The following is a 71,444-nucleotide window of genomic DNA, read 5'->3' on the forward strand; positions in this document are numbered from 1 at the left end:
TAGCAATTTGCTTTTCATGAAACATACTTCATTCAGCAATAGATGGTCTTATAAAATTTTCTTTCAAAAATTTGGAAAGTTCCCAAAAGGCAAGAGTGTGTGTTAGATGTTGGTAGAGAAAAATGAATGATGAAATATAGTCTGAGGAGAAAATCCTCCTATGTTAAATAGAAAGGTAAAAAGACCCAGCAAGGATTTAAGGACAATATTTACACCTATTTGATATGATTCAAACCAAACTGCATTTATTTGATGAGAGTGACCATTGTGGGGAAAAACTTGTTCCAATTCTCTGCCTCGGGGAAAAAATTCTTCTATAAGCACAGGCTTCGTGCCATCCTAAAGGATTGGACTTCTCCTGGGCTGGCCTCAGAGCCACACCACTCCACATGCCAGATGTGCACATAGTCCAGTGCGCATATAGTTCAGTGTGCACATTGTCCAGATGTGCACACAGTCCAGTGTGTACATAGTCCAGATGTGCACGTAGCCTAGTATGCTCGTAGTCCAGCAAATAGTTCCACTTAAATGGAGGAGAGGACCCCTTGCTGAAGGACTATTGGCATTTGACAGTGGCTGGGAGGGGGAGAGTCTCCCCCTGGCATACTGACCACACTCTGGGGCAGTCACCAAACCTGAAAGTAATTGGCCAGTGCAACCTGGACTTCGTTCATTTAAAGGGAGGAAAGAAAAGAAGAGAGAAATGCGGGGGGGGGGGAGTTAAGTGGGTTGAGAGGTGGGGGTAATTCTGGGAGGATTGTGGGGAAGTGGTAAACATGTTCAAATACACTGTATGAAATTCTGAAAGAATTAATAAAAGTTATTTGGAAAAAAGAAAAGAAAAAGACTTTTTGCCAGTACATAAATGCTTCAGCTCCTTCTGTGAGGTTCAGGTAAAACCATTACAGTTACAGGTGCTCCTCTTTCCACACAGGTGGGCCATATGAGTTAGACACTCTGCGTTCTGTCTGACTTTTACTTTTGTGATAATTTTCATCACTAGCACTATCTGGGAGATTTGGTGAATTGTCTGAGGGATCGCGGGGTTGGCCTGGTGCTGTGTATTCTGATGCTAATTTCTGGCCCCCCAAGATCTGGTTGCCGCCCAGACAAGCACATTCTCACCACACCTGTCCTTGCTGTGTAAACCTTGCTCTACCTATCTAATGTTGATTGTTAATAAACAATGCTGAAGCTCAGGATTTGGCAGAAGAGAGAGAGAGAGAGAGAGAGGCAGAGTTTTAGATTTGCGGGCCTGGGGTCAGGGGACCACAAAGCAGAAAAGAGAGAGGAGACAGGGACTGGAGGAGGAAGAAATGAAGAGGAGGTCTCCGTGTGTTAGCATGGAGAGAAGCACATGGCCGGATAGGCGAGGTGGAGGAAAGCAGCCCAGGTGAAGAACACTAGCAAGTTTAGGGACTGTGGACAGGAAGAAGCCCAGATGGGAAGGATTAAAGAGATGGCCTGGGATGGGGGCTGGGAAGTGGTAAGGACAGTTTACAGGGTTGATATCTGCCCTGTCCCAGGTAAAATGAGGCCTATTCAAAAATACAACAGGTGTCTGTGTCTTTTGTTGATTATGATAGCAGGTTAGATAACACTGCCATAGTAATTATAGATATTTAATAATTAATGCTAATAGATATTTTTATATTTACTATCGCAGGGATCAGTGATGATTCAAACAGCTGAGACTGTCACTGTTGTGAGCGCCTCACTGTGTTGTCTGGAAGCACCTGGCTCACTGTCTTCTCTGACTCACTGGGTACACGGTCCTTGATCGGCAAATCTTTTGATGTCTCTGTCTCTTTTTGTCAAAGTCTTCTTAGTGACTTAGTTATCAAGGAGGCCCTATTTTTATTGTTATTTCTTGACAAGCTACTATCATGTGGTTGTGTTTTAAAATACTACTTCCAGGAGCTGGGGGAGATGGCTCAGCAGGCAAGAGCACTAGATGCCCTTCCAGGGGGCCCGGGCTCAGCTGCCAGCACACAGGTGATGCCTCACAACTCTCCGTAACTCCAGTTTCAGGAGACCTGAAGCCTTCTCTGGCCTCTACGAGCACCAGATATGCAAGTGGTACAAGGCACTCACATACATAAAAAGTAATAAAAATCTCAAAATATATTTTAAAACACCTCTACTGAATTAAACATCGTAGTATATTTTTCTACTTTGTCCGAAACTTATTCCACTTTGTGAGACCAGTGTAAGTATCCCATAATAAATAGTCAATTCCTTCTACTGGTCAATTTTTAAAATATTTATTTTTATTTTGTATGTATAAGTATTTTGTTTCCGTGTATGTCTGTGCACCACATGTGTTCAGCGCTGGTGGAGTCCTAAAGAGAGAATTATTTCCCCTAGTGCTGGAGTCACAGAAGGTCGGGAGCCGCCATGTGGGTGCTGCTAACTGCTGAGCTCTCCAGCCTCCGAATGCCACCCCTGTTCTTAAATCACTTCAAAGCATTTTCTTTCTACAGCTAGCAAATCCAACAAGCTAGTGTGTAATTGTGTGTGTTTTCCAGTGTTAAGATAGACCCACTTTAGAGGCTGTGTGTGAATCAGCAACCTTGCCATCAAAAAGACCCGAAAGCTTAGAGCCTTGAACGAGTATATAAGAAAGCAACTCCGTGTTGAAAACTTAGTTTTGTTTAAAAAAAAAAAATCTAAGAAATTTTCATTCTACAAATGACTAATCTTGGACATGTCCTTTGGAGGGTCGGTCTCCAAGGCAACTACAGAGCATGGTCTATTAGCTAGCTTCCTGTTAGTAAGGAGTTTTTGAGTGGCTGTCCCTTTTCCTCTCAATGGTTCCAGATTTGTGCCAACAAAGTAATGAAATAGGGATTTGTCTTTCACAAGTAAAGTACCATAGAAATTATCTCTAGGCTGACAGAGTAGTCCTGTGACATTTTGAGTTAAACATGGCAATAGAACCATTTGTTTCATTTTAAAAGGATTGTATTTACAGAGCTCTTTGCCAGGGCCACATAATCTGAAAGACAGAACACGTGACCCAGGGCTACGTTTATTATAAAGACTGCTGTGCCAAAGCTTCACTAGAAAAGCGCCAGGCAACAGGTTAAAATCATTTCTCCTCCTTGTTTTAAAAACAAGTGGCTCAGACCCACAAGGTGGAGTAGGACAAGGTTACAGTGTGCCAGAAGCAGGCGTTAATGAAATCGTGAGCTCCATGCAATGCCCTGGCTTTATTCACTCTCCCAGGCAGAGTGGTGGCTTTGAGTCAACGTTGTCAGTGGTGACTAAGCCTGACCCATTTAGAGATACTTATTTCATAATTCACCATCCGTGGGGCTTCGTGCTTCGAGAACAGTCGAGTGCTGCCAGGTCTTCTGCATTTACAGATAGATTGTGGGAGACATGATTTTTTTTTAAGTGGATAACCTTAATATTTGAGTAAAATTAAATGCCCCCTTTACTGATTTCCTTCAGGGAAAAGAGTTAACCTAAGAGATTATGAAGTGAAAGTTGTATGCTTTTTACAGGGGCAAAAAATACTTAGAAAATATGTACACAGAAATCTATTTCCTTGGAAATTTATTTAGAAAACAGATTACACATCCTTTTAAGTGAAAAAATTACTCAATGGAAAATAGATATTCAAAGAATAATTAATTAAAGGTTCAAATGGGGTAATATCAAAGGTTTATTAATTTTATTAATAATTAATTTTATTAATAATTAATTTTAAGTTAGCGTATAAAACAACATGCTTAATTATGACAGCATTGTTCGTGTGCATCATTGCACGTTGTTCATGCTTGCCCACTAGGAAGTGTTAGCGAACATTTTCCTTAATGTTTTATTAATTCTTTGAGAATTTCACATAGTGTGTTTTGATTACACTCTCCCTCCACTGCTCCTGCTGTCTCCTCTTACATCCACCCTCCCCTCCTGACCTCCAGTAATAACTCCGATGACACACAAGAGACAAAGAGACAGCATCTCTGCGACAGTTGATATATTAAGCTCCATACCACGCTACCCCAAGTGACAACCCTTTCATCAGAAAATGTCACTGGCATATTTCAAATGCGTTCTTCTTTTTGAAAAGACATGAACAACATCACTGTAGAGTTTGAAGTGATTGTCAAATCAAGTATGATTTAATCCAGGTATGAAAAACACTTATCTCTACTCAGAGAGAGGGTCCTGCCTTTGGCCTCAGTTCCCAGGTGTGACCTTCCAGCCTTTGGCTGGCCTGCCTGGTGAAGGGTCTTTATCAGAAGCTAGGCTTTGGTAGTGCAGAAGGAAGGAAGCAGCAGGAAGTTAGACCACTATTTTGAAGATGCTTAGCATTTTCACGTATATGACCCAGGACCTGTTGCGGCTTAGAGCATGTGAGTGCAATGCCTAAGTTCTTCTGTGTAGTAAATTTGTGGTACTGGGCTAGAAGCCCCGGAAAGAAAGTGACTGCCTGTCTGTGTGTATTGGATGACTTGCTGTCCTGTCTGTTTAGCCTGATATACAAAGTACCGTAAACTGGATAACTTATAAACAATGGACGTGTCTCACAATTTAGAAGCAGTGGAGTTCAACATTAAATCCTTTTGGGCCTGTTTCCTAAATCATCAATTCTAATGTCTATTTCTTCACCGGGTAGGAGAAGCTAGCATTGTTTACTCTTTTTTTTTTTTTTTTAATAAAGACATTAATGTCAATAATGAGAGCCCCGCCCTCAGTATCTAATTAACTCCTTAAAGCCCCACATCCAGTAGCACCAACAAATGAACTGGGGAGGAGGCTAAACATCCACTGCATAGCGCTCACTGTGTGCCAGCCAGTATCTAAGCCCTCGCTGTGAATAAATTGTCTTAACCAATCCAATAACGCTATGAAAATAATAAATTGTCATCTGAAGCAGTGGGCAGAGAGTGGCATGGCTTGTCTTTGGTGCAACAGGAAGTAGCAAAATCAGGATGTGAGCCTCAGTCGGCTCTGAGCTTCCTCACACTGTCTCTAGAACCCAGAGAGCAGAGGAAATAAGGGTGTTTCTGTATGTGTTACATAAAGGTAGATTATCCTATCTGAAAAGCCCTTATTACCAGTTAATACTTTTGAAGACATGTTCAGACTTTGACGGCCAGCTTGGCCCTGCTTTGTCCTTGTCCTATATTGTTGAGGTTGCTCGCCCCTTTCTCATTATTCTTTTTTCTTTCTTTCTTTCTGTCTGTCTTTTTCATTTTTTCCTTGCCTGAAGACTCTAACTGGCCTGGTTTTTAGGGTCCCTGTGCCTTAGCCTCCCTAAGAAGGGAATGTTACGTGTTTTCTGACAAAGTATCTTTACAGCTCTTTATTCCGAGTCTTTCCTCTTCTCCCTAACGTATTTTGTGTCCCTCCAGCCCACCCTATGGGTATCCCTTTCTTCTGTTTGCTCTTATCATCCATTAATCTTAGTGGGTTTTTCCCCCCCTTTTATACATGTTTTGCTGGAACCCCTGCTCACTGCTGCATAAGCTGGGAAACCCTGTCTGCACTCCGCCCCCCCCACCTCACCCCTGCCCCCAATCCCGCCTGCACTGAGAAAATGCTGAACAAGGGAATGGCGCCTAAAGCCCAGTTCCACATTTTGGGCAGCCGGTGCAGCCCACCTTTCTGATATGACCTGCCCAAGTGTCTGCCCAAGGGCTTAGCATGTCTTGATCCTGGAAACCTGACTGAGGGGATGAAGAAATAACAGGCTCGTGCAGAAAAGCTTGAGTCAGGTGGGCCACAGGCACTCTGACGGAGTGGCATCCACAGGCACCCACAACCTGGGCCCCAGGACAGGGTCGGGGCGCAAGGGGAAAAAAAAAAAAAAAAGCTTGTCTCAGAAGGAGGTCTCCGAGGGTAAGCCGTCCCAGACTGCAGTCTCAGGCTGCAGGCACTAGTTTTTGCACATACTGGTTAGTCGTTCACCAACACTCCTACTTGTCAAGTTTGCCCTGGAACAAAAAGAAGACTTTGCCATCCCTCTGAGCCTCACCCTAGGGGAAAGGCTTTGTCAATTCCCATGCGTCGGAGGCATCAGGTCCTTGATGTGGCTATACTCATGTCACCATGCATTCACCTAGGACTTGCTAATCTTCATTTCCAGGCTTCCTCAGCTCTGCATGGGGGTGAGTTGTGTGGCTGTTTATTACTCTGTTTTTCTCACCGCAAAGCTAATCCTGGACAGTGACGTGCTGTCTCAGTCCATTAGGTCAGCTACAACAAAACGTCATAAAGTGGGTAGGCTACTGTTAGTGTTTCTGTTCCTGCAGTGAAACACCCATGACCTAAACGCAAGCGGGGAGAAGAGGGTTTATTTTGGCTTACACTTCCGTCTTGCTGTTCATCATTAAAGGAAGTCAGGATAGAAACTCAAACAGGCCAAGAACCTGGAGGCAGGAGCTGATGCAGAGGCCATGGAGGGGTGCTGCTTACTGGTTTGCTCCTCATGGCTTGTTCAGTCTGTTTTCTTATGGAACCCAGGACCATGAGCCTAGGATTGGCACCACCCACAGTGGGCCAGGCCCTCCCGGGATGAATTGCTAAGAAAAGAGAACCTTACATAGATCTCATGCAAGCATTTTCTCAATTTGAGTTCCCTCCTTTCAGATAACTCTAGTTTGACATAAGACTCGACAGCATAGCTATAAACAATGGAAATTTATTTTCACCAGCAACAAAGTAGAGCCTGGTTCCCTAAACACCAGTCTAACAGAGAAAAAACAATATTTCAACCCTAAAACAACATAGTCCCTCCTAAACATTGCACCCAAAAGAACAAACTTTAATTAAATAATAATAATAATAATAATAATAATAATAATAATAATAATAATAATACAATTAAGCCAACCACCCAACTCCTGATATGCAAATCCCAGTGTAAAAACACAAGCAACAACAACAAAACCCAAGACATGTCTCCTCCAAAGTCTACCTCTTGTAATGTTCCTCAACAAGAGTGACCTGGATGAAATTCTAGACAAAGAATTCAAAACCAGGGTGATCAATCCATTCACAGAAATAAAAGAAGGCATAAACAGACTCCTGAATGAAATCCCAGAGCACACCAACAGCTGAATGAAATAAGGAATTCAATGTAGGAGATGAATGGAATTCAATAAGGACAGAAATACCCCGGGGGAAGCCAAACTGAAATGATGCTGGAAATGAAAATTCCAGTAAGTGAAATGAAAAGCCGGATGGAAAGCCTCACCTGTGAACAGATCACGAGGAGGACAAAACATCAGGGCTTGACGACAGGTAGACGACTTGGTGTAGTCACTCGAGGACAATAGAATTTTTTTTTTTTTTAAATGTGAGTATAAGATGCATGATCTTTGGGACATCATGAAAGATAATCTACACCTATGGGCACAGAATAAGGGGTGGCGTACAGCATTTCCTTGAAACTCAAACAGCCCCTCAGGGAGGAGCTTATGGAGTAAAGAGCAGGCACACACCAGGGAAACAGAGTCTGAGGGTTCTCTAGGTTCCTCTCTAGCCATGTAGACGCCGTCCACACGCCGTCCACAGTCCACAGCTGCTGGGAGCCAGACTCCAACCTGCCGACCCGAAGAGAAAAATCTCTTATCGGTGAACTACCTGACTGATGAGCAGAGGGGTTCAGGCTTGCAGCTTTCCAGTTTGTTGTCACCCATGTTTTTTTTTTCAGTGTTACTGCTGCTTTTGTGGGGAGCAGGGATTGCAAAGTTCTTGCTTTGGTCAGTGAGATGTGTAACCAGGCCTGAGCCATACATAGTGGGTCAGAGTGAGACTCCCAAGTTGGAAGCCTAGGAGGATTCCAGATAGATCCAAGCTGAAAGCCTTCCCTTGGGTTTAGGTGCTTGGGAGTGGCTTGCCGAATGTGCTGGAAGTGACTTTTGTGAAGAAGAGACTTTGGCAAAGCCGAATGATCTAGACTGGCATATGGATCTAGTTTATACGGTGACAAAGCAACCTAAAAGAGATCAAAAACGGACAAAAACGTAGGGGGAAAATGTCTGTCCAGGTCACCTGGAGGCAAATGTGGCAAGATCTGTGTCAACTGAGTTCCTGGGGGGAAAGAACTGACAGCTAGACGCTGCCGAATCCAATTTATAATATGAACTGCAAATTAATCTAAAATGTCAGAAAGCAGGTAGGAGAGGGCCATGATGGGGGAATTACAGAGGGGCCTAGGGAAGTCTGGGATAGGCACACGTCTACGGAATGGTCTGCCGTGATGGTCTCAAAGGCAACGCCATTTAGGGTATGTGCAATGTATGTTTGTCAGTTATACACAGCAATAAAGGTGGTCATTACAAAAAGAGAGGCATTGTATGTTGACGTAGAACTGTGTTCCAATGTAATAAGCAAAGGGGAAAGTTTCCAGAATCATGTGCATAGCTTGATCTCCTGTTTTGAAACAACTTTTAAAACAAACTTTAAGATCCTTAGGCCACTGTACATTGTTTTTGTACCAGCAGGCTGGCACAGGTGACCTTCTTCAGTCCTGGCCTTGCAGCTCAGGACCTGAGGGAGTAGCTGCATGCTGGTAGTGAGGTGTACTTCTCAAGTTAAAACTTTAAACGGGGAACTGTTAGTTTTGGGCGAGCGGTCAGTCATTTAACTGAATACTCACTAAGCATCCCACTTGCCGCCTAAGGAGCACTCTCACAGCAGCCCTGGGACCACCAAAGGACTTCTAGAGGCCAGGGAACTAGCATATGCGAGGTGAGCCTCAGGGCAACTAAGCGCCTGGGGGCGGGGCTAGGCTACCTAGGGTAAGAGCTTCCCGAGGTGGAGCTTCCATCAGCGGGCGGGGCATCCCCTCAAGGGGCGGGGCGTGGGTGGGAGTCAGGGTCTAGGGCTAGATGAGCTTTGAACGTAAACACAGCAGCTGGGGATGTGGCGGGGTTGACAGGGACCCCAGGGGTCTCTGTGAGCCGACACTTCCGAGGGGCGGAGCATTATTGAGGGGGCGGAGATCGGAGGGGCTGAACACTAGCAAACTGGCTGGGTCAGGCTTCCTGGAGGGGCGTGGCGTGGGCGGGGCCTGCGCGCCCATTCAGTCCCTCGTAGTCCGCGGCTTTTGGAGGCGCTGGAGCCCGCCCACCTGGAGATGGTTGCCGGAGTTCAAACCGGTGGAGTCTTTGCTTGACCTGAGGGCCTGCCTGGCCTCAGGCGTGTCTCCTGAGGTAACGTTTGTTGCGCAGCAGCAGGGAGTCGGCGGGGAGGGCGAGCGGGCCGAAGCACAGAGTCAAGCTCTCCGAGCTGCCAGGCTGTAGAAGGGAAGAGCAGAACCGAACCCCCTGGGAACCATGCCTGCCGAGCGGAGCCAAGCTGCCCCTGGGGCTGTTCAGCTTTCCGGCCGGTTGGCTTCTGGCTCTGTGGAGGGTCTTTTGCCTGGGATCCGGCTGTCCCAGCCCCCTTCCCTCCCTAGGTAGTTAGGATGTTAGATTAATTGGACTGCGCGGTTTTAGAGTGGTGCATTTGCACTGTCAGGGCTTGGCGTCGCCTCTTTCTAGCCCAGTCTGGAAGCAGAGGTTGCAGGGAGATGGGGCAGGCTGCTCCGTGCCCAACTCCCCTTAGAGATTCTAAGGAATGGTCCAGGTCAATTTCTGGACCTTTCCGGCACCCTCGCGTCTCAAAAAGTGTTTGCAATCCAAGTACATTTTGTAAAATTCACTCTTAACATGATGTACTTAAAAATGAATTCATCTATTCAAAAACTGAAGCTTCCTTCGTAAGTAAATATATCTTAATATCACAGAGAAGCATGAACTATGAGTGAAAGATTTATACGGCTTATAAACAAATACATATATTTATGAACTACTTTAAATTTTCGTGATATCTCTTTAAATATTAAGTAAAATGTGAATTTTCAGAGTCCTTTACTGCCGGATACGTAACCTTAGTGTAGCTTCCAGTGTAACTCCTGGCAAGTACTGCAGTATTCCCACAAGCTAGATTTTCATAAGTAGTTTTAGTACTAACAATTTACTAATAAAAATCACTTAATGTATATAATGATTCATAAATAAACTAAGCACAAAATTATTATATGCCCTAATGATGTTTTTGTGGTGTTTTTCCAAGATTGAAAGTGACGTCAGATGGATGTTGGTGAGTACCTCATGGCAGCAGATGCTGCGTTTCATAGGCTCAGTGTGAACTGTAACTTGGAAGCTGCTCTTAGGTAAGAAAGTCTTGACAACGAGGCAATCTGTTTTTTGTTTTTGTTTTTGTTTTTTAACATGACAAGAAATGATCAGTTTTTAAAAAGTGGCCTCATATATTTAAGGTAGAATTTTTATATAAAACATTTCCAAGAAAAAAAAAAAAGTAAATGGAAATGCATTATGACTAAGTGGTGTTGCATGTTCATAAACCATTGCTGTAACTCATATTATTTAACTAAATAGTGAACATATGATCAAAAAGTATATCTAAGTAATAAAAATCAGTATTTCTTACACTGTAAAATATACTGACACACACATAGCTATAATGGTGTGCTATATGAAGTTTATAATTGGGAAGGTAAATTTAATGCTCTATTTATATGAGATGAAAGAAAATTAGCATGTGTTTTTTACTGAATTATTGGTATCAATATAATGTTTTTAAAAAGAAGTTTATTCACTTGTATTGGTATTTTTCTGCACTTATGTCTGTGTACCATGTGTGTGCCTGGTGCATGTGTGGGTGCTGGGAATTGAACCTGGGTCCTCTGTAAGAGCAGCAAGTGCTCTTACTGAGCCATCTGTCCAGCTTTTAATAACATTAATTCTTTATGATGATTCAGTAAACTGGAGTTTAATGAGTTGAGTAAGTTGAGCAACTCTTGTGATGTGCAACCAAACCTGATGTGTAGCAAAATCTTTTTGTGTCAAAAACTGTGAAGCAATTATAGGAGACCTTGCATGTGATAAAGTCTTCATCTTTACTGCTTCTACTAGTGATGACATCTCTTAGTGGAAATTTTAAGTATTTTGTAGGCTACAAAATATAAGTTAAACAGTTATGGTCATATTGGTATGGATGTTTTTCTTATGCCTCTGAGTTTAGAATCCAGACTCTGATCCTTTACTAGACACACACACACATGCACACACATACATGCATGCACGCACACGCACATGCATGCACACTTTTTAAGGACACGATCAGTACAGAGTACATAGGCTGTGTTCTGAATTGTTGCCTTGTATTGCCTGACAGGCTCCAAGTTCCCCGTGTAACTGTTCAGCCAGGCAGAGGTGCGTAGAGTATTCCCCCTTCTCTGATGCTGGAGATACAAGTTGGCAAGGGTTTTGTTTTCCATTGCAGTGTCCAAGCCCTAACAATGACTCTTCATTTTTATTTTCAGTGATTTTATAGGTCAGTCCTGCTTCTGGGATCCAACTTTATGTTGTGGTTAAGAAATGTTTCACATCACTCAGACTGAGTCACAAGACAAGTGTACTTACATTGTAAATAAATATTTCAGTAGCTTTGAAGGTATGTTCAATTCTGACACTGGATTTGTATACACATGAAAAGAGGGTTAAATCATTAATCAGAGTTAAGTTTGGAACCATTTTATCATTGTTAAGCCTCTCAGATAATTGGATATTTAATATTTTGGATTCTTACATAAAACATACAGAGAAGATTACAGATAATTTGTTCTATATATTGACATGTCTGGGCTTCAGAGTGTTAGACTTTGTCATATCCTCAGTAGCTAATGCCTGGGGCATCTTGCCAAAGAGAATAATGCCTATTCTTGTGCTCTTTATAACTGGTTGCAGAGGGTCAGATATGTACTCATGCAAACTCTGTCCCCACTATGTCCACGTTTCCCAGAATTCTTATGTTCAAACTCCCACATAAAATTCATTGCAAATCATTTGGCTTTCTGTTAGAGTTGTGGTTTGACTTATGGAATGAAAATAATTCAGAAGAATACAACTTATTATTGCAACATTTCTTTAAAAAAAAAAAAGAAATGTTAATTTATTACATATACAGTGTTTTGCCTGCATTTTATACCTGCAGGCCAGAAGAGGGCACTAGATCTCATTATAAATGGTTATGAGCTACTGGGAATTGAACCTTTGGATGAGCCGTCTCTCCAGCCCCACAGCAATATTTCTCGAGTGTGTACTACACACACGTAAAGTGGCCCAGTCCTCAGAGCGACTTCATGAGTACTCAGATCCCTGCCTTATGGGTGAGAGGCCAGGGTTAGAGTCTCGTGGTCAGTATGTGGCACAGCTGAGACTTTCCCTGACTTTTAGTGCTTTTAGTTGAGTTGTTCTGTCTCCCAGATCTCGCAGGAGTGTAGCAGAACTTCAGTGTGGCATTTCCTTTGTAGGATACAGTAAGACACACAGCACTTGGCCATGAGGAAAACAGAAATTGGGGTATATGCTATTTTGGATGCTTCCTCACAAGAGGCCTCCCCAGGCACTTCTCCCATGTACAAATGCAGTTACATGCGACTCTCTCTTTTTCCTTCATGCAACGCGCTCAACCTCAGTCATATCATTTACCATTGCATTCAGCCATTGGCCATGGTGTTGAGCACAGGTTTGCACAGAGTAGCGCAGAGCAGCACATGTCAACGCGTGGAAATAGAAGATCCCTGTTAAGTTGTGTTAGTGGGATTATTTGCATCTTCTGATATTATCCTGTACAGTTAGACTACAAGTAGATGTGAAAGAGCTGGAAGGAAATAAGCGGCATTTTCTGGTACTTACAGAATGAAGAGGAATAATCTCTCTGCTGTGAATAAAGTGGTCCAGTCGTCACCAGTAGTGAAACAGCCCAAACGTGGCCTCTCCGCCTCTCTCAACCAGACTCACGCGCGCCCAGCCCTTCTAGACTGGGGCACTTTGCCTCACCATGTGATACTGCGAGTTTTTCAGTATCTTCCTCTGATAGATCGAGCCCGAGCATCCTCTGTGTGCAGGAGATGGAATGAAGTGTTTCACATTCCTGAACTTTGGAGAAAGTTTGAGTTTGAGCTGAACCAATCGGCCACTTCTTACTTTAAGTCCACGCATCCTGATCTTATTCAACAGATCATCAAAAAGCACGCCGCGCATCTGCAGTATGTCAGCTTTAAGGTACAGAGCAGCTTACGTTGAGATTCTCGTGTGTGTGTGTGTGTGTGTGTGTGTGTGTGTGTGTATGTGTGTGTGTGTGTGTGTCCTTGCTTTCAGGGACTTGGTAAACCTCCAGGGATTTTATCCCACATTATTTTCTGATTTTTCTCTAGTTTATTGTACGGACTGAAATAGAGAACCTGAGCTTACTTGAATGACATAAAATTCACTTTTCTCATTTGGCTCCTATTACCCAGGTAATTATAAAGAGCTGAAAGTATGAAGTGCTTCCAAGTTACTTTGTCATATCTCAGTTTCTCCCTTTGTGAGCTCAGACATTTTGTATAAGAATAATCATTTATCGATGAAAGGGATTAGCAAATCTTGGTTATTGAATTCCATTAAATAATTGCCTTCCGAGCAGGCCTGATAAAAATGCCTTCAGGAAATTCGGATTAAAATTGCCTTTCTTCCCAGGTCGATGGAAGCACTGAGTCAGCAGAAGCTGCCTGTGACATCCTCTCTCAGCTCGTCAACTGTTCTATCCAGACCTTGGGGTTGATTTCAACAGCCAAGCCAAGTTTCATGAATGTGCCAAAGGTAAGACTGCTGTGCTTCCTGGGAGATACGCTCAACTTCTTTTAAAATGATGTTTGCGTTCATGTGTGTGCAGGTGCGTGTACGTGTGCATGTATGCGACTGTCAGAGACCAACCTTGAGTGCCATCTGCAGAAACACCATCCACCCGCCTGGAGACTTGGCTGGAAGTTTACCGATCAGGCTAAACTGGCTAGCCCCAGGGGTCTGCCTGCCAGTTAAAACTTGGTGCAGGATAATCAGGGAGGAAAGATGGAGCTGCTGAGAGGTGCCCTGAACCATGTGTTGCAGAAGCCACCATTTTACTCAGGCCTCACCTATATGTCATCTGCACCTCAGAGACACCTCGGGCGGGCCACTCTGCCCCTGCTGGCTTAGTTTCTTGTCCTGTTGCTGTGAGGAAACAATCTGTCAAAAGCAATGTAAGGGAGAAAGCGCCTGCCCTGTCGTTCAAGGGTCCATCACGGCCAGGAGGTCAAGGCAGCGGGAGTTTGAGGCCGTTTCCAGGCAGCATGGAATGCTGACCGCATGCTGTGGTTGAGTTCCTATTCCTCAGGGACCGCAGGACCCCAGACAGGAAAGGCTGCCACCCACAGCCAGTGGCAAGTCTTCTCACCTCAGTTAACATAATCAGGATACTCAGGGATAGCAAGGTGACACAGTGGGTAAACGTGCTGGGTTTGGTCCACAGAACCCATAGGATGTCAGGAGAGAAACAACTCCTGTAATTTGCCCTTGAATTCCACATATGGGCAATAGCACACACACGTGAAGTTAATTCCCAGAGGCTCCCAGGTGGCTCTAGACTCTGTTGAGTTGACAGCCAGCACTAACCACCATTCCTGCAGTATCCTGTCTGCTTTACATCGCTTGCTAGTGCTCAACACCATCTTAACGATTTGTTGTCGTCTCCTCACTCTCAGACTGACTCTCTGAAGGATGAGAGTCTGGCTGTTTTTTTTTTTTTTTTTTTTTTTTCTTAATCATCATAAATCCAGGTTAACATGGTATGGGTTTTTAAGCAAGCACTTCAGTATAGTTGTTGCTAAAATCTACCTCATGGAACCTCCTATAGAAGTGGATCGGGATCACTGTTCCTTCACTCCTATAACTGGGTCATGGCTCCCTTAGGCAGGCTTTCTGCTGGCCTGCTATCTTTTTAAGAGATATGCTGAGAAAAAAATTGGGTCACTTGGGGATTTAGAATAATATAAGTAATCAGATGAAAACTTAATAGTGCTAACCAGTTACTCTTTGCTTATAAACCACGGGGTCAGGCTGGCCTGATGCTTCTTAGGGTCTGAAAACTGAGGCTAGCATCACCCATCAGCCTCCAGGGCCTGCGTCTGGGTTCACTGGTGCTGTTTCCCAGCAGATGCCAGGCAGTAGCTAGCCTGCTGTCTCATGGCTTCTAGACACCCTGAGAAGCTCTCTGAGAGCCATTTTTGTTTTTTTCTACTTATAAAACTAGTGGAAAAACTAGATAAAATTATGGTATTTTACTAAATATAAAGAGTATAGCAAATACGATTATAATGAAACATGCACTCTGCTGCTTCAGTGCCCTTCAAGACTAAAACAGCAGATTAAAGAGGAAAAATCAACTTAGAGTTCTTGAAAAAGGGATACAGTCCTATAGGAATTTAGTAGCACTCTAGCCCTCTAGTATGTGAAAAATGACTTTTAATTAGTGTGAATCAACACATTTACACATTTTTAACCAGTGTGGTTATCCTAATAGGGCCAGTAGAACCTTTAATACAACCAAGATTGATTTTTGTGGGGAAAAAAAAAGGGATTTTGCCCCGGATTTGGTTTCCACACTCTCTGACTTTGCAGAAACAGTGAATCTGAAAATGTGTGGAAATATACCTTTATTGACAGCAAATTATTAATAAGCTTTATTTTTTGGTTCTTCTAAACAAGTAACTACTTTTATTTACTTTGTTTAAATCTTCCAGGGAAAAAACCCATAAGATTATAACCCTTTATTCATTGTTTTAAAAAATATTTATTCACTACCATGAGCAGATCCTATCTTAGGCCTGGAAATATGGATGTGATGAAACAGGGGAAATGTGTTTCTCCTAGCCAGGAGTCAGAGAAACCCAGAGAATAACTATTCTAGGCTTTGAGAGCTTTGCAGTTCTGCCTCTCATGCTCAGCTCCATTGGTGCAGTGGGAGGGCCAACACAGACAATGCAAGAAGGAAGCACAGGGCTCTATGCCATGCAGATGCACAGACAATGCAAGAAGGAAGCACAGGGCTCTATGCCATGCAGACGCACAGACAATGCAAGAAGGAAGCACAGGGCTCCATGCCATGCAGACGCCCAGACAATGCAAAAGGAAAGCACACATCTCCATGCCATGCAGACTTCATCTGTGAGCACTAAAGTCTGTCCCCCTCCCCCATCCCCCTCCCCGTGCAGCCCCCCAGCCATGCAATATTATGCTTCAGATTATTTTCAACCCTTTCAAAATGAAAAAAAGTTACTCTTCACTCATGAAACAGAGAGAAACAGACTCTCCAATGAGCTTACCCAGTGGTCCATAATTAGTTAATCCCCATTCTAAAAATAATAATAAATTATATCCTTTTAATATTGGATATCAATTTTGAAAATAGCTAAGACATCCTTTACAAGGTATTTGGGGTATCTTCCTCTGCCATCACTCCATTTCCAGTTGTGCTATGAAACTTTTTGTTACAGGAATATGATATGTGCCTTAAGAAAGTCTGTACCATAAAAAACTAGTTTTTCCCCAGGGATTCAAAGTTGGTTTTACATATGCATATCATTCAATGTAATGCAAGACATAAATGGGTTTAGCAATGGAAGTCACATGATCATCTCCCTAGACACACATGAGGGAGTTCAATACCCCTCACAGACATCCCTCTAAAATTAGATAAGTATATCTACTTTAACTACTCTTATTCAATATGATGCAGGAACAATAAAATAAGAGAATAAATAAAAGGGATACAGACAGAAAAGGAGGAAGACAAAGCATTCATTCTTGCAGATATGACTTCACCAGAAAGCTCTTAAACTCCAGCAAAGTAACAAGTTATAGAATCACCAAAGAAGAGTTGTAGCCTTTCTATATACGAGTAATGAAACTGCTAAGAAAAAAGAAATCAAGAAAAAATTCCCACTTATAGTACCCCCAAAACCTAGAATTAAACTTAACCAGGAAGCAGGGCAGTGAAACACCTCTGCGGTGAAAACCTTAAGCCAGGGAAGAAAGGCACTGAGGAAGACACTAGAAGATGGAAAAACCGCACGGCAGAATCAGTACTGTAAAAATCAGCTACATGAGCCAAAGCGACTTAGAGATTCAATAACCTCCATCGAAACCGCGCTGGCAGTCTTCACAGAAGGAGAGGAAACAGACCCTCACCACCAAGGCAGTTATAATCAGAAAAGCTATATGCGAGAAGCAAACGCCAGTCTCAAGTTCTATTGCAGAGCGGGCGTCACAGGAACTGCTCAGAACTGTCACCAAACATACAAACCAGTGTTGCAGAATATAAGACCTAAAGCTGAGCTCAAACAGCTACAGTCACCTAGTGTCCTACAGAAGTCAAAACCATCCACTGGAAACTCACAGCATCTTCATCAAATGTTGGTTGGGAAACTGAATATCCACATGTAGAAGAAGGAAACTAGATTCATATCTTACTCTGTACATAAGTCACTGGAATAGAATGTAAGACCTAAAACTGAGGTCAAACATCTACAGCCACTGAATTACCTGCAAACGACAAGAACAGACATCAGAAGAGTACTATACGATCCAGCTGTGGTCCTGGTAATTACCTCAAGTAATAGTCTAAGTCAACTACAGAGACGCTTGCATAGCCATGCCTATTGACTCACTGTTCACAGTAGCTAAGAAGTAGAACCAACAGGCGAATGAATGAAGCAAGATATATCCACAGTAGGCTTTTGTGAAAGCATGGTATTTGCAGGAATATGTACCAAAGTGGAGATCAATATGTTAACCAAAGTAGACCAGACTCCAGAATACAACTACTGCACGTTTTCTCTCACATGCAGTCTGTCTCTGTCTCTGTCTGTCTTTCTTGTCTCCCTGCCTCTCTCTCTTTGTCTCTCTGTCTCTGTCTGTCTGTCTGTCTCTCTCTGTATTTTAAATCATGGCAGTAGAAGGGAATCATGAAAGGAGAAGGAAGGGGAAAGAGAGAAAAATGGAATATACATGACAAGAGAGCAAGGGTAGTATTTGAAGGGACTATGGGATCAGAGACGGATTAAGTGGGGAGGGGAAGGAATGGCAGACAGAAGGGAGTGAATAAGAACAAAGTATAAAGATGAAAATGTATAAAATATATACAGTATGGAAATGCCATAAGGAAACCCATTCTTTGTATACTAATTTCATTTGAAAAGGAAATAGAAATCTCTTCTGCTGGCTAGTAATACTATGGAAACATAATATATTCATTGTTTTTACTGTGTTCTTAGCATTTAACAAATTGTTTTTTTTTAAAGCTACTTGACTGGTAGCCAGGTGTGGTGGTGTTCACCTTTAATCCCAGTGCTTGGGAGGCAAAGGCAGGAGGATCTCTGTGAGTTCGAGTCCAACCTGGTCTACAAAGTGAGTCCAGGACACCAGGGCTACACAGAGAAACCCTGTCTCAAAAAATGAAAATAAATAAATAAAATAAAATAAAATAAAAAAGCTACTTGATTGAAACTGTGAATTTTAAATAATATTTTCATGATTTTTTTCTTGTTGCCATGGAAGTCTCATTTTGTGTCAGCACTTACAGTTGTGTTTGTCAACTCCAAATCATTATCATCAATTAAAATTGAAGACACCCCAGTGGATGACCCCTCACTGAAGATCCTTGTGGCTAACAACAGCGACACTCTGCGGCTCCTGAAAATGAGTAGTTGTCCTCATGTCTCATCTGATGGTAGGGTGCATTTTTATATAAATTGATTGATGGTTTTTATTATAGCAGCAATAGATTACTTATTGAAAAGTACATACCTTTGGAACATAATTTATTAATTTTATTCCAAAGCAATCTTAGTCTTCAAATTAGGGGTGAGACACTTGCTCAGAGAATATTTTTCCCCTAGGACAAGTGTTAATCTTTTCTAAATTACTGACCTATATTGGACAATTTCATGCACATATATATTATCTTCTCTTGTTCGTCCCTGTCTGAGCCTCTTCTTCTTTCAAGCTAGCTCCTCTTCTAATGAATTTCTTCTCCAAATTTTTGAGGCACCAAGTTTAATAGGAAAGCTTTCATGAGCATGGGCAACTTACCAGTGGCAGCACCACTGAAGAAAACTCCTCCCCCAGCAACAATGAACAGGAAATAGCTTCTCAGGGAGGGGCGGAACCTAATGAGCCCCCCCATAATGATATGTCGGGAGTGGGTAACCTTAGCTTCTGTGAGCTCAGGAGTGCAACAAAAATGTCACGTCCAGAAGACAGCATTCTACAGTATGCTTTCCATCCACCTGTCTCAGCCTTTCCTGAGTCTTGAGGGCATTATATAGATACTCTTGTTTAGGGTTGAGCACTCAAAAGTCACTTGTATTTTCATCTCTTTTACCAGCTAAAGACTCTGTAGCGACTGCTGTCCACTATGAAATGGTGCTTCTCTGATCAAGGCTAAACAGCACTAACCCATGAGCATAAGATAAATATTTAGAGGTCAGTTTGAGGGCCATGGCATGCTTGTTTAGCAGAATAACAGTAGACACTTCCATGCCAGATCCCTCCCAGCCATGGGCTTTTGAACAGGTTTACAATAATATCAAGTGTGATTTGATTAGAAAGTGGTTGGTTATGCCCCTAACAGCCGTGCCACTATTGCGCCAGTGGCCGCTTTTTGCCTAGTGGAGGTTGCAGCTATGGAGGCTTCATAGCTGGGTAGGACTGCTGATCCTTTTTCCCTCTCCTCTACTTTCTGACACCCAGCCTTCATAGCACGTTGGAGCATTATGAAAGTTGGCCTGCAGGAAAGTACATCTCAGTTTCAGCTTGATTTATCTATATCCTGCAGCCAGGGCGTATGGTTCATCATCTAGTGGCATCTTCACTTTCTCTTTTGAATGTTTTGAAGTGTTTGTTAAGTGATGTCTTTCACGTCCTTGGTTTGGTTTATTCCAAGGTGTGCAGGTGGGGTGGGGATGACTGTGAAGACTTGCTCCTCAGCACAGTGTTGGTATGCAGAAAAGGGTAATGACTTGTGTATGTTCCTTTTGTATCCTGCTCCTTTTTATCAGCCCTAAAAGTTTCCTGACAGAGGCTTCTGTAGAAGCATCATCTATCTACACCTTCTTTACTTCCATCCCTATAGTCTTCATCAGGGTTCTATGGCTGTGGTAAAACACTATGACCAAAATCTTGGGGAAGAAAGGATTTATTTCATTTTATATCTTATATTTCATCATCCAGAGAAGTCAGGGCAGGAACTCAAGGCTGGAACTTGGAGACAGGAAATGATACAGAGGTCATAGAGGAACGAGAAATGTTCCTTTTTGCCTGCTTTCCTGTGGCTTGCTCAACCTGCTTTTTTATACATCCTACCTTCCCAGGGTGCCACCACCCACAATAGGCTTGGCACTGCCACATCAATCACTAATGAAGAAAATTCACCACAGGCTTCCCCTCAGGCCTGGTGTGGTATTTTCTCAGCTGAGATGATCTTCCCAGATGACTTTTGTTTTTGACAAACTGACATAAAACTACTAGCACAGTTATTTCTATTCCTTTTATTTGTTTCTCTCAGCTTGGCATTCTGTGGCCGCTGTTACTATAGTAAGAGTGGAAAAGTGAGCAGCCTTGGTTTGGTCCTCAGTTTAGTCAGAATGATTTGGGATTTTCTCATTTATTTGATGTCAGCTGTAGGTTTGTCATATATAGCCTTCATTGTGTATTGAGATACTTTTTTTTGTTGTTTGTTTGTTTGTTTGTTTGCTTCCCAGTTTCTTCAAGGCTTTTATCATGAAGGAATATGGCCTTTTATTGGAACCCTTTTCTGTTTCTATTGAGATGATCATGTGGCTTTTGGTGTGATCGCACAAGTTGATCCTTCCTTGCAGCTGTAGAATAAAGCCAACTTGATCATGCTAAATGACCTTTTGGATGAGTTCCTATATTTGACTTGTAAGCATTTTTAAAAACTTTTATGTGTGTGTGTGTGTGTGTGTTTACCTTTTAGTGTGCTGGTGCACATAGTCTGTGGTACATGTGTGGAAATCAAGCATGGGTCCTCACCATCCAACTCATCTGAGACAGGATATCTTGTTAGCCACTGTGTACGGCAGGTCAGCTGTCCCAGGCGCTTCTGAGGTTTCTTCGTCTCTGCCTTCCACCTTGTCTTAGGAGCATTAGGCTTGCAGACAGGCTGCCGCATTCAGCTTCACATGGGTTCCGGGGATCCGAACTCAGGTCCTTATGCCGGCACAGCAAGCTCATTAAGCACTGAGGTGTGCGGGTGTCTGGTTGGGATTTTTGTCATGCAAGGCCTTCAGGATGATTGGTCTGTAATTTATTTATTTGTCTAGTTATTTTTTTTAAATTAACACCTCAAAGAGGTGGGTTTAATCATGGCATCTTCATGCATATGCATGTGTTATTCTTTATGCCTATTTGTCTCACCTTCTCCATTTGCCTCCCCTCCCCCTTGCTAGCCCTCTTCTTGTCTCTTCTGCTTTCATGTCACATGCATCCCACGACTTTCTCCTGTCTCCCTCTCATCATCCTCTTCACTGTGCCCCCTTCACACTCAGTAGGTTTTCTTCAACTGACCTAAGCTAATGTCGTCTGGGAAAAGGCAACTTCAATTGAGAAAACGCCTCCATCAGATTGGCCTTAAGTCAAGTCTGGGAGCATCTCCTGATTAATAATTGATGTGGGCCCACTGTGGGCGGTGCCAGCTCCGGGCAGGTAGTCTAGGGTATCTGGAAAAGGCAGCTAGGTGAGCCATAGAAGTAACCAGTGAGCAGCATTCCTCCATGGGCTCAGCTTCAGTCGCTGCCTCCACGTTCCTGTCTGGGCTGTGATCTCAAAGACTAAGTCCAATAAGCCCCAGCCTCCCCCACGTTACTTTTGGTCACTGTTTTATCACAGCCACAAGAAGGAAGCTAGGGCACCTTTCTGCTTTCATGTCGTGTGTGTGTGTGTGTGTGTGTGTGTGTGTGTGTGTGTGTGTGTGTGTGTGAACTTATAAACTTTGATTTTGTTAGAAAGTAGGAAATTTGTATTTCTGAATACGCCTTGTTTCATTTAACATGATGATCTCTAGTTGATTCATTTTGCTAAGATGTTACAATTTCATTCTTTCTTATGACTCAGTAAAAATCACCCTGTGTATGTTCCACCTTTTCTTACCAAATTCATCTGCTGATTGACACCTAGGCTGTGTCTCTGTCTTGGCTGTTTTGAATCATCAATCAACATGGTTCCCAAATTTCTCTAGTATACTGAGTTAACCTTTTGAGCACCCCTAAATGGTTAGGACTGGTCTTATGGCAGCTCCCATTTTAGTTCTTTAGGACTTCCCACACTGATTAGTGACTGTGCCAGTGCCCTCCCCACAAGCAGTGTATAAGGGTTGGGGGAATTTTTAATTAGCTTGCACACATGTAATGATATTTTTAGCAGCTGTTTTCTCAAACATCATTAGTTATTTGTGTAATAAAACAACCGATAGAAAAAATGAAATTTACAGAATCTGTTTCCGTATCAGTGTGACTCTCTGTGCTTAAGGGTTTCCCTAACTCCCCACAGGGATCCTCTGTGTGGCGGACCACTGTCAGGGCCTCAAGGAGCTGGCATTGAACTACTACATTCTGAGTGATGAGCTTCTCCTTGCACTCTCCAGTGAGACGCATGTGAACCTCGAGCATCTTCGGATAGACGTTGTAAGCGAGAACCCTGGACACATCAAGTTTCACTCTATTAAGAAGCACAGCTGGGACGCGCTGATTAGGCACTCCCCGGGAGTTAGCATTGTCATGTACTTCTTCCTGTACGAAGAGGAGTTTGAGACATTCTTCAAAGAAGAGACCCCCGTCACGCACCTTTATTTTGGGCGTTCCGTAAGCAGAACCATCCTAGGCCGGATAGGTCTTAACTGCCCGCGGCTGATTGAGCTCGTCGTGTGTGCAAACGGCCTCCAGCCCCTGGACCGGGAGCTCATTCGCATTGCTGAGCGTTGTAAAAACCTCACAGCGCTGGGCCTGAGTGAGTGTGAGGTCAGCTGTAGTGCATTCGTTGAGTTTGTGAGACTCTGTGGCAGAAGGCTCACCCAGCTGTCTATCATGGACGAAGTTCTGGTCCCTGACGACAACTACACACCAGAGGAAGTCCACATTGAAGTCTCCAAGTACCTGGGAAGAGTGTGGTTCCCGGATGTGATGCCTGTCTGGTAGTCAGCTACCATGGTGGGTTTTCTCTTTGTAGAGTTAGCTGTTGTCTGTCTATGCAGGTGTACATTTTGAGATGAGCTGCCGAAGTATTTTAGGTTAACTAGCTACTGTTTGCCAGCTATCTTTATTGGCTGCTGCAGAATCATTTGTAACAGTATAACAGACATGAAACAGTATGGCAAAGCCAGAGGTCTTTGTCGTAGGACACAGATGCTGTGTGTACTAGACGGATGATAGGGTAGACTACGGTATCAAAGATTCAAATAGACCTCTCAACCTTCTTTGGAGGCATATTTTAGCTTACTAAGTAAATTTATATTAACTTTATAATTATAATTTGCAGTATTAGATTAAGTTACATATTTTAACATTACAACCTTACATTACTTTAATTCCATCTAGTTCATTTTGGTACCAATACATGTTTTACAAAATACATACTGTTAAAAATCAAGGTACCAGCTGGGCGTGGTGGCGCACGCCTTTCATCCCAGCACTTGGGACGCAGAGGCAGGCATATTGCTGTGAGTTCCAGGACAGCCTGGTCTACAAAGAGAGTCCAGGGCAGCCAAGGCTTCACAGAGAAACCCTGTCTCAAAAGAAAAAAAAAAAATCAAAGTACCATTATAGAAGTCTACTTCATTGTACTTACAATCTTTTTAGCATCTTGTGACTCAGTAAGCAACTTTTAGATTAAGTTGGAAGATAATTGACATGTTATAATCAACAATATTAATTCAGTCCATAAAGATACAGCAAATAGAAGATACTGTGATTATTAGTGAAATACGCGGTATAAGGAAAGAGGTCAGTGTTTCCTGGCTTGCTCATGTTGACCTGGGACATGTCGTGTGCACATGTGACGCCATTTCATTAGTAACACTGTAGCATCCTTCACTGGCCCGTCCTTAGGTTGTCTTCTAGTCTTAAAAGTTGCCTGGGAGCTCAGCTTCCGTTGCTAGCACTGTGCCTGCCCTTTGCCCTCTTCCCACTCTGTTCCTCCAGCTGCCCTGCACTCTGTCACCACTAGGTGTCAGTGCACCTCTCTACTGGTTCATGCTCCCTTGGATCTTCCCCATGGCTCTTGCTAGGGCAGGCCATCATTGACAGAGTCCCAGCCCCTGGGTCAGACCCTTTGCTCATGTCCCGAGTACCTTTCTCCTCTTTGTCACACCCATTGCTGTGCTGTGTGTGATCTGCTTGCCTCATTCTGTCCTGTTTACTTCACTGTACTGAGAGTTCCACCAGTACAAGAGCGCTGTTGTGTTTTGTGTGTACAGTTACTGTTAGAAGTCAACTTTCAACACGAAGAAACATTTATTATTTTCTAGTTTGGAGGATTTTTCATTATTAAAATGCCAGCATCCTGACCTAGGATGCATTGTGCTTTGTACAATTGTCCTCACTCATACATACTCACAGTGAGCCCTGTGAACAGGTATCGCACATGCATGTGTGTTGCATGCATGTGTTCCTCACTCTTAGAGCTGCGTGGTGCATGCCTTTACTCCTAGCACTCGGGAGGCAGAGGCAGTCAGATCGTTGTGAGTTCGAGGCCAGCCTGGTATACAAGGCGAGTCCAGGACTGCCAAGGCTACACTGAGAGACCCTGTCTCAAAAAAAACAAAAAACAAAAGAAAAGCAAACAAACAAACAAAAAAAGATCTGCGTGTAGCAGTGGTGAGTCCTGGGTAAAGATAACAGTAGACTCTTCCTGAAGATAGAGTTCTAGCTATTGCACATGGTATCAGTTATACCTTCGGGTCCCAGAAAGGCATGCCACAGTTTAAGCTTGAAATCTGATCAAGGTAACAGCAGCACAGGTGGAAGAGAACTGGCTTAACCACAGTGGAGCTGGGGTCAGGTAACGAACGGGAATACTCCGCAGATAAGCCGATACCCTCATGGCAATGCTGTGCACACCCACGTAGCAAGCTGTCAGGGTGGCAGTGGTGTTTGTCCCAGAGGTTAAGGCAGTGGAAGAGCCACCAAGGGATGGTTCTCCCTGCAGCCTGGTATCACCAGAAAAGGAAGCCAATGGCTCTTGGTGGCCTTAGGACCCTCGTGAACTAAGTAAGCTCTGTTGTGGGTCATGGAGAAAACTGCAGAGTGGTCTAAGTTCAGGAATTCATGCCCACCCCCCACCCCCACCCCCCAGTTGGTTACCTCCTGGGTTAGTGAGAAGAAGGACAAAACATTTTAAAGTCAGCTGAAAAACAATACAGGAAAATGCTGTGCCTTTAACGCCTCCCCCAGTAGATGGAGCTCTGTGTTGCCCTTGAGCAGCCTGTGAGTGCTGCGATACCTGGGAGCAGAGGCCTTGACTAGGTGGGTGGTCATAAACTTTACTCCTTGGAAGCATTTCAGTCCTGTTCGCATATCTGTTCATGCTAAAAATGTTTGTTTGGGTTTGTTGGAGGATCCTGGGAACTCTCTGATAAGTTTGTGGTGGGAAGTAAGTGGAGAAAGGGGTATCTGTGTGTCAGACCGAAGAAACACTGAACAGGATGGTCAGTTCCCCCTTTACCTTCCCTGTGACCTTTGCTGGCCTCATTTGCTTGTGTGCTACCGGGGGATGAGTCAGGAGGGCGGGCACCACATTTTTGAGGTGTGTATTATAATAACTTCTACAAGGAAAAGCAAGTTACCTCGAACATTTCTTTCTTTTGTCATTTGAACCTGATCAGAACGGGAGAACAACTCTGACGTAACGCACTAGGGGGCGCTGTGTTCCAGTTCTTCCTAAGACAGATGGTCTTTGTCTGGACTTTACATGTCTACCAAACAGGTGTGCATGGCAGGCAGGAGGGGGGCGCTCCTGCTCGGCTCTGTGGATCTGTCTTTCCCTATTTCAGGCAATGAGCTTGGTTTTGAAAACGCTATCCACATTTAACAATGCTTCGCCTCCTAAGCACCCATCCGGAATGTTGACTATCTGGAAAGCTGAGCACAAATGTCACTGTTCAGGTCATTTGAAGCCCTCTAGGTTGCCTTCAGAGCCTATGTCACACTTCCTTCTGTGTCTTCAGCAGGAACATGCTTGTCTATTAAAAGCAAATGTAGTCTCTTGAAACAATCCAAAGTTATTGGACACCAGTGACTGGTAGAGGAAATTATCAAACTGGACAGTGATGGATATATACTTTTTAAAATAAAACTTAAATTCGTAATATACTATTCTTACATGATGATACAAACCTGCGTGTGTATGCGCGCGCGCGCGCGCGCGTGTGTGTGTGTGTGTGTGTGTGTGTGTGCTGATGTGCAACATGGATCCTTAAATGCCCGCGAACCATCGCTAACTCTCCTAGCCACCTGCGTGCATGCATGTGTGGTGGCCTCTGTGACAAGCTGTTCATTCACGAGAAGCGCTCATGAGTCTCCCTCAGCTGCACATATGCGCTGCTGCTGTGGCTGAAATGCGGGTGGCTCTGCTCTCCCTCAGCCTGAGGTAACCCAGGCAATCATTTCCTGACGTCCTTTCTGAATTTTGTCACCTCTCTGTATGTGAAGTTTTCACTTTTCTTAACTACTGTAAATTTCTAGGATTTATGTATATTTATGTATATTGTTATATTTAACTGAGCTCCGTTTATTATGGCTGCTGTGTAATTTTGGTTCTGTAACTATGACCTAGTCTTTAAAGTCTGCCTCTGCTAATGGGCATTTGGATTTTCCCCGGCAGTGCTGTCATTAACATTATTATGTATAGGAATACAAATGGAGTCATTGCTCCAATAATAAAGCTCAATCGTCTTTTCCCTTAGCATACCTACAAATAAATATGGAGTCATTCTATATTTTTAAAGGACTTAAAGAAAATTTCATGAGGGAAATTTACAGATGATTACTACAATTTGGTCATTTCTTATTGACCACCTTGAAGTCGGAATTTATCTGTTCCTTTGCACTTGTATGCTTTTGTTTTCTCCCACTACCTGTCAGCAATGTAAAGAAAGAATGGTGAATAGTATGTTGGGTAATTGTATACATAGTGTGTGTGGGAGTGGGTTCTGTGTTCATATGGCGTTGATAGATGAGGCGGCCTCACTTGGCTCTCGAGACACTTCAGCCAAGGGTAGCTTTCTCTCTCATCCTAACACCTTGTGTGTATGCAGCCTCACTGAGATCTAGAACATGCCTTTTTAGGGAGGGTGTCACCATTCACTTCCTAGAAATCTGTTACTCTCATGGAGCATGAGAGAGTGTGGATAAAAAGACCAGCAAACCATAGCCTGACCAAGGTAAGAGCATTGCCGAGAACTCTTCACCTTGGCACAGCAGAAGCCTCTGGTTTCATCAGCACATGTTTAGTAAATGCTTTGTGCCACACTTTATAAGTACCTCTTCAGTCTTGTGTCATAGAAAGCCCTTCAGGCAGAGAAACGGCTACTTCAGAGATCTCAAGAATACGGGCTGGACACGTTGGAATTTGTCTGTTTATTTCGGTCATCAGGAGTTAAAAAGCTAAAGCATAAAAACATCCTGGTCCTCTGGGTGACTGGAAGATGAGAGCCCATGCGTCAGAGTGGCGAGGAGCTGGAATCGGGACTGTGGAGCTTTGCACTGATGACATTTCCTCAGGAGCAGGATGTGTTCCAGCCTCTGAGATGGCTCTGAGTTTAGGAGCTCTGTCTTTGTCTTTTGCTCACAGGTACGCAGATGGGTCGCTGGAGTCACAGTTTTCAATGTGCACATGTGACTGTATACCAGGGTAAACTTTCTGCAGGGGCAGCACAGTGCCCAGTTTCTCCCCCTTTTTGACACAACCTCTATATTTAATTGGCTTAATGTAGAAAATTTTGACACAGAAACCTGAAAGAAAGTGAAGATATTATTTGGACTAACATAGCCTTGAATCAGACTTTTAAAACAGAGGGTGGGGGAGATAGCTTAGTTGGCAAAGTGCTTGCGTCACAGGCATAGGGACCTGGGTTTTATTCCTATAACTAGTGAAAAACACGGAGAGTTGTGACATGTGCTTGTGATCTCCACCCTAGGAAGGTAGAGGCAAATGTACTCCTGATGATGCCTCCCTGGACAGCCTGCTTAGCCTACTGGCCTAGAGTTGGGCTAATGAGATACCTTGTTCTAAAAGCAAAGTGAATGACACCCGAGGAATGACACCTGAAGATGACCTCTGACCTCTACATGCTCGAGCTCACAAACACAAGCCTCCATGGTCAGAGCCCCCGCAAGCCAGAAGGCTCTGAAAGCTTGTCAGTCTCTCCAAAGAAGGTGACATCTGCCGATATCCTGTCAGAAAGCCCTGAAATAAAGACAGTGAGAAGCCCAGGCACCAAGTGCCCAGTGTTCAGGGTCTTGTTACACCCTACGTCCTGCAACACAAACACCAATGTATTGCTGTGGAGAAATAGCACACTAAGAAAAATAAGGAGAAGGCTGCAGAAAATGCTAAGCTTATGGCCGAGAGAACAAAGCAAGCCAAAGAAAACGCCAGGAATAGATGGCCAAGAGGTGTAGAGTCCTCACCCAGAGTTTCTACTGGGAAGCCCAGTCAAAGAGTGACAGGTCAGTGATTAGACTCAGGGGAGCGGGCAGAAGTGGGCAAAACCCAGTAAGAGACAGAACTGAATAAATTCAGGAAGACAGAATCCCATTTTAGAAACAAGGTGACAGAGGAAGAATGTATTCAAATAAAAATGTAATAAAATATTGGAGAATAGTATCAGAAAGGATTAGGCAGTAGAAAATTAATGTAGAATGAATGTTATCTCCAAGACATACATAGTCTAACAAAACTACTAGTCCTAAAGAAGAAAAGTGGAATTAGCAATACCAAAAGTGATACTTTTCAAAATATTTAAAAAAAAAAAAAAAAAAAAGGTAATTTCAAGTAGAGAAACAATTATAGCAAGATGGTGTTGGGATCACCTAAGAGTGTCTCTAAGTGTGAATGGGCTTGTCTACGTAAAACTTTTTCCTGATGGCACAAAGAATCAGACCCCAGTTTTATGCCACACAAAACACCCCATGGTGATATTAAAGGCCAAAAATGAAGAGTTGGACAAAGATTTGCCAAGGAAGTGGAGGCAGCTGAAAGCAAGGGGTACCATCTTGTTACCAGAGAGTAGAAGGCAGCTCCAAGCACATTGAAACAAGACTCCAGACGGTAGCTAGCACTAACTGCCAATCCATGAGGACGACGCAGCCCTTATGACTGCCTGTGCCCTCCCAGAAGCCATCACAGCAGAGACAATGGAGGTGAAAGGGTAACTTGGCAGAAACCCACTGAAAAGGAGACTTTAAGGTAGCACTCTCAGAGCAACTGCGAAGTGAAGGTTGGGTGGGAAATAAAGCTGTGGAACTATACTATCCAATGTGGTAACTGTAGCCACACAAGGCAAGCAATTAACATGCAGATCATTGGAATGTAGATTTGCTGCGCAGTATACAAAACATTTTAAGCAAGCAGCATAAATTGAGAACTACTTCAGTCGTTATTTTTGTTTGTTTGTTTGGTTGGTTTTTTGAAACAGGGTCTCCCTGTGTAGCTACAGAGGGCCTTCCCAATACTAGAATGATGGCCCAGCTAGCAATTGGTCTTACTCTGGAGCCCAGAGTGACCTGGGACTCTGAGGCTCTCGTGCCTCCCAAGATCTCACACCTGAGATCACAGGTGTGATCCACCACACCCAGCTATGGAAATTTAAGCATAATTACATATTTAAAATATTTTGGAGACATTGGGTCAAATGAAATCCTAGAATAGGTTTTGTGGTTTTTTTCTCAATAAGGCTGCTAGAAATGTGCAATTATATATTCAACTTGTACTATGTTTTTGCTGACTAGCACTGCTATTAAAGGTCTAAGCAAACAAATACAGTATGTCTTAGACACTAAACAGAAGCTGACAAAAGACGTATGATGGTTCTATACAAAACCTAATAATAGGACAGCTGAAAAAACTATTGGAGATCTAAATAATCAGAGGGCACAATATGTTCATTGAAGGACTGACTTGGTTTAAAGACACCAACATACACACAATACACACACACACACACACACACACCATACCACACCACACAGCAAATACAATCAAAGCTCCAGTAGGATTTGTAGAAATTGGCATCCAGTTCGGCAATTTATGTGAAAGAAATGGTAAAACAAAACAAAACAAAAACAAAAAATTAATCCCTGTCTCATGTCTTACAGGAGCCTCCTTGTTGATTGGCTGTGGATCAAAGTACGAGGAACGACATAGTAAAGTTTGTCTTCATTTTTAGCAGGTACGTCTTCACAGGCCAAAATGAGTTAAATTATTCACTAAACAATTTCTTAAGACAACATCGATAAGGAAATGGCACCCTGCAGCCTAGGGTAAGAGTGTGTATATGAGTGCACATCTGGCCGAGGTCACCCACCAAAAAATATAAAAGTTTCCTATGGACAATCCAGTAGGAGTTTGGCAAATCATTTAGATACGTTCTTCATAAGGGATTAAATTATCCATGTTATCAGTATGTATGGGAAGGTGCCAATGTCTCTAGCTTTCAGGGAAAAGCAGATGAAAACCACAGTGTTGGCACCGCACCCAGGCCAGACAGCAGGAAAGCACGAAGCCTGTGTGGAGCAACTGGAACTCTCCAGCTCTTGGCGGAGGCGTAAGTCACAACAGCCACTTTGGAAAACTGCGTGGTAGCATCTCCTGCACCTGCAGATACACACCAGTTACAACACAACACACCGGTGAGTGACCACTTGAAGATGACTACACGGATGCATTGATCAGGTGACCCTGTAACCCTCTGCTCTGACTGGACAAAGGGTTTGTTTTGGCTTACTCCTGGTTTGACTGGGAATGTCCCCCATAGGCTCAATATTTGAATGTTTGGTCCCCAGTTGGTGGAACTGTTTGGGAAGGGTTATGAGGCGTGGCTTTATTGGAGAGCGTATGTCACTGGGGATGGGCTTTTTGAAGTTTCAAAAGCCCACTCTATTCCCAGTTAGCTTTGTCTCTGCTTTATAGTTGTTGTCTTAGTGTGTGTGTGTGTGTGTGTGTGTGTGTGTGTGTGTGTGTGTGTGTCTGGCCTGGGAACTCACCTGTTATGCTAGGCTGGTTGGTTAGCAAGTCCCAGGGATCCTCTGCCTCGACCTCCCCATTTTTGGGGTTAAAAGGGTACCTCCCACCATGTTGGGTTTTTTTGTGTGTGTGTGAGTTCCAGAGATGGCACCCAGGCTCTCTCTTCAGCCTGCTCTTGTAGTGAGCACATATGTTCACTTCTGTGGTAGTGTGGTGGTGAGTCTTTGTTGGCCTCTGACTGGAGTTAGTGCCGTTAGAAGACACTGGGTCTAAGGGTCCCCACAGAGGCTTAACCAAGGATGAAGGACCCATCCTCATACAAGTGGCACCATGGGCTAGGGGCCCAGACTGAATCAAGGAGAGAGGAGGCAGACGCCTGATGAGCACCAGCATTCATCTTTGCTTCCCCACTGTAGATCCTGCGCACAGTGCTCCTACTGCCATGCCTTTTCCGCCCCGATAGACTATTTTTTGGCTTTTGGTATTTTGGGCCACAGTAATGAGGAAGTAGCAATGGGGAGAGGTTTTAAAAGACAACTCATCACCAAGGCTTTGAGAGAATCCAAGCTATTTCCTAGCTGCTTTTTGTCACCTAAGTGGCAGCAGAACCCGGTGTCATTAAACTGTGTCTTTTACATGGTGATACTTTGTAGCCAAAGCTGTGGTCCCGTGGCTACCTAAGAGGCCGTAATCAGTAATCAGATTCATCCGAACCTTAGAGCTGCTGTGACCCTAGAAAGGGATTGATGGGTGACCCCCTAAAGCCTTACTGGGTATACTCAGCTCCACGCAAGGTGCTCACACACATGCACAAAAATAAATAGTAAATAAATGTAAGAAATTGAAGGAAAAGAAAACCAAGATGGCACCTGAGGAAAGATAACCAAGGTTGTCCTGTGGCCTCCATGTGACTTGTGCACATGTGCATATACACATATGCACTTGCACATAGGAACTTACACACACACACACACACACACACACACACACACACACACACACACTCCTTAAAAGAGTACAAGAGAGGCTGGGCACATAAAATATACATACATTTCAGTGATAGAGCAAGCGTGCACACTACTCTGGGCTCCAGCCTCAGCACCACAAACAGGCACCAGAAAAAAAAAAAAAACTCCTAATAGCATTTTCCCAATCACTTAAAACTGATTGTTACCATAGTGACTATTTAAAGAAGGAGAGATGAAAGTGGGATGTGTTTACACAAAAGGGCGAGCATGTGGCGTTTACCCTCGGCTCACTAGCCCACTTCCATTACCGGGAATGCCTTCTCTTCCCCAATGAGCTGTGTTTGTTCGCTTCTAAACAATGCGAATGAGTGTGGATCTAAGAACACGGGTGAATTTCACAGCTGCCATAGGTAATTCAAGAAGCTTCGCAAGAAGCAATACAGACTGCTTAATTCTACTTCTGCCTCCAAACAGGCCAGACGGATGTGTGTGTAGTAATGGTTGATGGTGACCTTGCTGAGAGCAGTGGCATAGTGCCAGCGCAGGGGACTCTGGGAAGCTGGTCATGTTCTGTCTTGTTGCCTAAATGTGTTTACCTTGTAACAGTTTGTGAGAGTCTACTCTTCTAGAGTGTACAATAGTCCTCATGTACTACTTATCGTGGCGCACGCCTTTAATCCCAGCACTTGTGAGGCAGAGACATGTGGATCACTGTGAGTTCAAGGCCAGCCTGGTCTACAGAGCGAGTCCAGGACAGCTAAGATAACACAGAGAAACCCTGTCTCAAAAAAAAAAAAAAAAAAAAAAAAAAAAAAAAAAAATCAATAGAATTCAGATGAACAAACAGCAATTCATTTGTGAACTTTGAGATTCTGATAAAAGAAGGTACATGTCTCTGTCATAGCCATGGCTGTTGGTGGCAGTTTTGTTCAGAATTTCTTCTGAGCAAAGCTACATGGACAACAGAAGGGAACAGCTTTGCCAACTGTGAGTTTGGTGGTCTCGTACTTAGGCAGGGGAAGCTTCGAGCACCTTCTAGTTTTTGCTTGGGCTATTCTGTATGTTCTAGATCTTACCATCCTGAAAGAAACATGAAACTTCTGTGTATGGAACCTGCATTAAATAAATAAGCGTCAGCATCCGGAACCGTGTCCCAGATCTGTACTCTTACCTCTTCCAGTTAGTCGAATACCATTATTGATGGTGTTTACGTTTCCGTGGGGCTTCTCCTGCCCCATTATTGTCCCAGTGAATGGCGCATACACCACAGAGTCATCTGAGCACAGGACATCCACACCTGGGTGACGCCTTTGGGTTCTAGAATATAAATAAGAGCCATCACACTGAGGGGCTGTCCCAAGGAAATGTGTCACCAATTTATTGTTCTCGGCAAATAGCACCCAGCCTTGGGCATCAAAACTTGAAGCAGCCAGAAGATGGTGCAGTGCCCAGGATATTTTACTCTCTTTAGCCCAATTTTAAACTCCTGTCCACAAGTACTAATGGCCATATTGTAATCATTAAATAGTTTTAAATCATATTTGATTCACAGTAAGCATTAAATAGTGATATTATGTGGTATTTAGGAGAAAAGGGTGTATAAATATATTTTCTGAATCTTGGCCCCTTCAAGGCCTTTTACTTTTCAATGTTGGGAACCCAGGGCCTTGTGGGTATTGGCAAGTGCTGTACCACTGAGCTATACATGGTGGTGGACATCTGTAATCCCAGCGCTCAGGAGGCAGAGGCAGGTGGATCTCTATGAGTTTGAGGCCAGCCTGGTCTACAGAATGAGTCCAGGACAGCCAATGCTACGCAGATAAACCATGTCTCAAAAAAACCAAAAAAGAAAAAGGAAGGAAGGAAGGAAGGAAGGAAGGAAGGAAGGAAGGAAGGAAGGAAGGAAGAGCTCCTGTTTTAGGGAACCTATTGTATAAATATCATGTGATCCCCGGGTCTTATCTTTTTCTCACAGTAGAAGTACTTACAAACGTCACTTGGTATAAATGCTGTACACCACAGGGAGGGAGACCTCCCAGGCTTGTCAAGTGCATGGAGCACAAATAAACCATTCCACATAGTGAGGCTTCTCTGTGACCCAGCAGTTCTGGCTTCCCACTGCTCTTACTGCCTGTCCCGCCCAGGCTCGCTCTCTCCTGTGGCCACTACTGATCAATCAGACTCTCAAGGATGGTGCTCTTAGAGTTGTGTATAAGGCAATATTGGCCAGGGTCCATGGGAAGCATCTAGCAGTCACAGTGCAAGTCGGATTACAAACCTGTGAGAATGCACGTAGGCAAGTCTGAGGTCATTCTTGCTGTGTGCCCTCTCTCTCGGCCCTGTCCAGTGTATGTGGCATGTCTTTGTGAGTGGCACCGTGTGGTTAGGGTGGAAATATGTGGTGCAGTACGTAAGTAGCTGTTTTGCCCATGGTATGCATGCTGTCAGGACCTCAGGAGTATCACCCTCATCTGGAAGGGATGGAGAAGTTCTTGCCTGCTCAGGGTCAGCCTCTAATGTTCAAATTCTAGAACCTTGGTCAGTAACAGTATGGTGGATGCAAAAAGAATCCAAAGGACTGAATTCAAATGCAGCCTTTACCATCTCCAACTCTGCTGCATGATCAACCACTTCAAATTCCTTATCTATAAAATGCAATAAAAAGAGGTTTTTTTCCCCTCCATATTGGAAAACCAAATGAGGTGAGACAATGTGTGGAGAATTTGAGAACGGAAAAACAAAACAAAGCATTATTTTGATTCATTTCCCTTCACCTCCCTCCTGTTCTGTCCCAAGTTCAGACCCCATCCTTGACACAGAGTTTTTGGAAGTAGCTCCAAATACAGTCGCTGTTGCACACATCACTGGGCTCCAGTCTTTCAGAGGGAGGGTGCTGTGATTCCTCATACCTTTGAGCAGAGTAATGTCCACAGCCATAGCTGTCACACGTCCGGATCTCGTTGAAAGATTTGCTGGCACATATGTTAGCCCATGGTCCTGCCAGGGCTGCAGAGGAGAAACAGGACAGCAGTAAGCATCGCCAGCCTGTGTCTCCCAAGACTCTGTGGTCTATTCCCACATCTCCTTTTGGGAGTCTATAGGTAAGTTTTTCCTATGGATAAGTGATTCAGATAGAAAATGTAGTCTCCTAGCTATATAATTCTGTTCTGTGGCCTATAAAATATTTATAAGGACTAACTTCCATTATCTCACTGTTTGGAATCATTCATGAATAAGTGATATAAATTGTGCTTTTCATTTTTCCATTGCTTGTTACCGGACCTGGGAACCACTATGGTTAAGCAAAAGTTAATAGCATGGCTTAAAAAACAAATTGTACAGTAACCTTGAAGTATTGTTTTATACTTAGGTCCAACTCGCAGGCAAGCCATACTCTGAACTCTTCTGTTTACATAACGTGAACTAAATCTTGTATTTGCAGACATAGAGGTGGATATTTGAGAAGTGATCTAGACTGACAAACTGCAGTTAGCCTAAAGTGAGATCAGGCAGAGGTTGGGAAGGGAGTGGAGGTGATGGTATGACAACTCTGAATAGTAAACGTGGCGAGCAGCAGCTCCGTCTCCGTCTCCATCTCTGTCTCTATCTCCATCATCGTCTCTCTCTCTCTCTCTCTCTCTCTCTCTCTCTCTGTCTCTCTTTGTCTCTCTCTTTCTCTCGATGTATTTGTGCAAATGTTAGTGCATCTTACCCCTTTAATATTATAAACAATACCAACTGAATTCAATTCCCAATTCTCAATGTTAATATTCATAGAGGCACGGCTAGCAATCTTAGCCTTTGACTTTGAAGCAAAAGCAAGAACCTGCTAATTTATGGTTGGTTTTATGGAAGGGCATTTTATTCCTCACTAATATTTAAGCTGTGAAGAAAAGCTACAGAATATGGCCGTGAAGTATATTCATTACTGTAGCTTCAACTGTGAGTCCCAAAAGCCTTCTGCTGTGGAGCCAAGCGTCAAGTCAATGCTCTGACCAGGCTACAACAGTGTGGAACCAGCACTAACCCTGGGCAACTGAGGCATCTAGTGGACAGATCATCAATCTGTTTTTCTTGCCTGCTGTGAGCCTCTAGGGGAACCTTCCCTTTGGAACTAGCCTTTGCCTCAGGGGCTTCCCAATCCAATTCTTACTTGAGACTTTTAACTTCTAGTTTTTTTTGGGGGGGGGGATTTGGGGGTGGAAGTTACTGGTTAAGTTCCAGGCCAGGATTGCAAGGATTGTGTGAAGGTCTTCCACCATGTTTATACTTCCCTTAGTGGAGAATCAGAGGACCAGGGAGAGTAATGGGGAAGGTTCCTGCTCCATCTGCTATGCCATTCCCACCTCCTCCAACTCTAATGATCAATATCAATTTTTATGTCACATTATCTGCTATCATTGACTTTTAGGTCTACCCCCGAAATCAGGACTAAACCAGGTATATAATGTTTAAATTAGCCAGGGTTCTAACATTGTACTTTTGACTTACCAGTGGAAATCAAAGCAGCGAAGATAAGGACTGATGTGGAAAACATCTGGATTTTTGCTTCCTGTTTCTTCCTCTAATTAGAATCGCTCGTAATATTCTCCGGTAATTTAGCTTACCTGTATTTCTCCTAGAGTTAGTAATGAGACTCGGAAAACAAAGTGAGTCAAGTTAAACTGGAATGTTCCACAGAGAGCTGTCTGGTTGTACAGAGACCTCTGTAAAAGCTTTTGATCTGGAGAAGCAGCCAGTGTTATTGGAGCTAGTGACTAAATATTAACAGGAATGAGAAGGCTGGATGCAGGCTGAGGGCTTTCGGCTGGGGCTGGAAGGAGCATGACCACGTGAAGGACGCTATAGTTGCTACTGTCTATGGGGACCTTTCTCTCTGTGGATAGCGCATGTTTCAGTAAAGAACTGACTAGTAGCAATGGCGGACATTCCCTGATATCAGCATATGTCTTTGATGTGGTGGTTTTTCGGTTGTCCAGTTAGGTTTCAACTACAAAAGATGTATACAGGATTTTAACAGTTTGATAAATTATGTTTATTTCTTTTGAGCATGTGATTTTAAATCCTTGTAGTAGTGGAGAGTAACACCTAAAGAATCCATCAGTGGGGAAATTATATTTGAGCTATGATACAGGTCATTCAGTGGAATATAAGAGCTTAAGTGAAGACCATATATATTAATTAAAAATTTTAAATATATTACTGAATGAAAAAGCGCTTCTAGAACTATATATATCATACCATGTCATTTTTTCCATCTTCCAGACAGAAAGTGTTGCCCTTCATGAATGCCGCATTTATAAAAAGGATGCAAAAGTATGCAGCGCAGACTGGAGGGGGGAGCACTGTGTGGATATACACAGGCTATTTAAGCTCTCAAATATTTTGTTTCTGAAAAAGCCATTGGCAACCATGCAAACGTTAGTTTGTCAATTACTTGTGGTACGGATACAGAATTCTCTACTTCTCTGTACTTGTTACTTGTAGTTAACATTTTCTGAACTGGAATTTTCATATATATACTGCCAGCTCCTCACAATCCTGAGTGCACCAGGACTTGACTGTCTATGAAGCCCCCTCCTGTGCACCCCTGCTCAGTAGCTATAGGAAACTCCTGCTGTAGCACTTCTTCATCGGCAGCCACACCCTGTCCGGTCTCTTCCTGAAGACTTCCCCAGCCCTTGGTTTTGACGCAGCTCTGTGGCTTTGACCAATGAGTCAGCGGTGACAGTATGTCCCTACAGCTTGGCCTCTGGAACCTTTGTCTTTGTTCTCTTCTTCCTGTGTTCTGCCATCTCTGTGAAGGCCAGATTTCCAGGCTAACCTGCTGCCCCAGGACAGGACGAAAAGTCCCATAGAGCAGAGCCTCACAGCTGAAGTCAGAGCCAAGGAGGCTGCAACAGTAACAGGACTATGTGGGAGGCTGCACCTGACTTCACACAGCTCTTCCAGGAGTGTGGTGTGCAGGCTGACATCACAATGGAGTCCGTGAGAAAAATAATACATCACTGGGAAGAAAGGGAATTTAGAAGCAGGCCCAGATGCATACAGTATGCAGCACACGGTAGACACAGCACCTCAGATCATCAGGGAAAAGATACAGCAGAGTGGAGACAACAGCTGGAAGGAAATAAAGGCTTGATCTGTACATCAAAGTGAACAGTGTTTCCATGCAAAAGAGGAAGAGAAGGGAAGGAAGGAAAATTATAGATCATGAAATTCACATAGCAATTTTGGAATAAATTAAGCCTTTCAGTGTCCAAAACCCCATTTGCTGATGGGTTGTTGCAGCAATTAAGAAAGCAATATCCTGATGAGTCAAAGATAATAGTCTGTCAAGAATCCCTGAACATACATACATAAACACACACACATATATATATATACATACATATATATGTGCAATCATTCATTTTCTCTCTATACATTCATAGCAATATGCTCTTCCTACACACATAAACACAAACATACACACTCCATTTTCCAATGTCCTAACAACATTTTTTCTATATAGAATAAGGTACTTTTGAAAGTTTTTTTTTTTATTAAATGTGTTCTTTGATAATTCTAAGCACGTGAGTAGTGCATTCTGACTGCTGTCACCTCCGCACACTGAGAATTCTCACACGGACTGCCTTGTAAGCAAATCAATATGAAAACGAGCAGACAGTATCTACAGACTGTAACAACAGAATGAATACTAGTCGTTAATAAGTGGTTGGTGTGTACTGTGTTTCTCCTACAAATGGCGGTAGAAACAGGACAAAAAAATTCACCTGCCACATAAGTGGACACGTACAGAAGCTAATAGGCAGTTTAACCTTTTCAAAGGACAATTTAGCAATAGCTTTCACATTTCCAAATGCCCAAGACCTTTGTCCCAGCCATTTCATTGGCTTTCCTGCTTGTGGATCATACCCAGATTTATTGCTTATGTAAAAAGAATCCCTTGTGGATTTTATAGTCTTTCTCTTTCCAAACTATACAGGAAACATATATGATTATCAAAACATAGGGTTCCTCTGATTGACCTCAAAATACTCACGGGTCTGAAGAATGGCCGTGGATGTTAAACATGACATCACAAACTGTTAGTTATTGAGAACTGGTAACGGCTTGTAGGATTCTTCTAAACTGTGCTCTCACTCACTTTACAGAAACACCCTAGGCGTCCTGCTGATCCCTCCAGAGCTCACTCAGAAGAACCTGCCCAACACTCTTAGACCACTGGCTTCTCGCCACATGCCTGTGTTCAGAGATTTAAGATAAGGTTAGACCCTCTCTACTGACATGTGACATGTGTCCATCATAGAGAGGAGCCATTAGATGTATATGCTTTGGGGACTGGGGACAATCTTATAATGACAAGTCCCTGCCCTTCCTACAAGCACCACCCCTTCCCCAGACACACACATCCATACGAAATGGAAATGATTATAAGCATGCGGAACTAGTCAGAACACTTTGAGAGGTGAAATAAAGAGATGGAGATTTGATAGAAAATAATTTTAAACTAGGGGATGATTTCCAGGTTTTCTAGTGGATGGAGGCAGTCAGCTTGTACTAGAAGCTAACAAAGAATCTTGCAGGAAGCCATTTCTTTTTGAATTGTTGGAATGAATAATAATAGGCTAGACAGGGTCCTGACCCTTACAACAGAATAGAGATTAGGTTTGGCTCACTTTAAATTTGGTTGTAAGCTATGGAAGGTCCTGCCATCTCTTTATAGAATTTGTATATGTATCTTAGATACATTGTATCTTTGCATCATGGGTAATGCAGCATTTCAAGGTTGAAATGATATGGTAGGAGATTTTCTGGCTAGAGGCCCCCTGTAGAAAAAGGTATCTATTTCTAGCTGGCAAATATGCAGGATATATGCCATTAATTCATTCATGTGTCCAGAGCAGACATTGCTAGCCAAGCCTGGAGGTCCATCAAACTATGTTGAGGTTAGCATGGATTAAAATCCGCTGGCCGCACCTAGTAGAAGATTCACCTTAATCCAAAGTTTGGCTGTGAGTTTTCTCAGTGCCCAAGTCTCAGATGCAGAGAGAGTGATTCAAGTGGCTGGGGACCAAATTAATGAGCGCAAAGACAGATGGCAGGTAATAGACATGTAGGTAGATAGGATCAATAACGATTATGAGATTCAAGGGAGATGGTTCCTATATAACAGGAAATATACTTCCTGTGGTTCTGGTCCTTGGGAAAGCATTTTAACACCCCCCCCCCCAAAGGCAAAGGATTCAGAGCTTTTCCAACCACTGCTGTGGTCCAGTATGAAGTTGTCTGTCTCCTTCCCCAGGAAGAAGTGGGATAGAAAATGCTCCCCATTGGAGGTCACCAAACAGACTCACAACCCCAGATGCCAGGCCTCCTTTGCTGCTGCACAGCCCTGTTTTTCTATAGTGAGTCCCTGGTGGCTGTCCAGGCAGCACAAGAAGCCAGAGTGAGCACGGCCACTCAGAGTGTCCTGATTTCTTTTTAAAATGGGCACGAGGAAGAGCAATGACATATATTAAATGTCTGTCTTCTTATACCTGTAACAGTTTTTCAGTTGAGATTAAACATGGCATAAAATGCATCCTTTCAAATTGTATAAGGTGTTGCTTTTTAGTATCTCCACAGAATCGTGGTACCACCTTCTCATCCCAGAACGTTGTCATCACCTCAAATATAATGCACATTATCAGCCACCCTCCCCTCCTCTCCCTCAGCCCCTGATAACTCAGAATCTACCTTTTCCTTCTATGGTTTTTACCTATTCTAGATATTTTACGTGAATGTAATCCTATAGACATTGATGTCTTATGTCTGGCTTCTTTCATGTTCATCCATGGTGTAAATGTACCATGGCTAGACACTTAAGTTCCCATACTTTGGGGACTGTCGTGAATAATGCTGCTATGAGTATCCATGTACAGGTTTTTGTGGGGATAAGGTTTCAGTTTTCTTAGGTAGACACACAGAAGTGGAATTGCTGACACAACTGTCTTGAGCAAAGACTGCCAAACTATTTTCCAATGTGAGCTTCGATCTGCGTTGAGCCCTGTGATGTATGAATCTGTTTTTTTCCCACCACTTTGTCAACGCTTGTTGTTAGCCTTTTTCTTAAAACAGTGCCTGAGAAGTGGAGTTTCAGGTTGTTATTATAACCCCTTTTGTCTACCGACTGGGTGCTGCTGTACTTTCACTGGTCATTTGACTCTCTCATTCTGAGAAATTTCTATTTAAATCTTTTGCCTGATTTTTACTTTGTACCATTTGTCATTTTATTGTTGAGATGTAAGAGATCTTTTCATATTCTGGATACTAGACCTTTGTCAGGCACCTAACTGCAAATGTTTGTCCTGTTACAGGAGTTGTATTTTCACTTTCCAGAGAGCACCAGTAGAAACTTAGAGGTTTGGAATATTAATGAAATCCCCCGTGTTTGTGTTTACTTTTAACTGTTTGCGGTTTATATGCCATATCTGAAAAAAGAACCATCTTCTAAAATGCCATTTCAAATATTTTTAGATTATTTATTTATAATTGATATACAAATTGGACGCACTTGTTTATGCCTTTTGATGAGTTTGGAGATATGCGCATACATGAGATACCACCACCACTATCTGATGGGTGAGATGGTATCACTGTGTGCATGTATGTACTTGGCAGATAGGCAGACAGGCATGCATGCACCTACACATGCATACACGCACCCATGCACGCACACCTGCCCCTTTAGGAAGCAAAACTAAGTGCAATGTTTGTGGGCCATATCTACTGTGTGCTGAGGGCAGAGACCTTCAAAGTGTGGAACTGCTTCTCGCAGCCTTCTAAACTTCTGGGTCTACCTTACAGCTTCAGCATCAGCATCCACCTGGCTCTGTCTCCTGAGACTGACGGGCTTTGTATAGAACAGAGCGCGATGCTCAGTCAGTGCCGTTTAGATGCTCCAGCCCACCCACCCATTGAAAGCCATTCTTTCTGACCGATAATCTCCTGTTTTCAAAACTCTGCTTGGGATTTAGTTTATAGAAACAGACTACTTGAGTCCAAGGTTCCAGAACATTCTAAGCAGTCTCACTCAGCTCCACCATCTGCGGGGACTTTGACCAACAGAAAGCAAACAGTTGATTGCCACTTCAGAAAACACAGACTTAGATTATCCCACACCACAGTAAACACTGAGCTTTGAACCCAGATATTGCCCCACACACAGACATGTCACTGTTGCCAGTGGTTACAACACACACATTTTTTGGCACCATTGTTCTGATTGATGCAGATTAATGCAAGGGATAGCACCACCATTACAAGGAAAGAAATGATGCTGGTCTGCTCAGAGATTAAAATACCCATCTAGCCACTGATGTCATCTAAACAGAGAAAGTGTCAATAAGGATGTCTCCTGGAGTTATGAGTGTTCAGCAGTCCAGTCTACCAGACACGTGCGCTGTGTGTAGGCAGCATATGGAGCTCCTTGGTGAGACCCAGCAGGAAGCAAGCAGACCTAAGAGGGTGCAGCTCAGGGGACAGAATGGGGATGAATGTGGATGGAGCCAGGGGTGGGATGGGTGAGAGAAGCAGGAACATCCTGTAGCCAGTTCACCCCGTGACACGTTTCAGAGGTAGGGATCCTTCACTGGTGACTTGCTTCTAAAGCTGGCCTATTTAAACTTCTTCTGAGTCCAGGGAGACCTGGCCTTGTCCAGGGGAACATTAGCAGAGAATGTAGATACATCATCACTGGGTGTTCACAGACATTCACGGCATGACTGGGTAGATTATTCCATTAAAAAATATGTGTGTGTGTGTGTGTTTTCAAGGTTTTCTGTGAATGAGTTTTATAAGAAGTTGAAGATTTGAGAGCATCTTGTTGCTGTAAGATCAGTTGGACCTGATGCCTCGAAAGGTGGTTTGATCTTCAGTGGGTTGCCTGACTTTAAAGCAAGCCTTAGCCAGGTTGTTGGTAGGAAGTAGAACTTTCCAGGGGAAAAAAAAATACAACCTTTCTGCCCTGGAGGCATTTTCTGGGAGCTAGAGAGGGAGGGAGACAGGGAGGAATGAGGGGAGGGAGAAGGAAATAAACATATATAATAAACATATATTAAAGAATTTGCCCAGGCAATTGGGAGGGCAAGCGGGAGGGGAGGGGGGCAGAGCTGGGAAGAGCTGACTCAGCACTGTGAGGTCTAAAGAGTTCAGGAGGCAGAATTCCCTCTTGGGAAGCAATGCTTAAGGCCTTCGGCTGATTGGGTGAGCAGAAGAGATGGCCCAGTGGTCTGCTCAGCCTGACATCCTAGTTCAATCCCCAGGACCCACATGGTGGGAGGAGAGAAAGGGCTCTAGCAAGTTGTCCTTTGGCCTCACACTCGCTGTGGCATGTGTCTGCCTTCTCATGTATACACTCATATACAAATACTAAATGTAATGATTAACTTTTAGAAAAACATCTAAATATTAATCTCACTGATAAAAAGTAACTTCACAGCCACATTCCTCCACTGGTATTTGAACAAACATCTAGAAACAGTGATCAAACCAAGAGGACATGAAGTAACCACTGTGCCACCTGGTGCCTTTGCTTCAGATAAACTATGTGTTTGCCTTTGAGTTGACTGAGGACAGGCCTGCTGCAGGAGCCTGGCCTGAGACTGTAACCCTGGGACTTCCATGAATTTCATTTTGTTGACAGCCTAGGCCAGGAAAGCATCCCCAAGTCCCACCTTCCAGGCCCTGGCTGTGTCTTGAGAGTGCTCTGCTCTGGTCAGCAAGGAAGGGCCTTGGAGAGAGCAAAGATAGGAAGGCACTGCTGAAGCAGGCTGGGAGGGTCCCACAGGGAAACACAAAGAGCTCAGCCCCAGGCCCTTCATCCCTGAGGCTAGAAGAGGCATCACTACAGGATAGTAGGAATTGGATGAGGGGGTCCTACCTCTGTGGCTCATAAAAATCATCTGTTAAGCAGTTAGTGTTTTTGTTCTTTTGTGGATCACTGGCAATTTTTTTGAAATGTTTTCCTCCCTGCCAAAAGTTCTAGGTTGCTCCTTTTATTCCCCAGAAAACTATGTTCTGCTTTTTTTTTTTTTTTTTTTTTTTTAATTTTAAGGTCAACTTTGCCTTGCCAAAGTAGAAGGATTACATGTAATTCTCCATTAACCATCCCAGGGATGATGTTCCTTAGTGTTTCTCCCAAAGGCAACAAAGCCTTTTTGTTTTACTTTTTGCTGCTGAGCCTTGCTTGACCACAACTGGAACTCAAACAAGCCACAGCTGATTGAGCTTGACTCAAGGAAAGCACTCACCTATGTCCATGCTCCAGATCCAAGCACAGTCACTCTGAATGACAGCCAGGTCAACATCCCAGAGACTGTGTGTGTGTGTGTGTGTGTGTGTGTGTGTGTGTACAGTGCGGTACCCACCTGGGCAAATGCACACATGTAGAATCCAGAGACAATGTCAGGTGCCTCTATTGCTCGCCAGGTTAGTTTTTAATAATTCATTTATTTTTATTTTATGTTCATTGGTGGTTTCCCTACATGTATTTCTGGGTGAAGTGTTGGAGCTCCTGGAACTGGAGTTACAGACAGTTGTGAGCTGCCATGTCAGTGCTGGGGGAGAATTGAACTCAAGTCCTCTGGAAGAGCAGCCAGTGCTCTTAACTGCTCAGCCATCTCTTCAGCCCCTCCACATTATTTTTTTGAGACACGGTCTCTCACAGAATCGGGAGCTCATTGTTTGGGCTATACTATTGGCCAGTAACCCCTGGAACTCATCTGTCCCTGCCACACACACTGTGTCTTGGTCCCCTAGGATTACAGGTACACACTGCCATGCCTGGTTTTCAGTGGGTGCAGGGGATCTATCGATGCAGGCATTTTACTTGCTCAGCCATCTTCCCAGTCCTCACATTTACTACCTTCTAAGGCATTACTTGCATATTCTGTAAACAGATCTCATTACTGCTGTACTTATTTATTGGCAAATTTTGTCAGTTTTTTATGTTTTGAGTTTTGATGTGCACTAATTTTAAATGAGAAGTTAGAAATATTTGTCTAATAATTCTTGTCTCCAATATTGCTTGTTTATATAGGTTGGATGAAATATTCATGGAAGGGGAGATTCCAAAGCATTTATTTGGATACAAATATACAAAACTAAAAAGGCCCAACACTTGCCCAGACATTGTGCATTTTCTTGGAGTGATGTCACGGTAGGTCACACCTACTTAACAGAGCAAGTAACTGGAGCTTGTATGGAAGGTGGTGTCTCTCATGGGCCAGACCCCTGTTGCTTCTTCCTCTGTTTCCCCCACCTGCGTGGAATGCCCACTGTTGGCTGCAATTCCCAATGTTGGCCTCAGGGCAAACCGCCACTAGTGGGCGCCATCGAACAGACTGTGAAACCTCCCGATGCTGCTGTTTCCAGTCCTGAAATGCACATTTGGAGCTTCAATGGCCCAGGACTGGGAAAGTAACTGAAATCTCTGGATCCATCAGGTTTTCTCGGCCTCCCTGCTGGCTCTGCCCTCTGGTTCTGAGTCATAGCCACAGTGGATGCTTGCAACTTTGGCACCACTGTGTGTCACCACTGAAATGGCTTATCCTTTGTGAAAAAAGCTGGTCTTTATAGGTTGCTGCTCTTGTTTCCTTTTAACAAGGAAATTAACTTATTTCTACATATTGAAGGCAAGTGGCAGTTTTCAGAGACCAGAGAGTGAGAGACAAGGAGGTATGGTGGGGGAAGGGGTTGAATTGTTTACAATCAGAGCAGAAATCACGTTTGGGAATCAAATATTTCTGGCAAATCCTCTCTGCACACAGGAGCCTCTCCATGACTGGGGTAAGGCTGGACAGTAGAGTCACAAATGGGGCTCCCCAGGTGCGCTTATCTCCGATGGGGAAACTGCGTGGCTCACGGCTTGCTTCTCTGCTCTCCTGAATGTGTCCTTCATTTTCCCTGTACTGGCATCATGCAAGGTGCCAGCAGGCCCTGGGCTGTCACCTTACAGGTCACCCTGCTCTTTCCCCTTCTCTGATGAAGTTGGGGGTTATAGTAGAGACTGGTCTATTCGGTTGGCATCAGCGTCGTGGGTTAGATCTGAAAAGGTCATGTGTTAAAGGCTCTGTCCCCAGCAAACTGTGCTTGGCGAGGAGTGGTGTTAAAAGGCCTTGTAGGGCACTGAACCATGAACTATGAGCCCCAACAAACCTTTCTCCTTTATAAGCTGGTTGTCTCAGGTATTTTCTCACAGTAACAGAAGGCTGGCTAAGACAGTGAGATAAAGCATACAAATCAGCTAGCTCAGGACCTGCAGTGTAGAAAGTGCCTGGAAAAAAAAAAAAAATCACCATTATTTTTGTCAGTTGTATACATTCATTTCCTTCATACTGGCATTCAATATAGAACTCTCTCCAAATCTTCAATTTCATATAATACCAACAAGTTATTAAAGTATAGATATGTGTGTCAATAACTATTGTTTCACTTTCTTAATTTTTGTGAGATAAATGTATAAAAATCAAAATCAGATAGCTATTAAAACTGATATTCTTTTTTAAAGGTAGTTTTTCCATGATGCCTCTCTTTACATCTAGTTTTCAAGATAAAAAGGAAACCAATAAATTACTGCATATAAAAGACACTATTCTCATAGTTCTTTTTTCGTTTAAATCAAAAGACGCTGCTTATGACTGACTAAATGGCCCTTTCAACTTTAATATGGAGGGGATAATTAGTTGCAGTGAATTTTTTTTCCAGAAAGGAATAGTGAAATATTTGACTTCCCACATTGGCTAACATGGGGCTGGGGGTGTCGCTTAGAACTACGCCTTGGCACTAGGTTATGACACATCCACATGTATGCCCATGATATGTGTTCTCCTTTTGACATTTGTCAAAATGTACACACCACAGCCCCAGCCAAAGGATTCTCCAGGATGGGCTCGCCATTCAAAGCTGTATATGTGGCCTGGTGCATTCCAAATCTGAGCATAGGATATAAATAGCACCCGCAGTTGGGCAACAGCATTGCCATTGTGGTGAGATCACTTCCAGGAAAACACCGACCTGCAGCAGTGGGAATAACATCTGGCCTTCTAGCAGTCGCCTTTGATTTATGCTTGGACATCCCATGTGAAATAGCAGCTGTCCTTATTAATGCTTCAGTTTCCATGTGTCTCACTCATTTTAACTCAAGGCAGTGAATACATGCAGAATTTGCTCGATTTATCCCTGTTCATCCTGGCCTATCTGACCCCACTCTTCCCACGCCAAAGGAACACAGTCTCTGACTTAAAATGTCCCAGTTGGGATTTCTGAACTCCATGAGGTCACAAAAGCAGTGAATAAATAAGAATGTTAAATTTATGTGGTTAATCTGGTGACTTCGAGCCGCGTGCATCCGTCACTCCTCGCCGAACTTCTCTGGTGTTTCCCTCATGAGGTTCTGTCACTGAGCATCCCTGGTGCTTTTTATCTTGTGGTGAACCCTGTGTTTATAAACGTTTTGTAGAGGCAGAAAACAAATATGAGGTTTTAATTCCAGAAAAGAACTGTGTTTTCTTTTCCCAGATTCCCCGGCACCCCTGCGAGCCGGGGCGAACTGGGAAAGACTTTATAGACTAAGACAGCTCAACTTGGAGCAACAACTCTGCCATGGTTCCTCTATCCCATGCCGCTGTTGGCAGCCCTTCAGGCTCCACCTGCAGGGGTTGCTCTTCTCTCTTCCTGGAGTCCAGGAGGAAATCTGCTTGATAGTCAGAGCCATAGAAAGTCAGTTCAGTAGAAAGTCTAAGCCACAGATCCCATGCACTCCATAGAAGCCACTGGCGGGAATTGTCCATCCATGCTCCAAAATAATTCCTCTATGACACTCCATCTCTACCTGGTCCTCAGTATGTGAAAGCCCCTTTTCTCAGTCTGGGTACCAGCTGCAAGATGGAAGACCACCCTACTTCCTCCCCATCTGAGAAACCCAGTTTGAGTGTAAAATTGGAAAACATTGGGCGCTTTCATTTGGGAAACAGAGGTCCAGTGATGAGATCCCACCTTTGTGGACACCAGCGTCCTTAGCAGGGCTGTAAAATGTGTGTGGGGTGTTGAGATTCCACCCCCCGGGCAGTTTTTGAGTCAGGGTGTTTCCCACAAACTTTCTAGTATGATTTTAATGTAGGCGAGCCTTCTCCCAAGCTGTTTTCTTTCTTTCTTTCTTTTTTTTAAGATTTATTTATTATGTATACAGTATTCTGCCTGCAAGCCAGAACAGGGCACCAGATTTCATTATAGATCTTTGTGAGCCACCATGTGGTTGCTGGGAATTGAACTCATGACCTTTGGAAGAGCAGTCAGTGCTCTTAACCTCTGAGCCATCTCTCCAGCCCCCAAGCTGTTTTCTTAAACAAACAAACAAACAAACCCTTGTAATGAACCAGCTACTCTTTATGATGGCTCTCCCACCGTCCTGCTCTGAGAGCTTTGATAGCTCGCTGTGTATCTCCAAGTATAATAATTCCTTATCATCAAGAGGTGGGTCATTGACTCGTACCATGTCCTCAGGTGTTCCGTGAGTGAATATGGGAAATGGCCAACACCTGTTATTGCCTGTCCTGAAAACTGTTCTGCAGCGCGGTCCATCTGCCAGGCAGGTTTTGCAACGAGACATTCTAGGAGCCTCCTTGTGTGTTAGTACAAATCAAGGCTGATCATGACGGCACTGATGCCGGGGTTTCAGTTTGGAGTGCCCCCGCAGGCTCTGGTACTGAAGATGCGTCTGTTTACATAGGCCAATATCACTCTCCATTGCCAGCACTTTAAGGTTGTGGCGTGAATGCAACCGTGTGAAGGGTACAGATTAAGTTGTGGTTCTGGCTGCTCTCTGTGCCCCAGTAAGTCACCTAGTGAGCTCCACCCTACCCTCTCCTGCTGTCAAGGACAGCACCACTCCCTGTGCCTTCCCACTGCAATGGACTAACACTTCAGAAAACAGGCACAAAAGCAGCCTTCTCTCCATGAGGTTGTGTCTGCTGGTCGAAGTGACCAATAGCACTTTTATTTTTAGTTATCTGGGGGTTTTGAGACAAGGTCTCCCAATGTAGCTCCGGCTAGCATTGAAGATGTTATATAATCCAGGTTAGCCTTAAACTGACAAGCGTGGTCCTGCCTCGGCCAGTGCTGGGGCTGCACATGTGTGCTGGGATGGCCATGGTACAGTAGCTTTCTCTGTGGCCGTGTGTGGTGTTAGCTCTCATGTCACTATTCACGCCACCCTAGTGTTACAGCTTTGGGAGCTGGGATGGAAGTGATGTGGGTGTCTTGAGAATGACCCTGGAGCTATTGGTTGTCATTTGGTTTGCACTCGTCTGGCTGTCCACGAATGGGGGCCAGTTGGCTCTGGGTGACTTCGGGGGCATGGAGGAAGCTTGTAATTAAACATTTTTGTTTCTGACCTGGACTCACTTTAGATTCTCTGAAGTCTGGCATGGTCCAGTAGTCTCAGCCTGCCAATAGAACAGTTGAAAATCATCCAAAAAATTGTTAACTCAAGATGGCAAACAGAGATAAGGAACTAAAACCATTGTAGCTCTTTCTAGCCCTTGGTCACAGCACGGCTTGTCATAATTATAGCAAAGCATGTATTTTGTTCTTGACAGCCATTTAAAGGTGGAGTGTAAAAACAGGAAAGGTACATGCTAGCTGCCCGTGGAAACTGGCTGTGGCAGTTACAGGAGTATATCAGACGATACACAGTGCAATCGTGAAGGTGTTTATTGAGCACCTATTGTATGCAGGCTTTGCACCAGGAGCTAAAGATAAGACAGAGACTCCTAGTCCCTTCCTGGGCTGTGTAACTTGCGTTCGAGGAAGGAGCTGTGGCCTCAGTAATGTGGTGATTCGCTTATGTCTCAAGGAAAGAAAGCATGGATCCAACTACCACAGTAAACTGGCAAGGGCCCTGGCCCACAGTTAGAGTCCAGGGAGAATGATATTTTTTGTTGTTGTTGGTTTGGTTTGGGTTTTTTTTTGAGACAGTTTCTCTGTGTAGCCCTGGTTGTCCTGGACTCACTTTGTAGACCTGGCCGGGGCCCTCAAGCTCACGAAGATCAGTATGCCTCTGCCTCTGAGTGCTGGGATTACAGGCTTGCGCCACCACGCCCCACTGAGAACATGATGTTTGAGCCCTGACAGTGTTCATACGCCATGATGTAAAGGGGGTGGGTGAGCCAATCAGTGCGCAGAAGAGGAGCACATGGGGGTTTCCTGGGCCACATGAGGGGTTGGGGTGGGTGTGCACTGACCATGTTTGAGCAGAACACAGCTGTGTCTATAGCTATGGTTTTGAAAAGATGTCCCCATCACTAGGGAAAAGTGAGAGACTGGGCAAGGCAGTGAACAGGACAAGACATCGCTAACTTTGGCCTAGCAGTGGAGTTACAGAGCAGGAATGGGCGTTGCCGCAGCTCTACTCTTTTTTGAGACATATTAACCTGCACCTTGTCAGTCACAGGCCATCGAGAAATGTCCACATGGGAAGAGAGAGGTCCACCATCCTCCACAGCCAGCCAAACACACAAGCAGAAGTGTCGGTGGCACAGTGGCCCAGTGGCCCACAGTGGCACGGGGGAATGAATAGGTGTGTGAGGAAGCTGAAGGCTGAGCAGTGGTCCCCTGGGTGTAACACCTTCAAGGTCACAGGGGTTGTTGGCGCCTGGTGCCCATCATCAAAGGACTGGGAAAGCTGTCTCCTTTCTTCTTTGTGTGCCAGTCTCTGGCCTCCCCACACCCTGGTGTCTGTTAGCACAACTGGTGTCTTTACCACGTCCACCTCTTCCCACAAATGGTTCCACATGAGATCAGAAAGTCATTCCCCCAAACGTTTTCTAAGACAAACTGTGTGTCCCAGCCCTCTGTTCCTTCCCATTACATGCCTCCTCTCTTTTGATCATATTTTTAAAGCAAATTTTCACTGAATGTCCTATCCATGTTGGGAACAAATGACATGCTAATATGTTCAATTGATATCATATGTGGTAGCTTTGAAAGGTGCCAGACTATGTGAGGGAAGTTAGGGGCAGTGGAAAGTATCCATGGCAATGTCATCCTGTTTAGCAAACATACAAAGAGAATTTATGCTGAGACAAAGCGTAACACAGAGGTAGACTTTGACAGGTCCAAGTTCAGAACCTGGATTTTCCACTGGGGGACGGCAAGACAAAAACAGCATTCATACACCTGGTGCCTTAAACATCACAGTAATCATGAGATCATGAGTTAGGCTTCCCCAGAGCATGCCTACGTGTCCATACACCTGGTGCCTTAAACATCACAGTAATCATGAGATCATGAGTTAGGCTTCCCCAGACCTTGCCTACGTGTCCAACTGTCTCGTGCCTGTAGGAAGTATTCACAACTCAGAACAATATTAAATTTCAGTTAGAAAATAACCTCCATGTCTTTTCCATGCAGTAAGCTAGGAACACGCCTAACTCACCGAGTAGTTCATCTTTATAATCGTTTTTTCTAGTGAGTTCAGTAAGTATTTTTCAACAGAAACAGTTTTTTTTTTTTTTTTTTTTTTAAGAGAAATAAAGCCGTATGTGTAATCCATGAGTACCTAGGTAATGTGGTCAGCGCCTGTGGAAAGCTGAGTCCTTGGCTACCTCTTGCTGGTGATGTGGCTCCCGTGCTGTTCATCAAAGACCCCAGTGTGCAGCATCGTTTACCCTCTGCACACTACACTACCTGAAGTTTATGTCTCTTGATCAAACTTGGCCCAGGAGAAAAGATCAAAAGCAATTGCGTGATGCAGTTTTCTGGGGGCAAAATGAAAGGGCTGTGGCAGTCCAATCAGAGTGCTGGAATGAAACACCATAAACCCAGGTGCTTATAAACAACAGCGACTTGTTTCTTGCAGTTCTAGAAGCTGGGATTGCCGAGATGAAGGGGCTGGCAGATGTGGTGTCTGGGAAGCAACTAGCTCTTAATTCACAGAGTTGAGCCTTTTCTCCATGACCTCACATGAGCCTCTTTTCCCATTCGTGAGAGCTCCATGTTCGTGATCTGACCACCTACCGAAGGCCCCACTTGTTAGCGCTGTCACGCTAGGGGTAGGGTGTACATTCAGACCTCGGCAATCTGATTTCATGCTGGTAAAATCAGCAAATTGGGTATGTTCCTGAGGGAAGAACACATTGCTGCATGTTCCCTAAGTCCATGTCTTTTTGTGATTCAAACTGCTTTCTGCTCACCCGGAAATCTATTATGAATACTACACTGTGCTAGTAAAAACAATATGCCCACCACAGAGCAACAGGCCTCACAGGACAGCAGCGTGTAGCAAGCACTCAGTGTATGAGATCATGGAAAGCTGGGGAAGTAGCAGCTGTCTGCACAGGTCTGTCCGTGAAAAGGTTGGATGCCTGCTCTCCGGTGATCTTTGGAGTTACTAGAATCAGAAAAGCATTTTTTTTTTTTTTAAAGTTAAGAACACTTTTGCCTTTTTTCTTGCCTACCAATCACTCTGCCTGACTGATAAAAGGCTACTTGAGGTGGTCTCATGTGGAAGGATTTGAGGTGGCCTCATACAGTAGGACACTAGTCGGGGAGGCTCCTTGCACCCAATAGCAAGCTGAGGGAGCATGCCCAGCTTCCCCTGGCCCCTTGCTCTCTCTGCACGTGGAGGTAGTTAGCCTGCAGTTACAGCCGCCCAGCCCAGAAGGCTGTTTGCACTCAGCGGAGCACCTAGGCTCATCTCAGCAATGTTAAACAGCCTCTCCTTTGTGCCAGAAAATCAAACCAAGTCATTGTTTGGCTTAAGTCACCTTCTAATCCATCTTCCCGCCAGACCTTCTATGTCAGTTCTTCATTTGCCAAATTACAAAGAGAAGCCTCTGCTTTGTGATTCTGCCTCCTTCCACTAGGTCACATGAGGTGGGTGTGAGGGGTGGAGATGAAGGCAGGGGAGCCAGAGGCCACGTGGAGCAGAGCATAGGCCACTTTATCTCAAAAACGCAGGCATTTGTCTCGAGAAGGGCATTCTTCCTCCCTAGGAAAAAATGCTTGGAACATTCTTCCAAATGAGGATCAAAACAATGACTTCAGATGAGGCCGACTCTACAGTGTAAACACAGAGGATCCCGTGCAGCATGGGTGTGAGGGCTCTGCCAGAGAAAGAGCAGACTGTGTGGCTGGGATCTCAGGTCGGCTCAGGTTTAGCCCCTACTCTCTTGACAAGGGTGCTGAACCCACGGGATACTACTGGGAAGGGCCCCAGAAAGGTCTGTTTCCAGCCAGAGCAGACAAGACTACAAGACAGGCACTGCAGTTTTCTCCCTGTGGCCCTACCCCCTCCACTCAGAATGCCTGCATACTCTGCCACCTGCCTTGTCTTGGAGCAGACAACAAAGTAACCACATTTGTTGATTAAAAATCAGCCTATCTGGAATATAAATATTCCTTTCAAGTAGCTGTTTTACTCTATCTCTGCAGCATGTAGGAAGCCTGTTCTGTGTCACTGTTCCATCCAAATGCAATGCTAACAGAATCCCGGCTACTCAGCAACATCTGCTCTGAATTTCCCCATGATTTATGTGACTGTATGGCCAACTCCATGTATAAATATAGATTCTGTGAGGGTATGTCATTGATTTTTTTTTATGTCCTAGGACATCACACTGTAAAGCAGACTTCCATATATCCAGGTTTATTATGTTGGTCAGTGACACATGATTGCTTCAGATGTATATGCTCCTAGTAATTAATTCTGACAAGAATATTCTGCAAAAGTGATTCTGTGACAACTGCAGGTAAGAGAGAAGCAGCAGGTTCTATTAATTCCACTTAGCAGCCGGGGAACTCTTGGTCATAACAAATCCAAGCACTCACACACACAATACATATAAAACATACACACAGGCACGTGCACACTCATACACACATATACATTCTAATGTATGCACACATATACATCTATGCACACACTCACATGCATATACAGACACACATACTAACACATGTATATAATACTTACACGTACTTACACATACACATATATGCATTTTACACTTACATACATGCACACACACAGAGACTCACGCACACACATATACTTACACACAAAGCACACACATGCACATATTTATTCTTTTTGGTGGATACTCTAATCTCAAAGTTAAAAAGTTGTTTTTTAATAAAGTAAGAAAGGTGGCTCTCTGCTCTCACATGCTGCAGCCCATGCCTCTCACTCGTTATGATCTCAATAGAGGTGTCACGTAGGAAAGTGAGTGGGCAGGTGCCTGGTGTCACTCCCACACATACTGAATAAGATCTGCTGTTATCTCTGACCTCCACACATACAAGTACACATATGTGCACATATATGCCAGGCCTTGAAAAGGGAATTTGCCCTTCTGTCTTTGGTCAAGTAAGGACAGTGTTCCTTCCTTTAGGGGACACAGAATCCAAATTTCCGTCTTGGAAGCAAAAGGCAGCCCCTCCCCCGACACCTGTCCCACTGCTACCTTGACCCTGGGCTCACAGCCTAGCAATCAGGAATTCTGTGGTCTATCAAATTACTCACACTATAGTATGGGGTTCGAGAGGATTGTCAGACTAAGACAAGATCGTTCAATAGTTCTGTACTGACTCAAAACACTAGAAATTATTTTTGGAAGCAATGGGGGTTCTTCGGAGACTTTACATCAGGAAGCTAAATGGAATGGAATTGGAATTCAGGCCCAGACAGGAGCCGGTGTGGTGGCCACAGCTGTAATCCTAGTGCTCAGGGGCCTGACAGGAGGGTCACAAGTTCCATGGAAGGAAACAAAGGAGGACAGGAAGAGGAGGGAAAGAGAAGAAATGGACAGAGGAAAAAAAGAAAGGGGGAAGGAAGGAACTTTTAGCTCTACCCGGGAGCTGTGAAGAGTGTTTGGACCCTGCCTCAGATGCCTCTCAGCAGCCCTTTGAATTGGGAAGATCCAAAGTCTTCTGAGTGTCAGGTTCTCAGTGGTAAGATGAGGATGCTGTTGTCTTCCTCTAGGATGACCATGGGGATTACGACGTAAATGCCTCCGGTAATAGAGGCTTAGAGAGTTGTTCCCTTCTCCATGAATGGACCTCCTGGACAGAGGTGTGCAGGAAGGCTGGGGGGGTTCCAGCCATCTTCCTAGAGGGAGGGAAGGAAGGGAGAGAGGGAGGGAAGAGGCGAGCCTTAAAGAGAGGAGTCTGTAGGCTTATGGAATGAGACAGTGGGCAGTGCTGAGGACTTGGTGGCCAGTGCTGAGGACTGTTGGATGGTCAGTGCTGCTGTGAGGTTGAGGCACTCAGGGGAGAGGGTATTTAGGCTTGGTTTGGTGCAGGGGTCAGATGGCAGTTACCTAAGGGTACAGCACGTCTGCTGTAGCTGATGAAACTGGGATGGGTGCAAGGCCAGTGTGTGTGTGTGTGTGTGTGTGTGTGTGTGTGTGTGTGTGTGTGTGAGTGTGAGCTCCATCCAACCCACCTTAGATTGGGACAGGAATTAGAAGCAGCCTGTGTTGGTTAAAGCCCCTGAGATCTGGAGTTGTTACTGTAGCCTGACCTGGAGGATACAGAAAAGAACCTCAGCACTGAACCATACTGCCACCTCCTCTTTTTCCCTGGGAATGCTCATCCCCACCAGGCCTCTGGTCCAGCCTTCATGAGAAGGGAGTGTGCTGTTGCATAGTAATGCATTTATTATCCTACCTGCCCCCTGTGACATGATGCTCTCTCCCACCCTCGGACTTCGACCCAGCTGATAAATAAGCTGCTTTTGTTGAAGCACAAAAACTGTAATTAGCACATTCAGAGGAAGCTGCCAAGCAGGCACATCTTCACTGACTAGGACGGGCCTTGATGTTCACATTTGAAAACCTCACCCCTACGCACCAGACACCAGCCGCGTCCCCTCTCTTCTTCTGCATGCACTCTGTTAGTTGTGAGTAGCTTTGCAATTCTTGTTTTCCAAAATTCCCATGATATGATGTCTTCCCCTTTCTGACTCCACAATCTCAAAGGCCAATCAGCCGTTCTTCTTAGAGAACTTCAAAGCTTTCTCTCTTCTTTAATGTTGTCTCAATTTGCAGTCAGTCCTTGGCCTCCCTTGGGAGGGACTGCCTCTCTCCTCTTATATGAGGCCTCCTCTCTGAGTTCACTTTTCCTCCTTTGTCTCATCTTAGGCGTCTGGGGTGGCCCTTCTCCCCTGGGGTCATATGCAAGTCACTCTTTGAACCAGAACACTATTTACTGCTGCTGTACAGTGCCTGGTGGAGGAGAACTGTGGGCCTAGTTGGGCCACAGCACCATACACAGTGGTCCACACTGGTCTAGAGACAGCACAAGTCACCATCTGGGGAGATAGCAGCTGCAGGTGGGATGCACAGGTGGTACCCAGGCAAAGACCTCCCTCAAAAGAGTCCGTGCCCCATTGGGGTTCTGGAAAATATACACAAAAGCATGCCATGATGCCAAATGATGTTAATTTGAAGACAGATAAAAGTTGTAAGGCTCTGACATTCTAATACTAGCTGGCCTTTAAAGAGAATTTCATGCTGAGCGTGGTGACACATTCTTTTAATCTCAGCACTTGGGAGGGAGGCAGAGGCAGGTGGATTGGTGTGAGTTCGAGGACAGCCTGGTCTATAAAGCAAGTCTAGGACAGCTAGGGCTACACAGAGAAACCCTGTCTCGGAAAAGAAAAAAAAACAAAAACAAAAAAATAAGGAGCGTTTCATATGTATGTACCAAACAGCACAAGCTGCTGCAGTGTTTGTTGCCCACAGGGTGACACTAGCCTTGGTGCCCAGATATGTGATAAGGAAGTGGGGGGCTCAGGCTAAGGTAGTCGGCCTGAGGTCACACAGCAATGAAGAAGAGAGCTTGCTTGCGTAGGACCCAGATGGCTCTCATGTTCTTCCTTACACTCAATATGCGCCCTCATGCCTCATTCTAGTCACATGGCTGCCCCTGGCTGTGCCCCTGCCAGTGCTTGAAATGATTCCTTGTGAGGGGGCACCAGACCCAGATTCCCCTCACCCCACCTATCTGGGCCTTGCTTCCTGCTGCGAAAAACTACAGGGTTTCTTCTCACAATGCAAACTGGAAAACCCCATTTGAACTCTTTTGCTGCCGGCCCTGAGAGCTGGGAAACAGCCCACAGATTCCGGCAGGGGCTTGCTGGGAGCAGGGGGAGGTGAGCTGGAGTTTATAGCCCAGGCTGCAGGCATCCTGCTGGCTGGCTTGGATGGTCTTGCCTTTCAGAGGAGGGGGTGGGAAGCGGGGGGGGGGGGGGGGACTGAGTTGTTATTGCATCAACTCCCCTGACGCCCTGGAAAACTATAGCTCCCCTCACCCCTTCCTCTGTGGCTCTTCTCTGTCTCTAAAATGAAAAGCAGATTCCTGGCGGACCCTAGAGGCTGTGAGCAGGCTGCCACTGGAGGTGTGTGGAGCAAGAGTGGTCCGTCTAGGCCCATCTGTTTCTCATTGACTCCAGTGGGGTGTGTTCCTCAGACAATGGAGCAGTGTGCTGCCTCCTCAGGCATAGGCCTGCCCCATGACCCTGCAGCCTGCTGGCAGCAGGCTGGAAGAGGCCCTCCTCCACTGTGCAGCTGGCCAGGGGTTGGGGAGCTGGTTCCTAGAGTGTGGGGGTGGCTCCCCCTGCCATCAGCTCTTCTTCCTAGAAAGATGGGCTTCAGCTGTTTCCTCAAGATTCCCGGTAACCTCCCTAATTGTAATTTATTTTCAGTGTAGAAACACAGGAGGGATGAGGCCCCTGCCCTCCCCCTACCTCCCCCCATCCCCGACACAGAGTTATAGTTCTGTGTTCTGCCAGTCTGTTTCTCTGAGCACTTTATAACCTTCCTTTAAAAACATACTAACAAACTGGTGCACAGTTCTGAACCAGTGGCCTAAGTGCTGACTGCAGACAACCTCAGGTTGCAGGTTCCGAAGGACAAGGTAAATGCTTCTGTTTGTATGGCTTTTCATGCATTAAGATGTCTCCGTTTCGAGGGCTGCAGGGACCAGGGCAGGGGCAGCTGGATGACGCCACTTGAACAGATTGCTTCTGCTCCATCCACAGTCCACACTGTGGGTGGGCTACTACGTGCTTCTGCCCTGGCTTGACACACATAGTGTGATTACTTTTCCAATCCAGTCACTAGGCCTGTTGCACACCCTAAGATGTGTAAGACCGTGAGCGCAGTCTTACTTGAACCTAGTTAGCAAGTCGCCTGATGTCTGAGTGTTCCAGATTTTGCCGTTATAATCCTGAGACACAGTCAGTACACCTCTCCTCAAGCCATTTCCCGTGACATGCTGATGGTGGAACTTCTGAGCCAGTGGGCACGCACACTTGAAAGAGTAACAACTGCTGTCCACAACGACCGCCCTCATGCAATGCTGGGCTCTATAACCCTTGGCCATCTTTTGAGTGCTTCGAGGGGGAATTCGTTCATCCTTGTGCTCAGTCTTCTCATCCTTTAGGTCCGCTCTTCTGGTTCTAGCTAGCTGACTATCTTATAACATTTTAAACTGACCTCCAAGTAGCGCAGTGCATTAGGATGTTGTCCCTGCGCCCCGGTTCAGTAGCTGTGGATCTCAGGTTGCCGTTTGCTTTTTTGTCTTGTTTATGATGCATTTGCGTTTTGTGTTAGATTCAGTAAGTAGGAACTAGGTACAGTGGTGTGAACCTGTACTTTCCTAGAGGCTGAGGCAAAAAGACTGCTTGAGTCTACGAATTTGAAACCAGGAAAAAGACATGTAGATCTCATCTTAAAACCCACAAATTTACATAGCTAGCCTACCAGTCTTTTTGATTATACTTTGTTTTCTCACTTTTTCTTTCTTTCTTTCTTTCTTTCTTTCTTTCTTTCTTTCTTTCTTTCTTTCTTTTTTGATTTCCATCTCCCCATCGATATTCAGTATACACTAGTATTTGCATGTAGATGTTATGCTCTCATTTAAAGACAAAATTATCATCTAGAGCAACTAGAATATTATTTATGTTCGCTTTGGCTCTAGATTATCAAACTTAAAAGAAAACCCTAGTTATTTCTTATGCAATTAATGGAATTCATAGGTGTTAAAACAGAAGTGTGTGATTCTTCTCATTCTTATTGGAAAGTTACCATCCAATCACTTTAAACACTTTGAACTATGTTCAAAGTTAAGATATAGTCCATATGCTGCAACAGAACTTAGAATCATGGCCACACCTCATCCTCCTAGCCTCCATCCCAGAATCCCTGGCACTTTCTCCATTCTGCCCCCACAGGAAGGAACAGAGCCTAAGAGGTAAGTAGGAGTTGGACTAGATTCTGACCTGTGGGAGCTTTAGAGATGACATGATTTATTTGTGTGTGTACTGAAGAAAATCCACAAAACAGAAAGGAGTGTGCATCCATGAGCGACCCTCAAGCTGCCAAAATACAGGGGCTGCAGAGCTCTCCATCTGTGCCTTCCCAGGCCTCTTTCTTGCCTTCCTCTGATCTCATCAGAAACACACACTCATTTATATGGACATACATATACCTCCGCAACACACACACACCATGTACACATACACACAAAACCAGCCACTAGAAGGCAGAAGAACTGGCCCTGTGGACTGTACAGGCCACAGCATCTTAGATCAAAGAGCAAGGAAGAGAACAGCAAGGGAGAAATCAGGGGGTGAAAAGGAAGTAGCCGTATCTATATCTATATCTAATCTATATCATATATGTGAGCATTTCAAGTCTCCACCCAGAGGAAGTACTATTGTAGAATTCCTCGAGGACATTTTAGGCTGCATCTCCTGCTTGCGGCTGGGAACACACCACAGTTTCTTTTTAAAGCATAGTAAACCGCAGTGTACTTTGGATGTCCCAAACAAAAGCAATTTTAAACGGCTGAGGCTACAGCTCCATGGGGAAGTGCTTGCCTAGCAGACTGAGGCCCTGGCTTTCATTCCCGCAATGAAGTACAAACAACAAAGCTGTGGAAAGAATGCCATGATGGCAGATAAAAATTGTGCTTCAGTGATGGCCTTAGGTTAACACTCAGAATAACCCAAGTCACTCGAAGGCAGTGAGGTTTTGGGTTTGTTTTTGCTTTTAAGCAGAAGAAATTTGTTACTTGAATTTCTTGAAATTCAAATGATCTTGGTTTTTACACACTATAGTCCCAGCTCTTCTTTGGTAGTTAAAATTAAGATTTAAAAAAAAAAAAAAAAAAAAAAAAAAAGCTTTTTTTTTTTTTTTAAGACAAACTCTCAATATGTAGCCTTGGCTGGTCTGGAACGTGCTGTGTACATCAGATTGGCTGCCAACTCATAGAGATCCACCTGATTCTGTCTCCCAAGCGCTGGATAAAAGGTGTGCACAACCACACCCCAGTTCATTTACTTTTTTACATTGCCATATCCTGGATCCAAAGATCAGGAAAAGCAAAGGAGTGCTGATGCAGTGGCACGATGTGTTTCACCCCAGTCTGTGCACCATTCATCTACTCTTCTTCTTTCCAGGAAGATGAGTTATAGCTCAGAACCCTGCTTACTGTAACAATCCCAAATGCAGTAACGGGTGCACACGAAGAGCTATTCCCACCTGCTTAACTTTGTCAGTCGTTGGGAAGAGACCAACACTCAGCAGGAGTTTTAGGCAGCATCGGTCATAACTGCGGATCACCCGCAACTGTGGAGACAAAGATCTGGAACAAGAAATGCATTTCTTTCAAAAAAAAAGAAAGAAAGACATGCATTTATTGGTTTCACTGAAATATTCGCACCACAGAACAACGGAGAGAAATGGCAGGGATACAATTTTCCAATAAAAGAGTCTAACTGGATGTTTGAATTGGGACCTATGTGCCTTTTCAGATTTTCATGTTGAGAACCGGGATCTCACAATTCTCAAGGCTTACTACCTCTGTAGCCAGAGGAAGTCTCCTTTGAGTTCTTACATGTCTGAAAGGGATACAGTATCCACATGTGACCCCACCTTTCTTCAGAACCCATGCACTTGTGACCACTCTGGGCTACAGAGTGAGACCTTGGGGATGTCCCCGTAAAGCGCCAAAGGGCAAGCCTGGAGCTTTTTTGTTTTGTTTTGTTTTGTTTGTTTGTTTGTTTTGAGATTAGTTTTCTTCCACAACGATATTAGTACATTGGTCTCGCGGTGTTTTTAGGGTATGTTTTAATGGGAGCCCCTGAGCTTCAGGTCCCCAGGGCCATCATTTACAAAATCACCGAGTGGCACACAGAACAGTGTCAAGTGCACTCACAGCCGAAGTTCATGGCATCCGTGTTGCAAGGATGGACGTGCAGCAAGCTTGGCCGTGGGCTTCCTTGTGTCCCCCCTGCCCACCTATGCTCACACAGTGCTACTCTTTACCAGCCAGGAAAATGGGCCAAGCTGTGCGATCCATTTGCACACTGACCCTGCTGGAGACTTTACTCTGGTCTTTGTCCCTGGGGTTTGATCAGGTAAGGGCTCCATGTACCAACGTTTCACATTCCCTGAAGGAAAAATAGATGTTCAAAAGTTGAGGCACTGTGACCCACCATAATTTAGGGACAGTTCTCTAAAATAATAGGGAAATGCCACCAGCTAAGCACCTAGCCCCACTGAGGAGGCTTTGCTAAGGATGGCATTCTCAGGCCTGCTTAGGTAACTGCTTACACAATCACCTTCAAACTCACTTTATTAGAATGCCCTGAGCCACTTCAATTTGCACACCAGTAAAATTGTATGTAATTATTTGTTTGCAATTGCTTTTGCTCCAGTTGCTCATACTCTTTCCTCTAGAAGTTCTGTATCTTGAATGGGACTTGGTGGGGGATGGAGAGGGAGCCTGTGCCCCCACCCCCTGCCTGGTGCAACACTCTGCTCTCCTCAGCTCTCTCTCCAAGTCTGTCCTCATTGCTCATTCACTTGGCTGCAATCTTAGCTTGGCTCCTTGCTAACTGTCTCAGTTACTTCTGATAGGTTATCTCTGCTGATGAAATGAGGCAATTCATGCCAAATTAAAGTATAAAGTCAGGTTTATTGGGGGAAGTGCTCAGGCCCCAAGGAGTTGACCAGGGAAGTCAACAGGCAGAGGGAGACAGAGGGGAGGGGGAAGAGAAAGAGAGAAAGAGTGCATGCAGAGAGAGAGAGAGTGTAAAATGTCTTGATTATATAGTGAAGAGCCTCTGGGTGAGAGGAAGCCCCTACCCCTGGGCTGGAAAGCAGCATAGAGGGTAGAGTATGCCATCCATGCCCTGTGCCAGGTTGGGACTGAGAGATGCTGGGAGAACCAAGCAGCCAAGTCAGAAACCCAACAACTTCTCTGTTCCTGTAACACAATACTAAAACACCTTAACTAAGAACGAGTTTATTCTGGCTCACAGTTCAAGTGTGCACATTCCTTCATGTCAAGGAAGGCATAATGACAGGAGAACAAGGTGGGGACTGGTGGCTTTGCATCCATAGTCAGTAGGCAGAGAGGGATGGGTGCTGGGTGCTGGGTGCTGGTGCGCATCTCACTTTCTTCTTCTTCTTTTTTTTTTTTTTTATTCTGTCCATTATCCAGCGAATAAAATGGTTCCACCCACAGTTAAGATGGGTCTTCTCACCTCATTTAACCTAATCCAGGTAATCCTCCATGGGCACAGCCAGAGGCTGGTCTCCTAGCTAATTCGAGAGCCTGTCTTCCTGGCAATATTAACCCAACATGGGCCGACTGGGCTTTCCTTTGTAGTGATGAATTCAAAACATCCTTTTAGTTGCAAGCCTGAAAGCATTTGCAGAATTCCATGATTATTCTCTTCTTGTTGCGAGGCTACTGCCATTCATCTTCAAAAAACAGGGCTCTGCCACAAAGGAGTGCTGTGAGGCCGGCTATGCATTGCTGCCTCTGGAGTCATGGGCGCCTGTCAAAGGCCTGTTAGACCAGTGATGGAGTGGCTGTGTGGTGTCTCTGTTCCTGGTACTCACATCTGTTAAACTACTGTCTGTCACCTCAACATCCTGTTCTGCAATGAGCTAAAGGAAAGACTTGTTGGGTCTAGAGAGGGTGCTCAGTGGCCAAGAACATTTATCGTTCTTGCAGAGGACCCAGGTTTGGTTCTCAGCACCTGCCTGAGGTGACCCACAACTGCCTGACACTCCAACTTCAGGGGATCCACAGTGACCTCTAAGGGCACCTGCACATATGTGGTACATATTCTCTCTCTGTCTCTCTGTCTTTCTCATATGCACTGTCACACACACACACACACACACACACACACACACACACACACACACACACACATTTTTAAAAGGAAAAAGAAAAGGAGTGTCTAGAAAGAGCCATGCCCAGGATTCCTGCCCTCAGGTTTCCTAATCCTCTACTCCTGTGCCTACAGGGTTTCTCTCACACCCTAGGGGGTGGGGATGATGGGTGGTCTGTCAAGCCAGACTGTATCCTGAGCCAACTTCTCCAGGCTGGGTAGCACTACCTTGTTGCTAGTTTTAGAGACAAGCTCTTTTGTGAACCACACGGATGGTCTTGGCATGTTTAACCCAGTTTCTCACCTGGCATTTACTTGAATACTGATTCTAATCCACAGAAGTAGCTTTTGATTTTCTTCATCACTGTCTTAGGTCCCATGAGATACTAATTTCAGTACACTGGGGTGGGGGTTGGGGTGCGTGAATGAAACATCATTTTAGAATCGAAGTCCTAAAAATCCTTTTAGTTAAGGGACCTGGGGGACCATAAAGACCAACACATCTTAAGCAATCGAGGAAGATTAAAATCCCCTAGACTCTCACTGTGGAAGGACAGACAGACATGTGGACACCAACAAGGCCAGGTGGTGCTTTACCGAGGCTCACCGAGGGTGAGGAGTGCCGGGAATCAGAAGCTCGGCTTCCGGGTCCTGACTCTGGGATGGACTTGCTGTATGGACCTCGGACAAGGCAGGGGCTCCTTGCTTTGTTTACAAATACAGGAACCGGTCTGGAAAGTGTCCAACATGCCTCCAGTTCCAACATTCATCATTGGTTTTGGATGCTGTGATTCAGTGGGAATGTTTCGGAAAGAGGGATCGGCTGACCTTGGGCTGACTGATCGGCCTGGGCAGCCAAAGGAACAGAAGGAATGCACACCTCCTCGGGACGGCCTCGGTGCCAGGGCGCATCACTTCTGCTCTATTTTGGCTCCTCCAGCTTATCTCTTTGCCTCGCGGAATCACTCAGAATGAGACGGCCCCGTGTGCTGTCTGACCATCCAGCTCAGCACGCTGTGGCACAGGCGGTTCACCTCATTATGTGTATGTGTGCCCGATGGAACAGAAAACAGATCTCAGCTGCCGCTGAAAGTGAACTCTATCCTTCCTCTCAGGACTGACTCACGGTTTAGCCACAGGAGTCGGGCATTGCCTCATCCTGGCGGCGAGACCCCGGCCTTCTGTTAGGCCAAGTTTAGACAAGAGCTCCCAGGCACAAGTGAGTAATTCCTGATGCGTCAGGGTGCACGCTGCTTCCCCCAGCTTCACAGACCTGGGGCCCGGCCCGAAGCCTCCCCTGCTCCTCAGATGGACTTTTTTCCTTTGTATTCAGATTCTAAATCTACTTTCTGACAGACAGAGATGAGTCAGTGCCCCTGGTAAACAACGGACTGGCACCTTGCTGTCTCATGGGTCTGAACTTAGGTGTGAACCCCCTTGGTGCAATGACACCAAGACTTAAGCCCTCCACAGGCTTCTGAACCCTGTCCTCTCTTGGAGGCACAGGCAACAGGTTAGACCCTGGCCACCCCATGGGTAGGAGGCCGGCGACCCTGTGTTGTCTCCAGATGTCCTTTTGCTCCCCCCCCCCCCGCCCCGTGATGGGAGGACAGTTATGAGACACCTCTGAAACCAGATATTCAGGTTAATATGAAACCCCCTCCAGGGGTGTAAATAATCTAATTAACTGTTAATACATAAACTCTCAAGAGTGCTTGGAGTTTTGCCTCACACCGCTTTCAAGCCGCTCTGGCAAGAGTGTGAAGACACCTCTCCCCCTCCCCCCCATTATTCACACCCCGAGATGGCTGTTACAAAAGGGATCCTCTCCTCCAGCCCTCACTGCCTAGGTCTCTTGGGCCACCCCAAAAGGGGGTGCGCACAGCACTGTGCTTCCTGCACAAAGCATAGGCTGAGCACATTGCTGTGTGCTTGTCTCAACCTTCGCCTCAGTCTAAAGCCCCGGGGGTTAAGAAACATGCTGCTCGTTACTCCTGACAGAATCTGTGCAGAGGAGATGCTCCACGGCTAGCTTGAATCTGAGGAAATAGATTGCGTTAGCCTCGCTGAAGGTGCTGAATGGTACAGGTCTGAGAAGACAGGTCAGAGCTGCCGGCATAAACAGCCTGTGTGTGCAGTTTATGCAACTGATAAATGTTTATTGGACAGTGCTATGTATGAGGTACTCCTCCATACACTGGGAGCATAGATGTAAACAAGGAATAAGATGGCTCCCCACAGGAGTTTACACGTTGTGGGGAGACATGTAATAAACAGCACGACAAACAGTACAGCTATGCACAGCTGTTCAGACAAAACAAGATGACAGGAACTGCATGGAATTGGGAAGATCTCCCTGTCTTCCCTAAAGTGACTTTTGAATCACAAGAAGTGGGGGCGGGTGAGGGATTGGTGGGGGGGGGGGGGGGGCAGCCAGAGCCAGTACACTGTCCCTGAAGCAGAAATAAACCTGGCACATTAAAGAAACAGTGGCTGAAGAACACAGAGGTGCAGCAGGAGTGGGTGGCACGAGGTTGGAGAGCCGCCTGGGACCAGATCCCACAGGTTATTGTAAGTGCACAAGGAGGCCACTGTGGCGCTTTGGGAAGGGGCAGGGCAAACTGTTCTTGGAGGCATTTTAAGGAGAGTCCTTGGTAACCAGGCTCAGTCCTTCCTGTGTGGAGAGCCCCATGTCCACCCACCTGTCCATCCAAGGAAGACGGATGGCTTTCCCAGGCCCCTGGCCTGCTCAGCTGTTCAGGTGTTTGTGTGGACCTTAAGGGGGAGAGAGGTGTCCTTGAAACAGAGTGGCTAACTTGAGGAAGAAGCCACAAACTTGGCATTGACCAACTTCTCGTTAGCCAAGGTTCTTTCAGTTGGGTGTAACAAGCACAATGCTAGTTAAGGAAAATCAAAAGAGAGTTTGCTGGCGTTTGTCATTCCAGGCTTAGATCTTGCCTCAAGGACTCTGCGTCAAGACTATCCCTGTCACTGGATCCTCCCCTATTGTGTAGTCTTTGTATTGATTTTATTCTCTCTTGTCCTAGGAGAGCCTCCTCCCAAATAGGGTCTCTGCCCATGCCTTTGGGGCTCCCAAAGGCTCAAGAAATCAATTTCTTGACATCAAAACCTGCCTGATGATCAGTGCTGTATGGTAGGGGAACCTCAAGCCAAGGCCTCAAATGAACCTGAGTTTTTACCTCCTCACCATGGATGTCTTTGTGGTGTTCACTGCTCTGTATGTTAAGCCCATACAGGGTCCCCCAGATGTTCTGAGGAACTTCAGGGCTCTCTCTCCTCTATGTGATTTTCCTGAGATCCTGGGACTTAACTTCAGTTCACCATCAGGAAGATGGCCTGGTGAAAAGATCACCCCTGTAGGCCAGTGCGCTCTCTCTCGGTCTCTCTCTCTCTCTCTTTCTCTCTCTCTCTCTCTCTCTCTCTCTCTCTCTGACCTCATGAACTCAGAATGATGCTAGTGTGCTAACCCAGGATCTGCCTAACCCACAACTGTTGGAAAGAGCTCCAGCTGCATCAGTCCCAGGCTCCACAGTCTGTGGAGGCCCAGGCTTCACTCCCCACTGCCTGTGGAGGCCCAGGCGTCACTCCCCACTGCCTGTGGAGGCCCAGGCTTCACACATACCCCCCCACCCCTGCTGCCTGTGGAGACCCAGGCTTCACACATACCACCCCCCTGCCCCCACTGCCTGTGGAGGCCCAGACTTCACTCCCCACTGCCTGTGGAGGCCCAGGCTTCACTCTCCACTGTCTGAGTTCCCATGTGCTGTGCACTATCTTTGTTGAGCTTTGTCCTAAACTGTGCCTGGCTCCTCCATGGGTTCCAGAACATTGTTGCACAAGCCCAGCAGGCTACTCCAGCTCTTGACTGATGTCCTCCCGGCTCATGGCTGATGTGCTGGCTTTGTGTTCTCATTCCAGATGAGTGACATTCGGAATGACTGTGCTTTGGCCCTGTCCATCTTGCTCACGTGGATGAGGCCCACGGCCATTTGCATCTTTCTGCTGAATTTCCTCCCTCTATTGTCCACACGTGTATACAAGCCTTATATACACAGACCAGTTAGTTCATTTTTTTAGGGGGTGCCATTGAAAGAAACCGTCCATCTACCCAGACAGACTTTGAAAAAACTCAGATATTTTATTATTGCTCCTTGAAAACTAGAAGATGGGTCTATGCATATACTCCTTAGTAGTTAACTCTCCATTCTGTTGCACCTCTGAGGTCTTAACCTTGCCAAAGCAGCCCTTAGCCCTTCTTCCTTTCTGCTCCTCCCTCCTAATACCATATTATCTGTATTTGTGATGCCCAATATGAGACTTTTTAGAAATGCATGGTAATAGTGCCTGGAATATAACTTGTCTGATTTGGTATGGCTTTAAATACTTGGCATGAAAACCAACAACAACCCTGAAGACTGTCTGTATAATTGAAAAAAATTTTAATTTATACTGAAGTGATATTTTAAATGCATTGGCTTCAATTAAATATATAGTTAGGACTAAGTTTTACTCATTTCTTTTTTATTTTGTTATATGGCTGCTAAGAGTACTAGGGTAGAGATGGAGTTCTGAATGTGTGGTGCGCAGGACCCTATCCCCAGCACCAGAGAGCAGGGGAGAGGAGAAGAGAGGGGAGAAGAGGAGAAGAGGGGAGGAGGGAGGAGAAGGGAGGAGGGATGGAGAAGGGAAGGGAGTGGACAAGACGTGGGAGAAGAGGGTAGGGGGAGGAAAGGAGAGAGAGGAAGAGAGGAGGGAAGGAAACAGGAGTGGAGAACAAGGGAAGGGAGAGGGAAGGAAGGGTAGGATCAGAGAAGAGGGAGAGCAGGGAAGGGTAAGGGAAGGAAGAAGAAAGGAAGGGTAGGGGCAAAGGGGAGGGGAGAGGATGTAGGAGAGGAGCGGAAGGGAGGGGAGTGGAGAGAGGGAAACAGATAGGAGGGGAGAAAAGAAAAGTAGGGAAGGAGAGAGAAGGGAACAAGAGGAGGGGGAGAGGAGGGAAGAAGAGAGAAGAAGGAGGGAAGGAGAGAGGAAAGGAGGAGAGAAGAGGGAGGAGGGAAGGGGAGAGGAAGGGAGGAAAGGGAGCAGGGAAGGGGAGAGGCAGGAAAACTTTCTTTCACACAAGAGCTCACATTATAGTTCTAGGCTGCAGTGCTGGTCAGATCAGTGAAGTCTCGCTAACGTTTTCTCCCTCACTCCTTCCTCTGCAATTTTCCTAACCTCACTCTTTTCCTTCAGAAACACAGACACTCCATTCACTGGCCTGGCAGAAATGAGACTCCTCAGCTGGGGGGACATCAGTGGCAAAGGCTCCTGTCACTTTAGTCTCCTCACATGTGTGGAGCGGCATTTGGTTTAACGTAGATCAACAATAACTGACACCGTCTAAGTTGAGATCACCATCATAAGGTTTTCCTACACAGAGAACAGTATGGAATGGGGGACGCAGCATCCTTTTCTTCCCTCTGGAACTCTGGCAGGTCCACATTTCACTGATGAGGAAGCCCACGCTTGTGACTTAGTGGGCCCAGCTCATACAAGACCTTAGTAGCAAGCAGTGATTTCCTACTGTGTTTTCTTTACCTTGATAAATTATTTTCTAATCCACCATCACCAACAACCTAGGGTACTGTTTTCCTCTCTCCTCCAAGAAGCTCTCCTGAACTGTAAAAGCAAAGTCACCAGGCTTCACACTATCCATAAATATGCCTGGGAGTTTGAGAAACCCAGCCAAGGCGCTTGACAAATCCTTCTGATAAGGTAGTTTGGGAGTACAATAAGAGGATTTGTTTTAAGCTTTGAAATATTTCTTATCTGATAATCTTTTAAATCTGCTTTTGTCGGGGACTGGAAAGCAATGCACACTGCTAGCTAATGGGAGGTGAGTGTCTAAGCGTTCACATGTGTGGACTGGCGTGTGCATTGGAGACGTTCTGTGGTTAATGGGGGAAGAGGGCATGGGCATGGTGGTCATCTTCTAAAACTCTGGGTGTTTTGTAGTCAAAGGTTTAAAAGCAAACTACCCATCGTTATTAACCTGTGGGCTAATCATTTATTAATCAGAAAAAACTTGAGAAGTGGCTTCCTCCAATCTCTAATGGAATCGGGGGTGAGGGTGGGGGTGGCGGCTGGGGTGGGAGTAGGGGTAGGAGCCCTCACTCACTGTTTGGGCTCTCTGTCTGTAATGCTGTGTGCCTTTTACTGCACGTGGGAGCACACGCTTGTATTTAAGGGTGTAGTAGTCTTTGCTGCAGTTTTCATAAAGCCCGTGCTCCGGACAATTGCTTGCTCATGTTCAGAGGAAGAGGAAGAGGAAGTGGAATGTTGTGTGATTGGATGAAACCTCTGGAATTACTGCTGATATTTGGTAAGTTGTTTCCTCTTCTCAGTGTGTCTAATTCATGGTTTTCTGGATAAATGTCGAAACTGCAGCTCTCATCAGAAACGTGTGTGTGTGTGTGTGTGTGTGTGTGTGTGTGTGTGTGTGTGTGTGTGTATGCATGTACACATGTTCATTTGTGTGCCCACCCATATGCTTGTGCCTGTAGATGCCAGAGGGCAGTGCCTGGTGCCTTTGTTTTTGATATAGAGTCTCTCACTGAATTTGGTGCTCACCGACTGGATAGACTAGCTGGCCGGCAAGCTCCAGGGTCCTCCGCTCTGTGTACCTGACTACCACCAGGGATGGGGTTACCAGCACATTTTGCCACACTCAGCATTTTACCTGGATGCCGGGGACCTGAACTCAGGTCCTCATGCTTGCAGACTGAGCACCATGCTGGCTGAGCCATCTCCTTAGCCTTCCTCATCAGAAATTTGAACTCAAAACACAAACTTCTAAGTTATTGGTCAACTTTTGGGTGTAATTCTCTTAGAAGCCTATTTTTGAGTGAGGGACATTCTTAGCGTGGATGCTTCACTCTGGCCTCATCTCTGTGGAGGTGAGTGTTTAGGTGCATCCAAACAGGTTTCTCTGCTTGGCTCAGAAAGCCTCACTTCCTTTTCTTCTTTGGGCTGAAGTTCCGGTGGGAGATTTAGGTATGAATGGAGTGGGAACTGCCCAGCTCACTTGAAGCTTCTCTTGAGATATAGACACTTAAGCCAAAGTTAGAGACAGCCTATAAGGCCACCTGGCTCCAGCCTGAGGCTCAGCTGCACTTGCTACAGAGATCCAAGCATAGCCTTCGGAGCCCTAGTCATCAGCCAAGTAAGGCACATGGCTGCATATTCCTAAAGGTCTCCTTGGGGCGCCTCCCAGCAGCTTCTGCAGCCTGTTCCAAGCCTAACGCTTGGGCGGAGCCTCTTAACACTCTAGATAAGCTGGTCCTGTTGTAAGGGGAGCCTGTGGAGCCGTGGCCACACACTGCACACCCAGGAGAGAAGCACAGAAGCCAACTTCATGTTAGAGATCTGCTGTCCGTTGGCTACTGTGCTCCAGAGGGGAACCCTTCCTTACACTTCTCCTGTGCCTAAGAGTCAGGGCTGAGATGCCAATCAGCGATTGAATCCTACCATTCTCCTACAACCTGAAAGTCTCAAATCTCGTCTTCAGAAAGAATTATGTCTTGAGCATGATCTGTGTGGATTCGTGTCTTTACCCTGTCCTGTCTGTGATGAGGCCCAGCACAGCAGTGTTAGAAGTGGGTATCTGTTGAAGGAACAGGGATGCATTGATGGTCGGATGAGGTCCCCTCCCTGTGCTGCTTCCAACCATAAATGTCTGCATGGTGACTGCCCTTTTATAAGGGCAGGCTGTGGGATGATCTCCATACTGCAATGGAAAAGAGGCAGACTCCAAGCTCAGACGCAAGCCTCTGCAGTAAAAGAACTTTTATCATGAGTTTGTCTCAAAGCCAGAAACAGGCTGCCAGGGTGAGTTGCAGGCAGTGAGTGGAGGATGTTTTCCTTTGAAGTCTGGTGGTCAGTTTCTGCTGCTTGTGGTAACAAACCCGTCTTGTCCCACTGAAGGGTAAAGCTATTATTTAGAAGGGAGAGGCCCACTTTAAAATTCTGTGTTAACTGATACATTTGACAGAAACTTCTATGTTGCAGGAAGGAGAGAGCAATTTGCTTAAT

General features: G+C 45.0%; 2 protein-coding genes across 4 annotated transcripts; one reads left to right on the forward strand and one right to left on the reverse strand.

The window, feature by feature from the left end:
• Positions 1-9,993: 9,993 nt before the first annotated feature.
• LOC127212046 (F-box/LRR-repeat protein 21) lies at positions 9,994-23,143 on the forward strand. Of its 3 annotated transcripts, none has more exons than XM_051172184.1 (6): positions 9,994-10,177; positions 11,351-11,481; positions 12,728-13,094; positions 13,551-13,673; positions 18,447-18,618; positions 22,458-23,143. In XM_051172184.1, exons 3-6 carry the CDS (start codon positions 12,729-12,731, stop codon positions 23,099-23,101), a joined length of 1,305 nt encoding a protein of 434 aa, XP_051028141.1. In that variant the 5' UTR covers positions 9,994-10,177; positions 11,351-11,481; position 12,728; the 3' UTR covers positions 23,102-23,143. The 3 variants fall into 3 exon arrangements, with proteins under 3 accessions (XP_051028141.1, XP_051028155.1, XP_051028148.1); XM_051172191.1 differs by having other exon boundaries at positions 10,058-10,104; XM_051172198.1 differs by lacking the exon at positions 11,351-11,481.
• A 4,421-nt stretch (positions 23,144-27,564) lies between these two features.
• On the reverse strand, positions 27,565-36,697 carry Lect2 (leukocyte cell derived chemotaxin 2). The gene is made up of 4 exons (XM_051172339.1): positions 36,605-36,697; positions 35,023-35,119; positions 33,285-33,430; positions 27,565-27,913 (listed from the first exon to the last, which is right to left on the reverse strand). The coding sequence occupies exons 1-4, from the start codon at positions 36,648-36,650 to the stop codon at positions 27,747-27,749; spliced, it is 456 nt and encodes a 151-aa protein (XP_051028296.1). The 5' UTR covers positions 36,651-36,697; the 3' UTR covers positions 27,565-27,746.
• Positions 36,698-71,444: the final 34,747 nt, after the last annotated feature.

The sequence above is a fragment of the Acomys russatus genome, chromosome 3 (genome assembly GCF_903995435.1).
Source record: "Acomys russatus chromosome 3, mAcoRus1.1, whole genome shotgun sequence".
Taxonomy (NCBI): domain Eukaryota; kingdom Metazoa; phylum Chordata; class Mammalia; order Rodentia; family Muridae; genus Acomys; species Acomys russatus.

Bases quoted from the DNA above. Each gene is read 5' to 3' on its own strand.
- LOC127212046 (XM_051172198.1), top strand. From the start codon at position 10,095: ATGGATGTTGGTGAGTACCTCATGGCAGCAGATGCTGCGTTTCATAGG. The intron at 13,674-18,446 runs GTAAGACTGCTG...TTGCCATGGAAG, and splicing joins GTTTCATGAATGTGCCAAAG to TCTCATTTTGTGTCAGCACT. The intron at 18,619-22,457 runs GTAGGGTGCATT...AACTCCCCACAG, and splicing joins TCCTCATGTCTCATCTGATG to GGATCCTCTGTGTGGCGGAC.
- Lect2 (XM_051172339.1), bottom strand. From the start codon at position 36,650: ATGTTTTCCACATCAGTCCTTATCTTCGCTGCTTTGATTTCCACTG. The intron at 35,120-36,604 runs GTAAGTCAAAAG...TCTCCTCTGCAG, and splicing joins CGCTGCTTTGATTTCCACTG to CCCTGGCAGGACCATGGGCT. The intron at 27,914-33,284 runs GTAAGAGTACAG...ACTTTCTTTCAG, and splicing joins TATTCGACTAACTGGAAGAG to GTTTCTGTGTCAAAATTTTC.